The sequence below is a fragment of the Octopus sinensis genome, unplaced genomic scaffold, assembly GCF_006345805.1.
Source record: "Octopus sinensis unplaced genomic scaffold, ASM634580v1 Contig18956, whole genome shotgun sequence".
NCBI classification, from domain to species: Eukaryota; Metazoa; Mollusca; class Cephalopoda; order Octopoda; family Octopodidae; genus Octopus; species Octopus sinensis.
Genome location: NW_021836132.1, coordinates 157241 through 229329, shown reverse-complemented (window position 1 = coordinate 229329; position 72089 = coordinate 157241). Strand labels below are relative to the sequence as shown.

The 72089-nt window shown below is 34.5% G+C and overlaps 3 protein-coding genes across 3 annotated transcripts; 2 read left to right on the top strand and 1 right to left on the bottom strand.

Moving 5' to 3' along the window:
• Positions 1-23677: 23677 nt before the first annotated feature.
• Positions 23678-24722, top strand: LOC118761982 (dual serine/threonine and tyrosine protein kinase-like; the record flags this gene model as incomplete). The annotated part of the gene is made up of 5 exons (XM_036500176.1): positions 23678-23988; positions 24021-24300; positions 24333-24411; positions 24448-24548; positions 24645-24722. Coding segments are annotated over 5 exons (849 nt in total), but the record flags the coding sequence as incomplete, so codon positions are not given.
• Positions 24723-51838: 27116 nt separating this feature from the next.
• Positions 51839-58153, top strand: LOC115231908 (tigger transposable element-derived protein 6-like). The gene is made up of 4 exons (XM_029801803.1): positions 51839-51856; positions 54029-55063; positions 55676-55734; positions 58006-58153. The coding sequence occupies exons 1-4, from the start codon at positions 51839-51841 to the stop codon at positions 58151-58153; spliced, it is 1260 nt and encodes a 419-aa protein (XP_029657663.1).
• Positions 58154-65693: 7540 nt separating this feature from the next.
• Positions 65694-66452, bottom strand: LOC115231907. Its single transcript, XM_029801801.1, has one exon. It carries the CDS (start codon positions 66450-66452, stop codon positions 65694-65696), a length of 759 nt encoding a protein of 252 aa, XP_029657661.1.
• Positions 66453-72089: the final 5637 nt, after the last annotated feature.

Sequence of the window (72089 nt, the reverse complement as noted above, 5' to 3'; positions counted from 1 at the left end):
CCGAAATTTTCTACAAGAAAATTTAGAAAATTATGTAATTTGTATGTGCAACAAACATTTTTAATGTTTTTATTGTTTATTTATAAAGTTAAATTTTTGGGTTAATTTTTTTAGTTTTTAGGTTAATAAAGTTAAAGTTTTTAGGTTAAAATTTTTATTTTTCAGGTTAAAAAAAAATCGCCCTACTCATTAGTGTTAGTTATTTCCCAACGACCGAATTAGAAGAATTAGAAAAGAAAAAATATTCCTCAATAATTGAAGAAAGAATTAAATAAAAATAATTATGCAGAAACACGAAATAGATAGACTAGATTTGTTAATATTTGATGTATGGAATAGCCTTCCTGAGTCATTTTATCTATTAAAAAATTCGCATTTGTAATTATAACAATATTTGGATCAACATATATTTGCAAAAAGTCATTTACAGTAATAAACTTAATAAAATCAAAATTAAAGAGTAGCTAACCTGCGAAAGTCTTAATTATTGCGTAAAATTACAAATGACTAATTATATTCCCGATTTAATATATTAAAAAAGAATGAATTCAAGTAATACCACAAAAATAATGAATTTCAATTATTCTTAATTGATTTTCAGACTAAATCGTGCGCAATGGAACAATCATTTTTGTTTTTAAACAAATTATTACTTCATTGTATAAAATTACTTCAAATTTTCATAAAAATAGTTTATTTAGGTCAATTTTTCAATCAATTTTTAAAATTTTAAAAACAATTAAATCGACTTTTTAAACCCAATCAAAACATTGCCCTAATAACACAAATAAAATAATCCGCAGGGAAAACAAAAAGTCGCGACTCACACAATTCCCACAACCATAATCCAATCTCTTGACAAAAATAAAACACAAAACAACCCGAACATAAGTAACATTATCACTCGGCATATATACACTCCTCATAGCTCGTTTACAAGCAATACTAGTAACCTCCTCTAACCACTATACACAATCAGACCACCCTGGGTTGTCGGCAACCTCTCTCCATAAGGAGGAACCTCCAACAAAACACTACAATTGGTTACACACGGACAATCATTGATCTCCAAAGCCACAAAAAACAATTTAAACCCCACAAGTCTTCTCACACTGAGTTTCCTATCACAAATAAACACAAAATATTACTTGGAACAATAACTATCATTCACCACGTAGGAATAATTGGTTATTGAAGTCATGACATAGCAAGTTAGTTCGGACACACACACATTTGGATGAGTAATGGGACAGGCAGCCTGAGGGTTCCCCACAGTATGTCTATGAGTGATAACCAACACATCACTGAGTGTATAATCCTCCCCTTAGTAGTACATTCATCACCAATGGGGACACAACTCCGTAGAAATGGCCTATTTTTGACAGTTCTTTTGCCTGGTTGGTTGACACAAGGTGACCTCCCCCATCCAATAGGACACAATGCAATTTACTTGCATGTCCACAATTTTGATTTATTAAATTATTTATTTCATTAATATTTATAAATACTCCAATTACTATTTATTATATTTTTGAATAAAATATTACCTGCCATAGTTTGATGTGGTACCTTTATTGGCTTTGTTATCTGTATTCTGACATGTCCTTTATGCCATTAAATAAACAAACTACCATTCAAATCTACAGGCTGAACTATAATATCTCCATCCAGAAATCCCTGGAGATATCTGGAATTATAACTCAACAAATCAGTTATCCGATTGACAGCCTCACTAGCAATAGAGCTATAGTGTAACCACCACGTAAATACCTTTCATTATACACTAAATCAACCAGAGATGAACGACCGATAACAAACAGAGTGTTATTTTGTGTTCTATTTGGTTTAATATATATTAATTATACTTGGATATGTTCTTGCTTTGCACCACGTCGTCAAACTCTGAAAACACGTGGTAATCAAATTGAATATTTTTTACCGCCATTTCCGAGCCTTCTTTGTTATAATAATAGACTCACAATTCAGTTGTTTGCTTGTAATCTGCCTAAGGAAGGTCTGTCCGGTTATCAAAGTTGTGGTGTTAATTGAACTACATAATTTACTAAATAAAATAAATAATTAAATATACTTATTTAATTGTAATATAATATTGTTTTTTAAATTTACTAAAAAATAAAATAATAAATAAACGGAGGTTGTTTGTTGGTGATGTGGGTATGTGCATGTGAGATATATTGTAAGGCATGGCAGCCACAACATGTATGCCGTAGTATGGTATTGTAGTCCATTTATATGTATAGTCAGCATAGTATGAGTAGTATTTGTCCTATATAATCAAATATAATACTACATGTTGAGAGTATTTCAGTATATTTATATTTGCAGTATTAAGTGATGTATTCGAAGTAATTTGTTTGATCAACTATCAGTAATAATACATTTTATTACATTAAGCAGTTGAGTGCTGTTGTGTTCAAAGAAGGCTAAACTTAGGTCAGGACCATCCCAATCAAAGTGGAGGTCACAGGCAAGTCCGGGGTGCCATATTACGTAACCATTTTTTGAGAGAATAAAAATATATGTTCCATAAGGTATGTTGTGTTGTATGTCTTGTCTTATTGAGTCCAAAGGGATCTCAATTCCGGCAACCCCCTTGTGTGTTTGATTGGTATATGTGAAGATTGGTTGTGTTAGTAATAACGATAATTTTGATGTCTAAAACGTGATTATATAATGTACCACAAGAAACCGAATTGGATTTGAAATAGATTGTTCTTTTTTATTATTTAGTGTGGTTAACCTCGATGTTTTTTTATTTATAATCTATATAAATATATATAAATAATACATCAATAACAGCAGGAATTGCCCCAATAGTTTTAATACTATAATAAAACCCCCCACTCTGACAGGCCAATGAGTAGAGAGTACTAAAGAACCCATCCCCCTGCTGTACTACAAATACAAATATCTAATAATATATATATAAACATATAAACAGGAGCTGAATTATACTTATTGGAGATATACTCCACATTGTCAGCATCCCCGTCTGTCAATACTACTATGAGTGGAATAATATTCTCTCTGAACTACATGGAGAGGACAGTTTACTTTTAGTAGTTCTATAAAGGAGAATTCCAGGCCTGAACTGAGACTGCCCACGCCCTTGGATTGTAGACTATTCACACTTTGGTATAAAATCTAATCAATTTTTGTTTGATTTGACTTGTTTGTTGTGGGCAGTGGCTGGGACGAGTGATTGGAGGCAGCTTGTCCAGGCTGGGGATATTCCATACTTTACAATATTCACGTGGTCGTTCTGGTTGAGGGATTTGAGGATACTACGGACTGTTAGCTTCATTAATAGAAGGGTTCGTCCATGTGTACTGCCACTACTACACGTATATATAGGTTTGCCACTTGTCTATTGCGATTATAATCCTTCTTGGTAATGTGGCTGAGGCTGAGTACCACGACGTGTGTCTCGCATCATATAAACTGATTTTATTTGGCGCTCTTTTAAATCCTATTTAATTTAAAATTAATTTTAATAATAAAATTAATTATTAATATTAAAAACCTGGAAATATACGAAAAACTGAATTATCAAGGGCAAAGAATTGGAACCAAGAGGAATTGTTTACATTATTTTGATAAAAAACAGAATCTGTTTGGTTGGTCCACATGATTGAATTCAAAATGAGATTATCTGAGGACAAAATAAAGGCACGAACTACCAGGGTATATTTCCGTGGGGATTTCAACGACGGAGCTGGCATAACTCACCTCCCTGTTCAACGTAGGGTCAAAGCTCATAGAAAAATTATCAGTTAAATTTCTAGAATCCACATAGTGATAGTTCTTGACTATTTTTTTTATATTTTACAGTTAAGGATGAGTCGATTACTCCTTGTCTTAGTTGGGTCTCCACTGTGGATACAATTTTCTAGAATGTTCTAGAATGTTCGAGAACTTTGAGTTTTTCTGAAGTTTGTAGAAATCGATTTTCCAATTTTTTTGCTGCCTCCATATCTGGAGAAGAGATATTTTGAAAGGAAATATTAAAAAGATTGATTTTTTGTTGATAGATCTAAAACTAGTAGTCAATATGATTGATTAAGTAATTAGAGAGTATTACTTGCTCTAAATCTGTTGCGAATAGAATACTATTTGCTAAACTGTGTAGTCCGCTCTCTAAATTGACCTGCCACTGGTCCATATTCCTGTATGTTTAGAAATATATTAATTTACTCTTCCCATGCAGAAATGGTGTACAAGAGGACTATAATTGGAGAGAACATTACACTTATTAGTTTATAACAATTTTATTTATGTTTAGGTTTTCCAATTACTAGAAGTTGATTAAAATAATTTATCATTTAGTAAAATAATAACAATAATACAAATATGATTTGGAAAAATGTAAAAAATCACTTATTTTTTGAGTAATTTTTATAGTTTAAAATGATGTAGGAATCTATTTCAAATGTATAGATCCCTCCATTGTAAATATATACAAAATTAAGTTCTAAAAAGAACTAAAATATACTGATAATTGCACTCAAAGTGTAAAATCTGTCGAGAATCCGTTGATAAAACTTGTCAAATTGATTGGATCGCTATTACAAGACGGTTTAAACAACAAATTAACTATAAAAATACAAAGAATTTATTCGGAAAAAAGGTTACTTTTTATATGAAGCAAGAGAAATCCACACAGATAAGGTATGGATACCACAACTGTGAAACTGCTAGGATTCTAGAACAAAATTATGAAACATTTTATCATATTCATAAATATTACTTTAATCACGTAGACTAGTAAATGTATATAACTAATCGTTATTTTAGATTCAGAGTCAGTCAAAAGATCTAACAAGGTCTTTCATTCTTTCTCCGATGTCTCCGAGGACAGATCCTGAGAACTGTCAAAAACTATTGATCCTTTTAAAAGTCCCAGGCACATTCATGTCAGTATTTTTTAGAGTACATGTCCGATTACTTGCATTCAAAATATATATTTTATTTAAATTCGATTATTTGGCGATCATTTCATATTTTTTGGTGAATTCTTACTGATCAGATTAAATTACTATTCTGAGTTTATAAAGTGAAAATGGAAATAATCACGTTCAGAATAATGTCGCTATTTATTCTCCCCACTTATGGCTATTTATTCTCCAAGCCGCTTAAGCACCGGGCGTATCCCGAGACACGCTGGCCTGAACCACGTCGTTAAACAGGCCCTCAATGCCGCAGGCTTCCCTTCTGTTCTGGAGCCTGCCGGCTTCGACCGTGGCGACGGCAAGCGTCCAGACGGAATGACGGTCTTTCCATTCTCAGAGGGGAAATGTCTCGTTTGGGATGTTATCTGCGCGGACACCTTTGCCCCCAGGACCGTTGCTCAGTCTGCGTGTTCCCCCGGCTTCGCTTCCCGTCGGGCTGAGGAGACGAAGCGGAAGAAATACGCCTCTCTCCCACCAAATTACCACTTTGTCCCGATTGCTGTGGAGACAAGTGGAGTGATAGGGACGGCCGGAGTGTCGCTTCTGACCGAAATTGGGAAGTGCATCCACAAGTGCACGAAGGACCACCGCCAAATCGGCTGGCTGTACCAGAGAATATCGATCGCAATCTTGCGAGGTAACTCGCTTGCAATCCGAGGTGCAGCCACTGCTGACACTTAATTAGCTATTCTGTACTTAAATTGTTTTGCTATATATTTTATTTGTAAATCATTTAAATATATGTAAAAGTAATCATGATTTTTAAAATCGGCAAAAACAATTTTTTAAAACAAAAAGTTAGTGAGATAATTTTTTTCCATCTTGGCGCAAAGTTTTAGAAATCTTGGTGTAATTGAAGAAAGTGCTACTCTTAGCTCATTAGTCACTACTAAACGAGCTCGATATTTAGATTTTATTGCATAGTGCAGAAAATCCAGTTTCCCATAAATATGAGGTAGCAAATGGCAACAAAACTTTAATTGCTTTATTCGACTTCAAACAAAAATAAATTAGCGGTTCTCTCTCAAATTTTTGTTTCAATAATGTATCACATGACAATTCTATCAATTTTTCTTTTTCGAAAGTTGTCAATGTAAATTTATTATCTTCTTTGCAATAAATAGATTCTATATTCATTCGAACGTTTTACAGTCGATATCTTTAAAATAATCGGCAAAATGCTTCAACAAACAATCCAAATGTTCAGCAAATATATCTTTGTTTGCTTCAATGTTCACTATGGCACAGAAGGTATTTAACAGTGGAAACATTTTTTTTATATTTGATTTCCATAATACCAATTTTTTCATAAATGCTTTTATTTTGTCCTTTTGAGCGAATAAATGTGGTTATAGTCCCTGCATTGATTTATTCAATATACTCAATTTCCAAAAAATGTCAACCAAATAAGAAAATTTGACAATAAAGTCATCATCCCTAAACAATTTTGCATTTTCAATATCATTTTCATCAAGAAAATCTGCAACTTGATCTTTGAGTTCAAACACCCTTCGAATCACTTTTACACGAGATAGCCAGCGCACCTCACAATAGTATAAAAGCGATGTATATTTTGAATCCACATCTTCATACAACTTCGCAAAAAGCTTAACTTTTAAAGGACTGTTTTATGTAGTTTATAACTTTTGTAATTTGCGCAAAAATATCGTTCAGTTTCGGACTCATATTCTGTGCAGCATGCAGTGCGTCCAGATAATTTCTGATGCTCTGTTTTTTGAAGACCAGATTTAATGTCCTGACATTGTATGTGAGTAAGATGGACAGTATTTTCTTGTCTTTAGAGTGGTATTGATTATATTCCAATCATTTTGACTATTTAATCATCGTCAAAATCTTTACTATTCGTGAATTTTCTTTTGCAACCACTCAAGAATTTATCCATGTGTTGAAATTATTTAAATTAAATAAATTTTTGAAAAAATATAATTTTTAAATTAATAACTCTTATTATCGGAATATAATCACGATTTTTATATAGATCTAATTTTCTAAAAAAATGTTTCTGATATGCTTTGGAAACCTCTGGATTAAGACATGGGTTCCCTACCTAAACATAAAAAAAATTAATTTAACTTATATGAACTTTTTTAAAATATTTATATATTCACATACGCACACTATATTTTGTTGTTTAAACTTTTTAAGTTTGTATCTTATGTTTCGTTTAATTATTTATATTAGTTTTATTTCCAAGAAGTTAAAATCTCTACGAAAATATGATCCAGTTGACTTAAATATGTGATTTTCCTCGAATATTATCCAAAATAAGCCTCGCCCCCTTTGCATTATTTGTGGCGAATATTTAGCTAACAAAAACATGTTTCCAAATAAGTTTAAAAGACATTTCAAAACAAAAAATCCTCAAATGGTTAACAAATCGCCATCTTTTATGATGAAAAGTTGAAACGATTTCAGAAAAGGCAATCAATTAATTCACAACTTAAATTTCGCTCCTTCGCTAAACCATCAACTTAAATTTGCTTCATTAGTTTGCAGATTGCAAAATCTGGAAAACCGATTAGAGAATCTCTCATTTACCAGTTATAAAAAATTTCCTTCAAATCTTTTTTTTGGATCCGAAGCGTTGAAAAGATTGCAAAAATACCACTTTCTAATACTCCCGTTGGAGATTGGACCGAAAACCGTTTAATACAATAAAGTTTATTATGATGAATTATTTAAAGGATGTTGTCAATTACTTGTACATTAAAAATAGAATAACGAACTATTTTAGAGGTACAATTAAAGATATTGATAATGTAATTGATAATTATTTAGAGACAAAATTTATTAAATGGAATAAATGTTGTGTAATATGCACTGATGGGGCTAGGGCTATGCGCTGGAAAGATAGTGGAGTTGCAATTCGAATAAGAAATGTTTGTTCAAGTGAAATATAGACTCACTGAAATATACAACGGGCTGCATTAGTTCTAAAGATATATCAATCGACTTGAAAATGTATTGGACAAAAGCGTTGAAATAGTTAATTTCGTAAAATCAAGACCGTTCCAGACAAGTTTATTTGAGAGACTATGTGACGAGATGAGAAGTACGGATAAATCATTACTGTTGATACTGATATTTGTTGGTTATCAAGGGGAAAGGTTTTAACACGAGTTCTTGAACTACGAAATGAAATTGGTATCTTTTTGGATATGAAACTCAGTCTTGTAAAATATATGTATGACCAACAATTTTTTGAAATTATCGTATTTACCGGATATATTTTCAAAACTAAACGATTTATATTTACAGGCAATATTTTTTCTATTAACGACAAAATTACAAGTTCTGTGAAAAAACTCATTTTATAGAAAACTAATTGTGAAAATTTTAACCCTGGTTGTTTCGAAATATTTAATATATTTGTCCAGAATAATCATTTGAAACCTACATGAGATCTGACTACAGATATTACTGTTTATTTAATTTGTTTAACAAACAATTTTAAAATGTATTTTGAAGAACTTAATTAATTCAAAGCGAAACGGTGAATAATGGATCCATTTTATTTTGAAGGCTCACAAAGATATCGACAAAGGAAGATAAAGAAAACAATCTGCTACAAAATAATTTTTATTCGAAGAAATTGATTAATTTTTGGTTATCTCAGCGATATTATTATCTAACCATAGCAAATAAAGCTATTATCTTATTTCTTTCTAATTCATATTTACGCAAAGTTGGATTTTCAAAAATGGTTGGAATCAAAAATACAGTCTGTCGCGACCCACGCTGGCGACCATCAGTTTGACAGGTTATGACCTTCAGTTTGACAGGTGATTTAAACCGGAAAAAATTCATTTTAAAAAATGGTTTAGCGTCATTTTAGAAAAAAAATTATGGTTTCTCTCAAAAGATGTTAGCATGAAAAAAGTGACTCAATTTAAGCTTCAGAAAAAGTGCAGTGAATTCTATTTCACTGTAAAACGTCCAATCATCGAACAAATTATAAAAGACTGCGAAATTTGTAAATTTGCCCTACCATTTATTTGAAATTCTCCAAAAAAATGAACACAACAAAGTAAATAACTACAAGTTAATTAATAAAAGCTTCATGGGCGGGAAGCCGACGCGATCGAGAAAGAGTTAGAGCGTACTATCGCAAGGGATATCCGCTCGAAAAACCATCTCGATTCGCGGGCGTCGCCTGTGATAGCAGACATGCGGGACCCGATCTCCTGAACGAAGCTGATTGCCTTACTGCCCAAGGAACCGGAAGTCTCAACCGCGAATAGAAGGAATTGGAACTTCTCCGTAAGTGAGGAGTACTTCCGCATCTTTTTGCATTCCGCGGTTGTGACAATGGATCCAGGAGCGGATGCGGACATCAGCAGGTTGAAAGTATTTAAAAAAAATATACCTAGTTGTCGGATTCTAATTACCATGTAACTGCAGGAAAACCCAATGAAAGATTCCAGACGGATCTTATTGATGTTAGAAGATATAAAGAGTTTAACGATGGATCTAATTGGATACTGACAATTATTGACATCTACAGCAAATTTGTTGTCTGCAAATCTTTAAAAAATAAAACTGCTTCTGGTAAGACTTGAAATTTAATTGAAGAAGTGGTGAATAAATTCCAAAAATTGTTTTATCAAATTGGATATTGTCAGATCTTGCAAACCGACAACGGGTTGGAATTCAAAAACCAACTTATGGCTCAACTATGCGAGGAATAAATTTGAAATAAATTAGGGTGTAATTGAGCGCTTTAACTAAATAGTAACTTTTTCGACACACCACTCGGCGATCAATGAGACCCCCTTCAAAAGTTTAGGGGTATTTCTGGAATTAACACTGTGATTCATGAAATACCAGGTTATAATCTTATTTATAATTTAGATGAAAATAACGAGTCATCGTTTGTCGAAGATGAACTTAATGGTAAATTTACGATGTATTTATTTTTAGAAACGAATAATAAAAGATTGTGGGACGAATCCGTCATTGAAGCTACACAGATTTGAATCCCCATATGAAGAAAAGGGAAAAGTAAAAAATATAATGTCTAAATACAGATTAATGGTTAGTTGTCTTTCCTAACAAACATTTAGTTAGAATTACGAAATAGTTACTATGAATAGAGATAAAAAATGTTAAGTTTTTTGATTTTTTAGCAATTATTTTCAACAGGGGGAAGCCTCTCACCTGGGATGCCACGTGTGTGGACTCTTTCTCGCCTCAGAACCTGCTGATGTCGGCCTCCGCTCCTGGATCTATTGTCACAACCGCGGAATGCAAAAAGATGCGGAAGTACTCCTCACTTACGGAGAAGTTCCAATTCCTTCCATTCGCGGTTGAGACTTCCGGTTCCTTGGGCAGTAAGGCAATCAGCTTCGTTCAGGAGATCGGATCCCGCATGTCTGCCATCACAGGCGACGCCCGCGAATCGAGATGGTTTTTCGAGCGGATATCCCTTGCGATAGTACGCTCTAATTCTTTCTCGATCGCGTCGGCTTCCCGCACTTGAAGCTTTTAATTAATTAACTTGTAGTTATTGGTTGGTTTTCCTTTAATAAATTAACATTAAAAAAAAAAAAAAAAAGCAATTATCTTTAGTCAGTAATTAGTGTCAAACTATGTAGGTCGCCCTGTCAATCTTGTCAACAATGAAGGTCGCTCTGGTCGCCAGCGTGGGATGGTCGCCAGCGTGGGTCGCGACACAGTCAAACCTCTAAATCTCGCCATTTTTTGGGACCGACCAAATCGTGGTGAGATTTAGAATTTGACGAGCAATAGAGGTTTTGCACTTCCGGTTGTTCACCAAAAATTGAAAATTATATATGTAAAATAATTTAAAAATTGTGCAACCAGGTCTCGGAAGACCTCTTTCTGGAATGATGTGACACCCAAACCGTGCTAAACAGCTTGTTGTTCAATACTGAAATAATTAGTTCAATAGAAAGGGCCATGCCCCCCATTTTCTGAATCCACTTGGATTTGTCACCTCCGGCCACTGCACACAAGTCCTGAAATAAAACCAAAAGTGACCTGAATGAACATATAGGCGTCCCCCTCATAGGAGTTGAGTCCCGGGGGGAGAGGACAGTCACTCACTCTCCGCGGAGTGGACGGGTCGTCGTTCAATGTCAGTACACGATCAAATACAGAGGAGGCCAACTGATTGACCACGGCCAGGCCTGCCATGCACGTGGTTTGTGTTGGTGACCCAATAACCCCGAAACAGAGGGAAATGACCTGTCGGAGGACATCCGAGGATATGTGCTCGTACATTGCCACCAGCGAAGAACACGTCTGGAGGACCCGGAGTTCCTCGATTCCGTTATTGGCAAGAAGGGAGAGGAGGGAGACCAGGTGGTCCACAATTTCTTTTTTAATTATTTAAATAGTAATCAATATGCTAATAATAATTAAACACTATTTATTAAATAAATTACTTCGTATTTTTTTACGAAAATATTGAATTTAAAAAATATAGTTCAAGTTAACATTCAAGAAAAAATGGGGAAAAAATAAAATGATATTTTCTAACAAATTGATTTTGACTATATTTGGCGTAATACTGACCACAGTATGTACTCCAGTATGCACATCATAAATAAAAATCTAATATTTAATAAAAAACCTATATTTCAGGACTAGTTAAAATCAATAGAGGTATACTGCAAGGAGATTTTCTCTCATCTCTTATCTTTGTGTTGTTAATGGACCATCTAAGCCGAATGATCAACGGAAAATTCCCGAAAGTAATGATGGGAGACTCAGGCAGGGGGAACCCAAATATACTACTAACCACCTCCTATTTATGGACTATATAAAGCTGTTTTCGCATCACAATGGCGTAATGAAAATAATAGTAGAGAAAGTTGAATCGTTTTTTGACATAGCTAGGTTGGAAAAAACGTTGAAAAATCTGCTACGAATGTCAAGTCTGTTCATGAAAGTTTGCTTATTCGATGGGCTGGATGGATAGGGGTCTTCGAACATAAGAATAGCAACGTTTTAAAAGATAAAGTTATGGAGATAATCTATGAAAAAGCATCGAAGAGGATTAAAAACTTGACCCAGACAGAATTAAACTCATTAAACTTAGTCAAGGCTATAAACGAACACGCACTCTCTCTTTATAACTATTACATTGGACTGATTGATATTGAGCAAGGAGAGTGATTGATAAGAATATCGGTCGAATTCTTATGGACAGTCATATCCACTTGAAACCGGCAAAAAAAGACTTCATCTTTTAAGAAAGGAATTTGGGAGTAGCCTGGAGTCAATTAGCAATAAAGCGGGGAGAATGCTTCTTCAATTTTATAGTGATTTGAAATACTGCCTAAAAAGAGCAGAAATTCTGCGTCCATTAATCCAAAGAAAACACATATGGCCACTACCGTAGAATTCTTATCTCGAAAATACAATGAAAATGTATATGAATTGACAGTATCGCACCCGCTAAAAATTCAACGAGAAGGTAGCTACTGAATCTAGAATCGCGTTGATATGAATCTGGCCATTAGTTCCTTTATAGATTGACATTTTATAACTCCGTCATATAATGCGTTGTCATTTTCTATACCAGAGATTTCTACTGATCCCTTGACAGTTTCTTCGATTTTTTCTCCATTTATTTGATGAGATTTTTTCACATCATGTGTACGTTGCTCATTAATTTTATTCCAACAATTTGTAATCGTTTCTAACATGTTTTGAATGAGCGAATTATTCCCATGTCAAGCGGTTGAAGCAGCGGAGTAGTATTTTTAGGCAAATATAAAAAATTTATATTGGAATAATCATCTGCTTTATGGCATCCTGCATTATCCAAAATTAATAAAATATGTCTGTTATTCTCTTTCATTTGTTCATTTATCACATATAACCATGCATTAGAATAGAATAGAATAGTGTTTATTGAGCGAAAAGAAAAAGAAAAACAAAGAAGAAATCATCGGCGGGGAGATAAAAACAAGGCACCGAAGTGTCTCTTTCCATGCGTATCCCCAATACTAGTCATGTTTGACGACAATTCTCCAAGACCATCCGGATCGTGGGCACAGAGGATTCTTGTGAGTCGTTTAACCTTCCGTCAAGTTGTACTCCGTAAGCCAATTTCATAGCGAAACGTCTTGTCTTTTCCAACTGTTCGATCAGGTAGTCACTCTCCTCCGTACCGTACCAGCCCTCGTAGCCATATGTGAGGACTGGCTGCACACACGTTTTGTATACGTAGATGTACGTTTCCGGATCCAGATGGAACCTGGTTAAGCTTTTGAGGATCCTCACACTCCTCTTTCTCTGATTTGCTATATGCTCTACGTACGAGCCACGACAGTTAATGGTTGCTCCCAGGTAAGAAAGATTTTTTCTTTTCGAGAGATCCATCACATAGCTACTCATCGCATATGCACAAGACTCCGCATAGCGACTCCCTCTCCGCAACCATGAAATGGTGCTCTTCTCCGGTGCTAGGGTCAAACCCTTCTCTATAGTCCACATCTTTAGCGTTGCAATGTATGATTTCAGTCGTCTCCAAGACTGCGATATCCTTTTCGAAGTATCCATGACCAGGATATCGTCAGCATAGATAACGAGCTTGCCAGTACGTGTCGACGGCAGAGGAATGTCCGCCAAGAAGAAATTGAACAGAAGTGGACTCAAGATAGATCCCTGCGGGACTCCCCTTCTAAGTTCCACACACCCCGATAGGCGGTTTCCACAGCGGACAAATGATTGTCTTCCTGACAAGAAGCTCTCCAGCCATCGATAGGTCTTTATCCCGGCTCCGATGTCATGGATTCTGGAGAGTAGGCCCAGGTGCCACACGCTATCGAAGGCTTTGGCCAGATCCAGACACACCACAGTTAGCCATGCTTCATTTCTGTCAGCACGGGATAATTGGTGCTCTAACTCCCTGAGGCAGTCCCCTGTGGATCTTCCTCCACGAAATCCCCATTGTTCGGGTAAAAGCAAATTTTGTGACTCTATATGACCAGAGAGTCTGTTAAAGACAATCTTTTCCATTGTCTTAGAGAAAGCACAAATGAGGCTAATTGGCCGGTAGTTCTGTGCCAGCAGTGTCGATTTACCAGATTTTGGAATCATTCGAACAATCGTATGCTTCCACGCCGATGGAAGGTGTCCGAACGTCCAGCTGGCGTGAAACAACATAGTCAATGCTCGTATCAAGATTTCAGGGGCCTTCTTTAACAACTTCGGAGGGATGTAGTCGAAGCCAGGCGCCTTGTTCTTCAACCCAGCAATTGCCCTTTCAACCTCTTCCTGTGTTATCGCCCCACATAATGGTCCCTCCGATAATTGCGAAGAGCCAAGCTTCTTCACAATTCGGTCATAAGTCCCTCGTGGAACGGTAGATTCGACCTCTTGAACCTGACTAAGTTGGTTCCTGAGTACTTCCGGGATACGATCAGAGGAAATATATTTCCCGTCTGGTTCTTTTAGTGAAATTTCAAATCCTTTGGCATCATTTCTGGTAAGGCGTTGATATGCTTTCCAGAAATTAGGGTTTCGCTTATCCAGTTTTCTGCATTCAGACCTCCATTTACTTTCGACCTCAGTCTTGGCCACTTTTGCAATAGTAGATTTTATCTTGTCGATCTCCAATTTCAGGCGGCATTTGATTGACTCAACCCGACATCTTCTCCTGCGATTTTCCAGGGTACCTTTCGTTCTGATCAGAGTGACAAGTTTCGAATTCATCCGCTTTTGCGTTCCTTTGGGTTTCCATACATTTTTTAATGCATAAACATCCAGGAATTTTATGATTGACGATCTAAGGTGATCATCGAGATTGTCAATATCATCTCTGCTTCTCAGAGGCTGGGACACGACATTTCGAAGAGAATCCCGCATTAAAAATATAACTTGTCATCCAAACATTTTTTGATTATGCTGTTCAATATTAAAATTTTTCAAACAACGAGGAGACTTGTATTTTCCGATTACCAAAGGTTTCATTTTCTCACCAATTGAATTTGTACATAAAAGAACGGTAACTCTTTCTTTATTTTTTTGACACCACTACAAGTGTCCGTTAACTCTACGAAGGATCTACAGTCGGATTTTTTGACAAATAATCCCGTCTCATCGCAGTTGAAGATATCCTTGCTGGAATATGCTTCCATGTGATTATCATAAGTTTTAAAGAAGCTTTTCAGCATGGATGTGTCGCATGACTTTGAGCTGCTTTCTTGGGAGTAGATTGTAATAATGGTCCGGAAACTACTAAATTATCATTTCTTAATCTATAGAAATTTATGCATACTTAATTATTACTTATGAAATGAAGTAAAAACGACCATGTCGAGAAATGAATGTTTATCACTATTATCAGGTTCTCTGAAGCCCTCAGAACCTTCACATCCATCAAAATTACATATTTCTCGTTTGATTCTAGAAATAGTCCCTTTGCTTGTCTTGAATTTGTTTAAAACTTGTCTTTCAGACATATTTTTCGTTTTTAAAGCCTTTGCAATCTCTAATTTGTCTTTGACAGAAATTCTCTTCTGCATAACAACAGAAACACGTTATTATTAGTTATTATAAAATAAAATTCAAAAATTATAACTAAAAAATATATATAATATTAAATGCCCCATAACGGGGTTTATCTTATAAAGAATAAACAGAAAAACTCCTAATAGAAATTCAAATTGCCCCAAAACCTGAGGGTGCCCCACGTCCGGGGTCGCCCCAATAAGGGGTTGCACTGTAATTTAGCTTATTTTTTCCCTGTAGTTTGACATTTAGGGCAGACAGATGCACCGATAGATCCACATAAAATGCTTTTCATCCATTCTCTTTCAATAATGCATTGTCCACTTTATTTTCAGTGAATAAAATAATTTCAGGAAGAAGTTGATAAAATTTACATATAAAAATAAAAGAAATTAACTTTTTGAGACAAGAGCTTCGGCTTAACCATCTTACTACTGAAAAAAAGAAGGACATTGCCATAATCCGAATTGGTTTCAGTTAAAAATATTTTAAATTTTCGGTGATTCAAGGCGTTCGCCCGAATCCAACTATCACTACTTCAGAAACATTTTTCATTTTAATATTTTTGGAAATTAGGTTTTCCTGATGAATAAAGCAATGATGTCATAATAAAATATTTATAGAAACATAAGCCCCTCAATTAAATCATAGGGGCCGCACTTGAGAATCACTGCTTATACTTTAAACCATCTTTGCCGAATATCGATGTGGGACCTGAACGGGAACAAACAAGTTGGTTTCAGTATGGGATGTGGAGAACAGTTCATTCTCATTATCATTGAGTGGTGGTCACTTCGGAGATCATAGCGGACCGACCACTTGATATATCCCGAGTATAAAGTAACAACATTCAATTAATGTGTGACATTCAATTAATAAGTTTTAAATTAACTATTTTAAATTATTTATTAAACTGAAAGCGTTATTCATTTGTTGAAACACAAGCGTTTGACTTCATCTTTTTATATTTGCATCACCAATACATTATGAATAAAAAATCAAACTTTTACAGGTCCTCCAGTATGAGAATCTTCGTTGGTGGCGTGTCTGATAGTTGTCCGGGAGTGGTCTATTTGCTTACAATCACGGAATACCTCAAGCGCAAATATACATTCCATAAAATGGGAATCTTTTTTTGAAGATGCTGAGAGAATTGCAGAAGAACTTTATGATGGAGCAAATAAAGAACAAACAATTTCATGCAACTTTCTCAGATTTTTTAAATGATCTAAGCGTCGATGTTGCTAATTTTCCAGTTGATTATTGCATAGAAAAAACTTACCGAAAACAGTGAAGGCTCTCTGTTTCATACAGAAAAGTATTCTATTTTTTATAATGCTGGAATAATGTGCAGTCATTGTAACTCAGCCAAGAAGACGGTTGATCACTTGGCGACAAGGTGTGATTGAATGCTAGTGACTATTTACAAAGACACAGTGAACTATGTTGTGCAGGTAGTATAGAATTACGAAATCGAAGGTTGAAAATCTATTCTTTTTAGTCGAAAAGTGCGAATTACTCTGTGAAGATTCGTATCGATACAACAATAAATACAAAATACAAAAGTCCAGAGTAACGAGGCGGACATGAGAGCACAATCTGCTTATAGAGATTGTGATGATCTCCCAAAAAGACCTGATTGATTAAAAAGTGCAGATTGTAGGAATTTTTGAGTAACCAGCCCATCCCATGTTAATACAATAGGTACATTAACCAAGTGTCTGACTCTGCAGTTCTTTGCGTAATTCGCAGAATTACTGTGGCAATATTGTAATTAGAATATGGTTTATTTTTTTATTAATTATTGTTTAATTATCCTAATTTTTAATGGTAAACCTAATAAATTATTCCACGTGTGAGCACGCAGTTGATTCACCTTGTGGTGATGTTTATATAATTAACCCTTTTCTTAATTTTTTATATAATTGGATTTAGTGGGAATATTTCGAGATGCAGTTTCTTTTAATGATTAAATTATTTGAAATTTCATCACTTTGTGATATTTTTCGAATTTATTCCTATAATTTGTTTCTTTTACTCATTTTGAAATTTCTGTAACGCTAATATTTTTTGAAATATTTATTTATTCAATTTTTAATCCTTTTTTGGTACTTTTTCATATACTTATCTTTTTCCCACGACCAGTTAAGTTTTTTATATACAGTATAAACTTCATTTGGGGCATCAATTTTGTAAAATTGCCTGAAATTTTTTTCATTTTTATAAACATAACATTTTTTAAGTACTAAAAATTTTTATTCTATTGACGAGTTTTTCGTTATCATTTGTTCATTTGTAACGGTGAGTCATGTAATATGTGACATGGGCCAAATGATACTCATTCGATGCGCGTTACACTGACCTTCAATTAATGTTAATCTGTCAATTTATCGATAAACTTCAAACAACAGTAAAAGCTCTCGAATACGCCAAATTTGGGACCTGGGAAATTACGGCGGATTCGAGAGACAAATTTGAATATTTTTATAGACTAATTAAAAAATGAAGACATTAATTTCTTTAAATATAGTCAGTTATTTTAGTTTTAATATTTATTTTGATGTTTCTACTAACATCATCAAGGTGATTGAAGACATTGAAATTAGTTTCATCCTTTTGTTTGAAGTACTTCCTCAATGTATGGAAAGCATTTAAAGCATCGTGGTCTAAAACGACTTGTTCATTCTTTTTTTCTCCAAAATCAATGTCCTCATCATCATTTTCATCCAAATTGTCCAGGATCTCTTCATTCTCTGTATACTCGTATAGAAGATACTCTTCCTCAGGAATTGGATCATTTATTTGTAGTGCTGATAGGTTTCAAGCGAAGACTCGTCTATCTGCCTTATTTGAAAAATCGTGAAAAAGTTTTTCAGAGGTTTTAATGAAACATGCTTTTATAAATTCTCCATCGGTAAATGGTTTTCCCCTTTTTTCGATATCGTGGCTTATCAAAAAACTGGCAATATTTGCAGTCCTTGCATTGTGATACCAATATTTAATTCTCAATCTGATTATTCTTTGCAAGTTCTTCTACAGCTTTGTTTCGCAAATCACCAATTGGATATTTTTTTGCTTTTTCAATCTTGAAATATGTACGTCATTTACAATGTTCCCTTTACGACCTTTCAGAATGTCTATAATCAATATATTTTTCCACACTAAAATTCTTAAAGCATCTCCAAGCGTTTCAAGTACGTTTTAGATATAGTGCAATAGAGGGATGTCACCATCTCAACCAAAATATAGGTTTCTTAAATTTTCCAATCATCAATGGACTTTTTTATCTGTCCCCGTCATATTTTGTCACATGGAACATTTGAAGTCTATGGGTGACTTGAAGCTTTTACGTGTGCTATGGTAACCATGATAATAAAGCTACATGAAGAAAACTTTACTAAGAGAAAAACAAAGATAATCATTTTTGGTACTTTTCTAACGTCTAACAATTCGTCGAATGCGTTGTCCAAATGGCTCACTTGCCTTCTCCATAAAAATTCTACAAATTAAATCTGAATATTTAATACCTGCAAAGTATTCACCCATATAGTGGCGTGCGGTTCCTCTTATTGCGCCATTTTGCGTTCCCCCACATTCTATATTTTTGTATATAATTTTTGCTACACGAACCTCTCAACAGTCTGGGTATGTGCACCAGTCTTCGGGTCTACAAATTGTTCTTGATGAAATTTTCTTATTTGGTAGTTTTCCGATTTCATTTGAGATCTCTTTCGATATTTGTATTGGTCTTTCTTCCCAATATTTTATCAATTCTTTTAAATCATTTTCATTAAGTATTTTTGGTCGTCCAGATCCTGGTTTTCGATGAATCGTGCCTGTCTTCTTGTATCGTTGGATAAAGATTAGACAATGTTGCCTCATGTACCCCGACTTGTGAAGAAATTGCCCGAAATGGCATTTTGGTTTCATATAAGGCAATAATTTTTCCTTTCGTGAAGTCATCCATATGATTTTTCTTAAAATACAGATATTAAAATCTTATAAAGAGATATTTGTCATTTTTTTTGTCACTGACATATACCAACATATTGTGTGTTATGCTTTTAATTTTTCCAAATTAATGTAATTAACAAATATTTTATTAAAATTAAATAATAATAATTACAACTAATCTACTAAGTTTTTTGAAATTAGAATATTTATAAGATTTTCAAAGAAAAACTAAGTATGAATTTTGAATCATTTTTTTTGTCGAGGAGTGTATAATAAACTTGTGATTAACTGTAAGGTGCGCATAAGCAAGAGCATTTAGATCTGGGGTTGAATAACCTATTAACAAGAATAAAGTAATTACAATTACCCTTCCATTTGTCAGAGTGTATCACTGATCCCGGTGCGATATTTCGCTGTATCGCTGCGGTTAACGTTCTTTTGGAGCGATCTGGTACCATCTCCAGGAAACAGTCTTTTGTTCCACGACAGATTCCCCCAAACACCCATTGTTGAGGGAGAATCCGTCCCGCATTATTTTTTCTTTTCGAAAACATACTTTCGTCAACTTCTACGACATTTTCTTAATTAATCGGTAGATGTGAATTCCCTCCATTTTTTCTCCGCTTTCACTTTCTAGCGTACATATGTCGCCTTCCCTCTCGATGATCGTGTACTTTTCCATGTGTAATCCGTCATATAAAGGATATTGTCTTACATTCGCATCATTTTCTTGTCTAAATAAATTACATGTTTAAATATTGTAACCTAATTATTATCTCCCCTCCTATGCATAAAGGTTCTTCGTCGTACTTCCATCTTCGTCTCTGTGCCATTTTTTCCGCAGCTTGTAAAATATTTGAGTATGTTTCTTGTCTTGAATTCGTTAGATCATCAAATTCTTCAGTGACACAGTAGAGTTGTTCTAATTCTTCATCACTCGTTCTTATTGGAAATTGCATTCCCATAAAGATGTAGAATGGGATATTCCGTGTAGTAGAATGAACAGTATTGTTGTAGTCAAATATGATGTCTTTGATAATATCGCAGTATCGTCCAAAATGTCCATCTGAATAACTTTTGGAAGATATCCACCTTTTTATACTTTGATTGAGCCTATAAACATTTAAATTTAGTCAAATTATAACCTTAAAGCCGAATCATATGGGCATTACAAAATTCCTTGCCGTTGTCCGTATGCAGTATTAATGGAGGCCCACGTAGAAAAAAACTTTTTGAAATAGAGATGTAATTTCAGCGGAGCTTTTTGAATAAGCTAACTCGACCATGGCATATTTCGAAAAAGAATCAACAATAACTAGAATCTAATCGTTTAAGAGAAGGCAAATACCCAATTAAATGAGTCATTAATTTCCGAATATCTTCGGAGATCGACCAGATCGGCGAACAATTCACTGTCCAAAACAATTCGCCAAGAACACTTAATAAATGGTTCCTCAAAATCAACACTTCTGAAACCAAATTCACTGAGATAAAACGCATCGACACCAGAGTTTGTGAAACTTGGAAGGATGTCAAAAACTTGGTCCTCTGTTCGAAGACAGCGAAGACATTACCCTCAGAAAGTTGCTAACTACAGCGGCTTTGACCTGAATATGCAAAACATACCTCAAACCCGGCCTTTAAGGCTTTACAACACCTTTATGAAACCTGTTATAATTTACAATTCCTTGATATATGGGATCTTAGACTGAAGACCATAGATTCATTTCATCGATGCGCCTTCTACACGGGCTTGACTGGCCATGTAAATCAAGAAGCAGTCACTCTACAAACACTATAAAGCTACGCTGCTGACTGCAAATTTGTGGCAGCAGGCAAAAATTATTCAGTCAGATTTTGAGACTAAGCCCAGCCACTACCCGCTAATCTCGAAATAGGCGAATACTTCATAGAGTTTGGGGATAAATATCGTGGATCTCAACTCCATTAGAAAAAGCTAACAAAACTGAGATGTAGAATACATCAAAATGTAGATACATCGCTTATAAATAGGTTGAAACTATAGTAGAATGAACTGTTTATACCTGAATAAGAATTTTCATATTATTTATAATTCACACTGACCTGGACTGTGTACAAAAACGTGCAGAAATTACCATCTTTTTAGAGAAACAGCCCAACTGCTTTGAATCTGACAAATTTGAGTATACTGTGTCACGTGTTGGACCATTAGAGACCGTTGAGTTCATATTTAATAAAAAAAATTGTTGTTAGAATGTTTTATGTTATCTGTAAATATTAAAGATAATCAAACCACCCAAATAATTGACCAAAGATTAAAAGCAGATACAAATCGGCATTTTTCAGTGGTTAACCGTAATAAATATAAAAGCTCGATTCCGTCCTATGAGTGGAATGTCATTAGAACTATCCTTCCAACGTCATGAATTGGCTTGTCAACGTCTCCAAGACCAATTCCAGGCAACCTTTGATATTCTCCAATCAACAGCTGATGATCCCACGGACATAACATCAGAGGTCTTCAATATGTGGCAAGGATTCCAAACCTCTTCTACCCGATTCATCAAAAAACTAAATTCTTGTATCAAATTGATCATACTGGGCCAACATGGGGACACCAAAGCTAATATTTTGTCAGCAGTGATGGACAGAGAACTAAACCTTCACAAGGAGACCAAATTTATGACTTTTCCCATTTCATCCAAACAAGAAAAAGATCATAAAATCGTTTATTGTGGGAAATATTCACGTGTTTCGTTTTTTAAGCATTTTTATGGAAACCAGTCTACCTCTGATCCGGGAGAATTTATAATCGTAATATGTGTGTTGAAACAAGACGATTCTTTGGCATATGTGGTTGGATTTGATCTTTATTTATGCAAGGACCAAGAAATAGTAGAAATGTACAAATATAATAACGACGAGTTTTGTTTACTGTGTTTTCCTAGCAATACTACTAGACCATGTAAGTTACGAATATATAAACTAAACAGATCCCCAGAACATCAGGGACAAGTTGTACGAAGTCTTATCTCCCTACAAGTTTGTTCTACTTTTTTTTTTAAGTTTTAACATTACTGAGCTTCCAACCAACCGGAGTGTGGAGTCCTGTTGGGAGGATAATTCGATAGTCTCGATGTGTCATTGGACAGATGTGACACATCCACAAAAAATCAAACGTGTGATTAAATACTACGTCGAACACTGTTTGAGTCTAAGACTGGCCAAATTAGCCCACGAGTTATCAGCAATTCAAGACCGGTGTCCATCTTTGTCTTAGTCATAGTTGTCTACGCTGTTTTACGAGTGTTGCCTATCTGCTCACACACAGCATGTCACTCACGCCTAAGAGATTTGCTTATGTGAAGGATAAGGAGGCGGATTTGTACAACATACTACTCAGACAGGTCGACAAATCTTGGTCAGAACTCGTCAAATCTGTCGATCGGGTCATCGCACAAAATCGAGATTCAATCACTCAAAAAATCACCCAAAAAATTATGGAGGGTATTTTGGACTGTCAATATTTTAGTGAAGCAAGTTAACAGTCTGGTGGGACACAGACAGGCTGGGGACTTGGTGGACCAAATCATTCAACTTATGGCTAAGGAGTTGGGAATGATGACACGATGCTGCATTAAAGACCATATGACAACTCTCAATCGAAATTGCATTGGTTTTTGAGTTTTTTGTGAGAGTAGATACGATTGAGAGGTCGATTATGAATCTAAGACAGGACTGTGGACATTCTTCGTCCTCGATCTCTGCTTTGAATCAAGTTTGATGTTACTTATCAACTAAGATTGTCAATTTATGTTATGAGTTGGACGTTGGAGTGGATTGTTCGCCATTTTCAAATTGGCTTACTGAAAAGATAGTCAAAGTTGTTTTTTTTGGCTTTAAAATTTTTTTAGTTTTTTTGGAAAATTTCTTGGTGGTTAAACCCGACTTGGGTAGATGAAATTTGGCTACAAAAAATGACAGAAAAGTTGCTAAAGCAAGTCAGTCCACGCAAAATTGTGCAAAAAGTGTGTCGAGATTTTTGTTGTCGACTTGTCTCGTCTCACGAAACCTTTCTCTACCACATCCAATCAATGGAATCACAATATCGCGGACAGGCTGAAAAACATTCCAAATTTTGGAAAAAAATCAACAAATTTTTAGTCCCTAAACTCAGCCTCCTCCACCTAAAAAGCACTTCCACGCGAGATCAGGCTATCCGAGGTGGACTATTAGCACACTATTAAACAGGCAGGGGTCGTCTATCACGGGAACTTGGCCGAGGACAATATGGAGTTGTCTACTTTTGTGAAAAATGGGGAGAATTCGAGTCCTGTGCTGTAAAAACCTTAGTTCCCCCAGACGATCGACACATTTCTGACGTATCTCTGGAAATATACTACGCAAGGTTAATCTCCCTAACTCCTCTGACAGAATTCTACCCAAAAACGACCGTGTGGTGTCCGTGTTGGGCACAGTCATGCACGAGGATGACATGTCGACTACAATTCACATATTTTATAAGAAATACGACATGGATTTATGCCATGCCCTTAAAAAACAAATGCCACTACAACTGAGGTCCCCCATTGGGCCATTACACCACAGAATGGGGATCGCCCTGGAGGTGGTCGAGGGAATCCGCTTCATCCACGGACAGGGACACATCCACAGAGACATCAAACTAAGCAATATTATGGTTGGACATTTTTTTGCTAGTTTTTTGCTGGATTGTAATTTTCATGCAAAATTGACTGACATGGGATTCTGTAAACCTGTCTCAATGATATCGGGGACCGTGGTGGGGACCCCTATCCACATGTCCCCTGAATTACTCAGTGGAAAATACGACAGGAGAGTAGACATATTTGCATTTGGGATTCTTTTTTGGTTAGTTTTTTAAATCTATTCAGGTATCTCTGTTCTGGGAATTGTACAATGCCCCATGTGTATCAGCAGTACAACTCTGTACATGAACTATGGAACATGGTTGGGAAAGGTAGATGCACTAATGACTATGACTAGCACTTCTTAGGTCAAAGACCTGAACGACTTTCATTTTTTGACCAAGACTGGTGGGACTTGATGAACGATTGTTGGAACACTGATCCCTGCCTTCGTCCACACATCGGAGAAGTCGAAGACCGACTTAGAAATATTTATTATAAAATAATAACAAATTAATTTAATTAAATAAATATAATTATTATAATTAAACCGGTTTTAAACAAGAAAGTGGAACAATCCCCACACTACTCCCCCTCCGTACAGTCACCATATTATCCTCAGGAACCAACGAATCAGCCTTAACAAGATCACCCACTCGAATTGTCATCTCTTTGATGTTTGCCGCCTCATAGTCAAAAACCACCTGAACCCACGTAGGCTCAGAACTGTAGACAAAATCCGACTCCTGACTACTAATCAACTCCAACAGGCCACCAACTATTTAATCTTAGACAACAGGGATTCTAAACACCGGGCAGACTCCTCGTGGTAATTATACTGTGCCTGTACTAGTTCACAGAAAGCCTCCTCCAGCTTGTCCTGATTGTCCATATTTGTCAAAATCAACCTTTTTTGACCAAAAAGTCTCCAAAAGTTGAGAAATTTGGTCAAAACTTTTATCAAATTCGACTTTTGCCGCTTCCAATTCCACAAGTCGGTTTTTGCTGTTGGAATTTCGACAGGCGTCGTAAGCCACTCGACGATCCTCCAGTTTTTTTCGCGCTCTCTAAACCACGTGGGAGAAAAGTACGGACCTCAATGTCCTCGTAAAGCCGTGTGTTAGCCTCCAGTTTTGCGTAGAAATTTCCCTCCATTTTTTGCAGGAATAAAATCTCATTCTCTCCCAAACTCAGTTCTCCCAGTCCAATTTCCGCGCCAATTGTAGAAAATGGCGGGAAATTAGTCAATCGTGATGCCTGGATGAAACTTTGGCCGAGAGTTTGGTGGTTTATTCTGGCCTCGGTCTTTCCAGAGGGCAAAAGGGAGGTTTGTAGGAAATCTGTGTGACCAATGAGAGTACTTGGGTGTATGTCGAGCATGATGAGCTTGATGGCCTTTCTTATTTGTGTACATTTGTCATAAAGTTGTTCAAAATTTGGGTCGTATTGGGTTTTGTCGACTTTTCCAAGAAATTCGCCGGTTTTCTTAGTATTCAGTAGTGTGGGTTACCTGGAATGCCTGGCTGACTGGACCTGAGGAACTGACCACAGCTTTCTTGGCGTCGTTGACAAAGTCTTTGAATTTGTTCATTCTTTTATATATTAATTAAAAAATATAATTTTGATGAAATCGACAAACCAACAACAAAGGTACAAGACCCAAATTCAAAATTCATTATTTTATTCCGATTTAAATTCGAATAAATTATTTAATTAATTAAAACATAATCAATAAAAGTCAACATTTAATTTGTTGGTTTTATTGATGTCTACCTTAATTATGAAATATGCCTTATTTAATTAAATTTTTTGATCCAAAGTAAAAATGAATCTGGAGGGGATTGGAAAAATTTAGCGAAAACTTTGGCTGTAAAAAGCTCAACACCCTATTATTGGATCCGAAATGGTCGTTTCCCCCAAAAAAAGAAATAGAAAAAGACATCAAAAGGTCATACATCGAGATTTCATTATTTTATTCATTAAATTGAATATAATGCTCCAATTCTTCGATTGGCGCCATATACTTCTATGCTCAATCCTATTAAAAATGCATGGTCAATTTTAAAGACAGGAGTGAAAAAATATTTATCAAGTCATCTTCTATTTATTTTAGAAAATAATCAAACAGACTTAAAGCAAAAAGAATATCCCTTACAGTGTCTTGAAAATATTGTTGAAACATTGGACTAATAACTGTTCAAAAATGTGTTGCATTTATACCGAATATTCAGCGCGAACCTACAGGTGCAATTCAAATGCAGAACGTCCAATTTTAAAAATAACCCTCATTTTCCTTTTTTTCTCTAATTCTATACGTTTTCGATTAGTTAAATTGGGAATTATAAAATTGAACTTGCGAATTATAAAATTAAAATTGCAAATTATAAAATTGAAATTGCAAATTATAAAATTGAAATTGCAAATTATAAAATTGAGCTTGCAAATTATAAAATTGAAATTGTTTTGGTCATTACAGAAACAAAGCCAAAAAATTCACTGAGACCTATAAAATTGGAAACAACAACTAAAACGACTACAACATCACTGACGGTTTATTCTGAATTCTTTTCAGTCGAAATATCTTTTTGCTTCAGCTAACATTCGACACCCCTCAAGTGATTAAATCTGCTCACATTGTTTCCCCAAATACACCTAAAGAACTTGTCGCAGAATTATTTCTGGCAAATCCCATTTTTGCACGCGATTTATTGTTTTCGGTAAGCTTAACAGCCCTAAATAAAAGCAATTGGGAAATCATATCCATCTTTTGGGTAACACATTCAGGATGCTCGTTGCAAAAATCATTCTTAGAAATGTTCTCCCTGATCTGAGCTCTCATTTGCTGCCACGTCAGTTTGTCTATCCGATTGTTCATTCATCTTACGCGTGCTACTCAAATCTTTTATTTGAGAAAAATGTGCTAATCTCAGCGTGTGGGATTCAGCAGGGGATCCACTAGGGCCTCTAATATTTTCCGAAGACTGTTAAACCCGCTCAATTTCTGGTATCTTGATATCACCTTGGGTGGTTTGCTTGTGTCCATACAGAAAGATATTGTCGATATTATTTCGGGCTTTCCCTCAATAGTTTCAAGTCTGAGTTCACTCTGCTTTCCTCGACCACTCTCTCGAGCCTTCGCAACCCTTTTTGAGAAGGTTGTCGGTCCAAGATCGACATGTTTGAAAGATCTGATTATCATTGGTTCGCCAATCTCCGATGGAAAGATATCTACTGCTATCACGAATAAGAAACGTGAGTTAGTCCTGACCCTGGAACGAATCTCCGACCTCGATGCACACGTGGGTATATTCCTCATTAAAAACTATCTTTGTATCTCGCGTCTCACCTACTTATTCTTTTCATCCTCGTGTTTCCGGGAACCCGACCTGTTGTTTGACCTGGATTTGATTATCTGGAAGTCTGTCGAGAAGTTACTCAATATTAACTTATCTAGAGACAAACTTACTCGTGCAATGTTACCTCTACGATTTAGTTGTATTGATATCCGCTCGTGTATTGACATTTCTCTGCCTTGCTACCTATCTTCGCTCTCGGCAATGAGAAATTTTGTCAATTCTGTTCTTTTTCCCTTTCCTGAACATTTCGAACTGACTGAATTTTCTTCTGCCATTGAAATTTAGACTACATCTAGTTTTGCCATCCCCAAGCTGGATCATTTTCAAAAAAGTTTGGATTCTATTCCGTGTAAAGAAATCGTGAAATCCCTGAAAACAAGCACAGATCAAATAAAACTCGCCTCAATAAACGCAACCAAGCAACCACACTCAGGAGACTAGTTAAATGCCGTCCATTATCCTTAGCCGGTTTACTCTTGGATGAGGAGTCAGTTCAACTCAGTAATTTGACTAGGAATCCGTCTTTTCCACCCCCACAGACTCTGACTCTCTTTCCTACAGGCCAAGAGCTGGACGTATCCCAAGATATTCCAGTTTGAACAACGTTGTCAGACAGGGTCTTAATGCCGCAGGCTTTTCGTCGGTTCTAGAGCCCACTGGTTTTAATCGCGGGGACTGCAATCGTGCGGACGGAATGAAGGTCTTCCTATTTAGCGAAGGGAAGTGTTTCATATGGGATGTAACCTGTGCGGACATCTTTGCTGCAGAGACCGTTACTCAATAAAATTTGATTTTTCGAACATGATAAATGAACTTGATAGTTGCATGTCACTTAATCTGGTCAATACAACAACTACAGCATCAAAAACACCTATAAAATTGGCAACAACGACTAAAACGACTAAAAAATCACTGACACTTATAAAATTTGCCAGTAATTGAATTTTAAGATTCATGAAGGGAATTATCGTGAGTTGGATAATTTAGGGACTTGTTTAGTTAAAATTACTAACTACACTAATAAGACTTAAATTTTCCTTTGATTACAAATAAAGTTAACTTTAATTTTTATAATATACGACTACTGTTATAGATTCCAAATGTGATAATGCTGAAAAAATATTCCAATACTTAATCATAAAGTCCGAAAGTATATCTGACTAGCCTCAGATTGTATGACACCATAAGGAAGTCAATGGATAAGTTTTACTGACATAAGAGAAAGCACAGTAAGTAGGTTAGTAACCGTTAGTAGGACAAGAATTTATTAATTATTTTAGCAATGCATTCCTTAAATAATTTCCTAATTAAATAGAATTAATTGGACAAATCCTCCTCAATATCTATCCTAAAATCACCTACTCCATAAATCAGACACATAAAAATCAAAAAGAGGACTAAAAATAACGTGAAGGGAGAAGCACATAAGTATCAAACGTAACTCCAAGGATCTTTAAAGTTTAGCAAACAAGATTTCATTATTGTCCAATGTAAAACACTGACTTCTCTTAATTCGTTTATCCGAGATGAAAAGAGAAGTCGCCGACTTTTTTAGACAGCTTGATACACGATTAGCAGTGATATAGTTATTTAATATATTCAAATTTTGAAAGGCAGATCAGCAATGAGGTAATTAAACAGTTCGGAAAAATACTGGAAAACTTTTTAAATTTTTTTGAGAGAATGGGTGAGTTTAAAGTTGATTATCGCCTACAAACATGACCTCTTCGACCTCCAAAGAAGATTGATAGCCGCAGCTTGATTGGCAGGGCTTTATGAAATGAATATCTTCTGAATAAGGAGTTTTCTTGATACAGAGCAGGGTTTTTTAATGGAGATAATTTAAGCTGAATAAAGTTATTCAAAGTAAATAGATGTGTCAGAGTAGATGTCGCTTTTTTAAAACCGTGTTAAAATGATATGTAGTGGAGATATATTTTATCTTCCAGAATACAACTTTTTCTAGAACCTTCAACATGAAACAGAGTAGGACGAGTGGCCTGTAAAAGCCTGGTTTTTTGTGCTTTGTGCTTTTTGTACATTAAATAAATTATTAAATTTAGTTTGGTGTTAATTTTTTTGACAAAATCTCAGTTTTTAGATAACAATCAAATTAAAAAATATTCGGATATAACATAAATATTTTACCAAGAAATTTAAAATTCCTGCATTTTTGAATTTGACAGACTTTATTAAAAGATATTTATCGACTGTTTCTTAAAGAAGATTTTAGTTTGAACTTATAAAATTTAATTGTTAATAAAAGGTTTTGATAGTTTTAAACTGATGTTTATATATGTTTCAGTATAACAAATCAAATGATTTATTAAGAAATTATGTCAAGAATTTTAATTAAATTGCGTTCTTATTGCAATATAAATTGAGTTTCTGCAGTCAGTGGCGAGTCATGTTCGTAATCTCACTTCTCTTTATTCCAAATGTGTTCAATCAAGAAACCGATAAGTTAAACAAAATGGAAATGTTTTTTACAAAAAACGCGGGCGAAAAAACAATGAAACTGAAATTAGATCTGTAAATCTGACTGTTTAATTCAATTAGAACATTTGATAGGGTGATCAATATGGAGATTAATGGTCTTTTTCCCCCAATCGAATATGTAAAAACTTAATAAAATTAATTCCAGGATAACGAACCTAAATCACTAATTTATATATTTACCAAATTTTTAAATATAAATGTCGCTGGATTAGCTAGTGAAAGTGACCTTCAAAGTAATTGAGTATTTTAATACGTTGATAGAATATAATAATCATATATCTTCGCTTAAACCAAAAATGCAACAATTTTTATTTAAACTTGGGATATTCACTACTCCAGCTAATACAAAAAGAAAAGCCAGAGTCTTTACAGACCATAAAATAAGAAAACGACAAGTGAGATAAATTTTAAATATAATTTTAAAGGGAACCAAACTAGGCTTCGAGCAGATAAATACGTGTAAGATTTTTAAGATGACTAAATTAATTATAGACAACATATCGCTAGTATTAAAAAACAACGATAAAAAATTGGACATCAAAATAGAATAGTATAAATTTCAACTAAGCTAATGATTAGTGGAACTTCAGAATCGGGATCTGCAACGGATTTTACGTATGCTGATATTGAATTTCCAACTAATATTGTATTAATTTTATTACCTATTTGAGGATTATATATCCAGGGAAAGCATTTATTATTTGTTACTATCATTTGGAGTTGATGAAAGTACATTAGAACCTATAAATCTTGCCAAAAAGTTTGTAGGATTTTGAACTCTTATAGACGCAACGACAAAAAACAATTGTCCATGTGTTTTGAAGAGTGGTACCTTTATATGGCGGAATGTTTTTTCATAATTGATGAAAGTACAATACAAAAGAACATTGAGGACATAAGAACTGCACTTAATGATTGCATGTCACGACATCCGGTCATTTTACCAACGACTGCAGCAACAAATACAACAAAGAAACCGACAAACGTAGCTAGTAATAGAATGCTTGGCTTTATACTCGGACTTACTGGGAGTTATATAATTCAGGCACTTCTATAGTTAAAATAGCTAATAAAACTTTTAACCTTTCCTTCGATTACTAATAAAGATAACTTTAATTTTAAATGTTAAAAATGTTTTAATACTTAATCTTAAAACCCCAGAGAATATCTGATTACCCTCAGATTGTAATAGGGAAGTCAATGTTTTACTGACATTTATGGAGAAAACTCACCACAGTAAATAGGTTAGTAGGACAAGAATTTATTAATTATTTAAAAAATTCATTCCTTAAATATTTTCATAATTAAATAGAATTAATTGGACAAATCCTCCTCAATATCTAGCCTAAAATCATCTGGAATCTCCGGTTATCGTTCTCCAACAGGAGGCGAATCGATAAGGTTCAACAAAGGGCCCACAGATTAACCGATCGTTGATTACACGATAATGAACGCCCCTATCCAGCTCCTCTAAAAGACCTTATCAAGCTGAACTTCTGTCGGTCTGCAAATGCCCCGTCAAAAACAGCCTCCCGTCCGGTTGGATCTTGTGTGGGGTCGTAGAAAGATTACCAAGCGAGGATGAGGTCCCTGGTCGAGTGGTGTTTGTTTGCCTACACCATAAATCAGGCACAAAAATTAACAAGAAGGCTAAAAATGACCGAATTGTGGAATTTCAAATCGTAAACTCTCGATTTTATTGGCAAATGAATAGAAGAATCCAGGCATCTTAATGAGGAAATAAGAAATGAACAATCTGAAAAACATCGAATTAGAAATAATCGGGCAAGAATGGTCAGATTTTTAACATTTTTAATTTACCAGGTTAGTAACAAGACATTAATAAATGATCATACATCTCATTACGATTAATAGAATAACATTCGACCGATTCTATTAGATTAGAAATCCAAAAACTCAAAAACACATGTTGAAAAAGTATTCTTCCAAGTGGTATTGTTAATATCAGTTGGGAACTAAATACAATCAATGAAGACTCTCGAATATACTTCTGATGGTATTTTCCTTGATTGCACTTCGTCACAACACGACTTTTTTTCTTAAATCATAAAACCTCATAAAAATAAAACTAAACTTATCGAAGATTAAAAATCATAGCTCTAAATTTGCCAAGTCGTGCCCTCATTACTGCAAAATGCGGAAAGAATTTGATTTTGAAAGGCAGAAATATCTCCAATTTTATATAACTCTCTATCTATTTCTATAGTGATTCCCTCGAACAAGTCTATCTCCGTTTCGACAAACAAGATAGTCACTTATTTTGTATTTATTCGGGCATTTCTGGCATAATTTATGGAAATGAGAAGTTAAAATTGAGAATGTCAAAGTCAACACCGCATATCATGCCTGGACAAACAGGTGGTGACTGTCTTTTCCAAGTCCATGAAGAAATAAGAAGAAAGGTAAATCAAATGACGAGACTGATGTGCTTATAACAAACATGTCTTGAAGATTGGTTGATTTACAACGCGTGAAAAGGGTCTTAATTTGATAATTAAAGAGTTTTAATTTGATAACTAGTTTGATAATTAAAAACTGATGCGTGAAAAGGGTTTTTCCTTGGCATCAGAGAAGTGTATTAGAATTTGTTCAGACTCGGAATCTTGATCTTAAAATGGTTTTTGACAACTGTGGGGAAAGGATCAATAGATGCATATCGAAGAAAAAAAGGCAACAAGAATCCTGAAGAGTTTGATTTACTTTGACCTGAATACCGATAAGATTGTCTATATTCACAAGAGTGTAATCAAACCAGGACTCTTATAGATGTGAAAGTTTAATGTTCTCCGACAAAAAGCAACGGATTATTGACATTTTTGACAAAACAAAAAGATATGCTATGAAGTTAATCTTCAAACGGAAAGTGGATACTCCGCTTAGCGACTTAGAACCCCAGTCGATTAAAAAAGTCAAGTCCGTAAGCGGAAAAAAAGTCAAGTGGAAAAAAAGTCAAGTCGTCTTTGTTTACTTTATATTGTATCTTTTTCGCAATAATAGCAACTTTTAATTTTTAACAAATTTTTTCAATACTTGACTTTTTTTCCGCTTTTTTTTTTCCATTTTTGAAATTTATTCCCTTATAAATTTTCGAAATTTAGCGCAAAACGGAAAAAAAGTCAAGTTCGTTAACGAAATTACGGACTGTAATTTCATTTAAATGTTCTGCCACAGCTAAGCAACACGTTGTGAAAATAAATTTTAAAAGCTTGGTTCAGAATATCGGTTTTTTAAAACTGATATCACTTGCAATTGTATGCGCAAACTTTTTTTCGTTCGCGTTAGCTTCTCGCCTGCCGAAATAGTTCGCTTCCTTTGTTTTATCTATTCTGTTTCATTTCTTCCGGAAAATAAATCACATAAATTTTACAAAAATTCTTAGAGTAGTCCAGATTTTCTTTATTTTTAAAAATTTTTAAATATTTAAAAAAGATTTTTATTAAACGTGATGAAAGGATTATTTAATTCGAATCAAAAGAATATTTAATATTCCATGCAATTGCTTGTAGGGTTTCTCCTATTGTCTTTTTTCTGTTTTGGCGATCCAGACATATATTTAGCAGCCTTTGTTGTCGATCGAGTGTACTCTTGTTTTTTCTTGTCGTAATTTTTCTTCCGATGGAATCCTGGTCAATAATTGTTTTCGTCATTTTTTCTTCTTTTTGAAAAGAAGATATAATATTCCATATCGATGGATGACGATATCCCGTCAAATTGTATAATTTATTGTTCCATCCTTCACAATAGTTGTTTGTTCTTTGATCATTATTGAGCGTGGCTTCATACACATTCCATAAAATTGGAGGGAACAATGGAGAAATGTGCTGTATTCTAACAGATAAAGGGTTTTCTTGTTTATTTAAGCAACGATAATAACCACGAACATATGTTCGATCAAAATAATCTACTATATATTTTGAATCTGGAACATCTTTTGGTATATTATCTATTAGGAATTCTATTCCTTCTTCCAGATCTTGAATGGGCAAAAACGCAAGAGCGTCTATCATAGCGCAAAAAATGTTGAAGTTAATATTTTCTTTATATTCTTTTACTAAATGCAATTCTTGAATTTTTCTCCAGGTTGACTGCCTTAGATGATAATAACATCCTCTAATATGTATTCGTCTCCCAAATACTGCAAGGACAGCTCGAAATACCGAATCTTCAAAGTCTGCCATAATAGTTTCAAGACAAAATTCCAAATTCAAATTATGAATTGCATTTTGAATAGTCTCAAAAAATTCTTCGTAAATCTTTCTTGATTTAGAAGGTAATATTCCATAAATAACTGTAATTGGACTGGAATTGAACTCAATTCTGATAAAATATATTTGCTTGAATATGCATGGTGCCATAGAGAAATTTCCATCCATATACCATACTTTGGAATTTGCCAATAACGTTAAATTAGTATTGGTGCTGAATATTAAAAGTCTATCGTTTCTTCTTTGATTATCATAAATTAAAAAGTTTTCTGAATCCGGACCAAGAGTTGAAGTTAAAAATGATGGAATATCTTCTAGATCTAGAATATTTTTTGGAATATGTAGAGACAAGCGTTGATTTCTTATTGTTCGCTTGAAAGAATCTGCAGAAGGGAGAATAATTCTGGATGATGTATCACATTGAGAAACAACATTTGAATAGATTTGTAAGGGATTCTCTTGGCTCTTTTTTGCAAGAAGTTTTGCCTTGTTGCACAACTTCGTTAGTTTTATTTGAGTTTCGTCTAATTCGTGATTGTGAGAGGTTCCTTCTTTAGGAAACTCAAAGTTATGATCTGTTCTTAAGCTTCCTCTGCATCCTTGCGAAGACTTTTTAACACAATTAAAAATTATATAATTTTTTGTTGTCGAGTGCCTTGTATACATATAACCTTTGAAACAAATTTTTTTTCCTCCTTTGTTAGATGATATTATCTCCATTTTGTCACTTATTTTTGCGGCATCCATAATATTTAAGATACAATATGCATAATATTTAAGATCAAGGCGTAAGATTAAGCAAATAAGTCAGGCCACTTTTATTATTACTTTGAAGTTCTTAAATTGATTTAGGAAAAGCGATTATTTTAAGACGGAAAATAAGTCAAGTTCGTTAACGAAATTACGGACTTGACTTTTTTTCCGTTTTGCGCTAAATTTCGAAAATTTATAAGGGAATAAATTTCAAAAATGGAAAAAAAGTAAAGCGGAAAAAAAGTCAAGTATTGAAAAAAATTGTTAAAAATTAAAAGTTGCTATTATTGCGAAAAAGATACAATATAAAGTAAACAAAGACGACTTGACTTTTTTTCCACTTGACTTTTTTTCCGCTTACGGACTTGACTTTTTTTCCACTTGACGTTTTTTCCGCTTGACTTTCTTTCCTACAATCGAAATAAGCGGGGTGGCATTATAAGGGAATGGGATTATAGAGGGGTTTAAGTTATATTCGTTCATATGAGAGCATGGGTGTTTTTAAAACTTCCAAAGGCTGCAGAGATATTTTAAAAAGTTGGTTTTATTTTCACATTTTGTTACAAAATTGTTGACATGAGGGCACGTGAGTATCAAACGTAACTCCTAGGATTTTCTGAGTCTAATAAAACGGAATTTTGTAGTTTTCCAGTGCAGGATGTGACTTCTTCCCAAGTTTTTTATCCAAGGTGAAGGTCAAAGTCACAGACTTTTTTAGAAAAGTTGATAATTCTTTTATTGATTAATCAAGTTATTTTAATACGAAAAATAATCCTGATTAAGTAATATAAATCTTCCTTTATTATCAGCGCAAACTCATTAAGCCTTCAAAAATGTGCCATATTTGATAAGAATACCCCAAAATATGCAAATTGTGGTCAAAAAATAATATTTAGAACATTTAATAGTGATATTCCCAGTTTAATATTTCTCCGCTATATTTCCTATTTAGTAATAATGCTACGCTTGAAAGATAATCAAAGCTTTGGAAATTTCCATCGGAAAATTCCACGCAAAATTTGACTATAAATAGACAGTTATGCGTGGTCATGTTGTGAGAATGGTTGCTTACGTTTGTGTCGATGGTAATGTCTATTCAGTTGGCACTGCTCCTGAGGTGAATGTCTGTCCTTCCTTACTTGACAGGCCCCTGCTGATGCAGTCTACACCTCGGAGACTGCTTCAGCCGAGATGGTCTCTCAGGCATTGATGAATGCCGGTGCTGTAGAAGTAGAGGGAGGATACCAGGCTACTCCAGAACAGTTCCAAGCTGCCATGGATCAGCTGAATGCTTAATTTGTTAATTTTTCCTTACTGATCTTTCTTTAATAATGTTTTGGATTACTTTTATTTACTTGTAGTATTTACTTATGAGTGTATCTAAGTAAAAAAGTTTCAGATTGAGCGACTATATGACTTTAAGACAAAATTTAGTTTATTTTTTTATTTAGACTTGGAAGTAGTCGTTTTTTGCTTACTTTAGAGTTATTGCTTAGCAGAGTGATTATTTAAAGATGGCAATTCCTTGTAAAAGTCTTTAGTTAGAAGTGTTTCTTAGTTTGGATGAATATTTCTTAAATCATTTTTTACTTTAAAAGTTCATTCCTTAGTAGATTTCTTACTTGGAAGTTGCCATTCCTTGGAAAAATGCTTACTTTGAATATTCCTTATTTAGAAGGGGTCCTTCCTTAGCACAAAACTCAGTTGATACTCCTTAAAAGAGTATTTATATAGTAAATAATTGACTCAGTTCTTTCATTGGTTAAACTATTGGTCAAATTCTTGCCAATAATTTTTGTAGATATTAAATTGTGGTAATAAATTATTGATTAAATAATGATTAGTTTTTGAATTTCGACTTTATTACCACTTTTGAAAACTGCATGGTTTACATTGATTGTTTAGCTATTCATTCTATTCAAAAATCTTCAAGCATGAGAGTAATTGAATTTCTACTTAACTTTTTTTTTTTTTTTTTTTTTTTTTTTTTTAAAATCTTAATAGTTTATTACAAATGAAAAGAAAATGGAACAAGAAGTCAGCTACTAGCCGCAGAGAGAATAGAGAAACTGTTCCCCCTGAGTACGGCTATTGAGACGCGCTCAAAAAGCCGATTGACCTCACGGGGGTCGTTTCTAATCCTCCCGAGGTGACGGCCTCTCTCGGTGAGAAAACGTAGCGTGGCTGGGCCGAATGTGCCTGATGTTTCGACTGAAACAGGCACAAAGAGGAATCTGTCGGCGAGCGAGGCGTACTTGTCTTTCTTCCGGGTCTCTGCCCTCCTCGCCGCTGTGCCAGCTTCGATCGCGGACGCGAGAAGGCATGTTGACGCAAAAGTGTCAGAGCATGTCGCGTCCCAGACGATCGCTTTGCCGCACTTGAACGGGAAGAGCGAGACGCCGTCCGGCCTCTTGCCATCGCCCCTGTTAAGGCCAGAGGGCTCCAGCTGGCACGGGATGCCGGTTGCCTCGAGAAGACGCTTTATTATGGAATTAAGCTGTCCGTGCCTGGGGAACCTCCCAGGGCATTTGCGGCAGGAGAGCGGGTGTAGACCTTTGCGGTCTATATGAGCCCCGCAACGGCATTGGTGAGGCTGGCAAATGTCCAAGCCGAGTCGGAGAGATATTCCGATTCTTAAACAGTCTGGGTCCAGGAAGGTTCCAGCTGCGGGGGAAGGATAGGCGTTGATCCAGGCGCCAGTCCGTGGAGATGCTCCAGACAACAGACAAGCACGCCGGTGTTGGTCTCCGTGAGACAGTAAGTACCGGAAAGACTGAGAGCTGCTGATCTCCGTCCATTCGCGCATAAGGCATAGGTCAACGGGAGTTTTTAGTCCGCAATCTGTCCACAACGATGTGCCGTATGAAAGCTCTGAGTCCGTGAGCGATCCAGAGGGAGGAGGAAGGATCTGGACTACGAGAGGCATGCATCGGTGAGAGGAGGAAAGAAAACATGGCAAGGAGAGGACCGAGGGGGCTTGGAATCCAAGACCCCCGTGCCTGATAGGCAGGATAGCCTGTTTCCAGCCCATTTCGTCAAAATGTACGTTTGAGATTTGAACGAGAGTATTCCTGAGCAGCGAATCGAATTCTCCGACTGCATCCGGGAATCGGAAACAGGGAGAAGTGCGAAGTGCGTACTCCAAACGAGGAAAGGCAAGAAAGTTCTTCAGTAGGAAGAAAGCCACATGGGCGTCGATGGATTTAAGAGTATCGAATGATTTTTCCATATTAAGAAGTTTAGCGCGGAGGAAAGATGGGATTCCGGACGAGAATAGAGGCGTACCGAGAAGAGTAAGTTCTACGGCGATAGGACGAACTCCGCCGTCTTCTACTTAACTATAAGTCAAAAATCTATAAAAGCTTAATTAAATTGTTTTAATTTGTTATTTTAGAGCAAAAGAATAGCAATTTTAAGGTTGAAATCTGTTTTAACAAATCAATATATAATAACTAATTAGTCGACGTTTAGTGGTTAATTTTGCTATTTATCTTAATTTAGTTGATTTAATAATAAATTCTAGTTTCTAAACAAGCAAAAAGTGTTCAAAAAGCGAAAACAATTGCACTATTCATAAAAATAGCCTCTAGTGTAAATATTCAACAATTTCTAAGAAAGGAAACTTCAAGTCCATTCCAGAAATGCTAAAACAAGTTATACCAATCACTCCTTTAGGCATCACCCAAACAAACAATTTGGCTAAAAATTGAGTTATTTTTTTAGGGTTTTCGGTTTATAAATATGAAATATAAAACTAAAATTTTAAATTTTCTTATACAAATATGATTTTCAGGGTGGTCAGATGTATTTGCGTTTACTTGATTGGATACTACTCTAAATAATGTTTTAAACTGGTAAATTTGTAATTTTTGGTTTAAAATTCATTTAGCCGAAAAATTAGTTAATTTAAACTTTTTTTATTTTGATTGGTTTGTAAAAGTCATCATGTTACTGTAAAATTTTTATTTATTTATCAACTGTTTTAAAATGAAAGATAAAAAAATATTATTAATCAACAACAACTAAACCCAAAATGAGAAATTAACTAATTAATTGATCCTGATCTTGAGAATTTTTTTCCTCTTGGGAGAACTATCCACCAACGCACTACCACTTTCATTTGCTGAGTCATTTATAATTTGTCAATATAAATTTATCTGAGGGGTCTTTGCAAAATTGGTTTGTCATTTTAATCAACTGGCTGGTTGCTGTAATGAATTCTTTCGGGGGCGTATAAATGCCATGTTTGTGCTTCATCACTATGCTTTCTAGTCTCTTCTTCATCATAAGTTCATAAATTTATGTTCTTGTCGTGCCTTAAACAGATAATTTTTCTAAGGCTTTGTAACACGTTAAAACCACTTCATCCCATGTCAGCACAATTGGAATAATCTTCACAGATGCCCAGTAAAGTATTCGTAATTCTCCAGCCTAAAATCATATTTATGTATTTTTTCCACTTCGGTTTGCTTGAGTTTGTCATGCAATGTATACATTGCACAATGTAAAATGTCTTAAGGATGAAAAAGGAACTTCTATAGAGATTTGCTTCAAAATAGGGTCGCCTTCACATAGGGAGGATACGAATGTAGTGACATTGGTTAACACAAGTCCATCCTTAACAATTGTCAATAGTCCTCCACCAAGACTTTTCGTTCGGTCTTTTCGCTGTACAGTGTAGCCAGGGAACCGTGGTGTTGAGAATGACACAGAGAGTTTAGCCTCCTGGATGAGAGCAATGTTCACTTTTAGCCGGGATAAAAAGGAGCGTATCTCCAAGACCTTACTTTGGACTCCATTGACATTCAGTTGTAGAATAACAAGAGAATCGCCTCGGATTCGGTTCCACGTCGCCAGCCAGATGTAGAGAAGAGAGGGGGAAATTGGAAGGCCACCCCTCCCAAAGTCGTGGGGGGGGAGGAGAAGGTCGAACGGTTCTTAGCATCTTATAAATCTATTTGGTTATATCCTAGTACATTTCTGATTCAAATAACGCAAATAACTTTTTTTAAACTTAATACGATATCACTCAGAAAGAATATTCAAAATTGCTAGAGAAGATATTATTTTAATCGTTTCATTTTTATATGGAATAAAATGACTTTTTGGACTTTGACCATATTCTCAGGCTCGGTACGAACTCACTCTGCCATCTGGCTTTTGACGACCCCGACTGGACCCAGAATCTATATACCTGTGCGCTGGAACGGCCTTGGCATGAGATCTTATTCTGATCTGGCCCTTCCGACATTCCTATCAGCTCAGAAATCGTTCTCAGAAACCTTCCCGAACAAAAATTATCTAAAAATTACTCGGTTGGTTGGCCAAAAATCACAAGATTCTCAAGTACGGTTTCGTTTCTTTTTACCCCAATTGGAGTCTTAGTGGATCTTCGGCCTCAAGACGCTCCACCTCATTCGCTCTCTCGGTCGACGATATCAAGAATAAGATACGATTCCAGAGACTGAATTTGAGACTCTTATAAAATTCATATATAAAATGGATTTCAAAAAGAAAAGTATTAAAAAGAGCATTTATACTAAAAAAACCAACAATACAAGAATTTTTAAAGACGTCAAATCAAAACGGCATGAGAATTTTCCCGATACTCGTTTTTTTAAATTTATTGTCTTTTTTGGTGGATATATTTGAATCTACGAATTTCGTTGGCCGTGCCGACAGTGAATACTCCTGTCATGAGTCAGTCGCAAATCTTCTCCCCAACTTTGGAGGAATGCTTCTGAAAATCTTCATGAAGTCGACATTCATTAAATTCAACGATAGACTCCTCGAAAGATATAATGATTCATCACGCCTTTTGAAAAACGTTTTATTTAGCAACCTACGTACATACTTGTGACAGCTTGATTCCTTTTTTACCAAGTTTTTGGAACGGGGGAGTAATAGTCAACTGTCGTGGTTTATACGCCGACCACATAGTTAAGCAAATGAAAAAATGACAGAATTCTCAAAAGCTTAACCAGGTGCCATCGTTTTGCATTGAAACTGGCTTATGGAGTACAACTTGCTAAGCAACCAGAGGAAAAACGGTTGCACGTGCTCCTCTTGCCAGTGTCATGCCATCCCCTTGCCCCTTCCTCGCCTCCGGCATTTTCTACTGCTGTGCCTATTTCCAATCTCTCCCATCCAATCATTCCCATTATATCTGTAAAAGATTTCCTCTTGTCGGTTGCCCGAGCTAAAAGAGTCCGTTCTATCCCAGTCAAAATTCCTAAGGCTGTTCGGATTCTCGCGGCCGACACATTATCTTCCGTTATTAACAATGCACTTACTTGCAACGACCCATCAAGTTGGAACCATGACCTTAGGCCTCCCTAAAGAGGCTACCCCCAAGCAGCCCAAAGGGCATAACATTCATTCCATTTCTAATTCCTCCCGATTTAAAGCCAATATCTCCGCCTATATGTCATGCCCCTCGGATTTCTCCAGTTTGTTAGGTGTCCCCGCCAAGGCCCAACATAAAAGCAAGAAACACCAGCCACGCGCCCCACAGAACGACGAGACAACCAACCGCGACTCCATCCGCTTACGTGTTAACGCCCAACTATTGGAAGAAATGTTGCCGGTGCTGTCCGTGTCTTAGCATCCGATGCCAAGGCGCTCGAAATAACTCCCCAAGTTCTTGCAGAACTAAAAACGAAGCACCCCAATCCTCCGGATGACCAACGGCCCCTTATCGCCCATTCTGACCTTCCAAACTCTCATGCCTCTAAAGAGGAAGTCCTCGATGCCATTAATTCTCTGGCGACCGGTAGTTGTTGCGGCATAGACGGTCTTCGCCCTGGTAGACCGGTAGACAAAATAATTATTTATTTTTCTAGAATCACATTATTATTTTTTATTCTTCCACGAAGAAAACCCCTTTTTATCTATTTCATAGAAGTAAAGGGTACAACACGTTTATGTTGAACAAAGGTAATCGGCTGGTTGGCCAAGAATCACAAGATTCTCAAGTACGGTTTCGTTTCTTTTTACCCCAATTGGAGTCTTAGTGGATCTTCGGCCTCAAGACGCTCCACCTCATTCGCTCTCTCGGTCGACGATATCAAGAATAAGATACGATTCCAGAGACTGAATTTGAGACTCTTATAAAATTCATATATAAAATGGATTTCAAAAAGAAAAGTATTAAAAAGAGCATTTATACTAAAAAAACCAACAATACAAGAATTTTTAAAGACGTCAAATCAAAACGGCATAAGAATTTTCCCGATACTCGTTTTTTAAATTTATTGTCTTTTTGGTGGATATATTTTGTCGCGAGCGCAGCGCGCGCCCGAGCGCTAGACGCAACTTTGACACCTAACAAGCCTATCATCAACAAATATATTTATTAAATTATTTAAAATTTTAACATGATTTAAAATTAAAATTGAAATAACTTAAGTTTTCCATTGAATCCCATAAAATAATTTATAAGTAGACCTTAATAGAAAAAGTAAAATCAATGAATACTGAACGCTAATTTGGTTTAGGTTGTGAGGGGGGTAATAATTTGACAGATCTCATTGCTATTTTTTCGTTTTAATCTCTAAAATTAGGTCTTCTAATCAAAAATGAACTGTGCAGACAGGCTTGCTCCTTCAGAAGATTCTTGTTTTGACATTTTTATAAATTATGAAGCATTTAGATTTTTTCTCATTATTCTAAAATATCAATTATAAATTTTAAAATATTATTTTTATTTATGAAATCGGTTTTAAAGCTCATTCTGCTTTGGCATCGATTTTAATTTTTGTTATCGAATATATTTAATCCCAAATACAAGCCTGGGTATTTGTCAATTTATAGATTTTTTGATTGATCGGATCTAGAAATTGAGTGGTCGCTCGCTGCGCTCGGTCGCTCGCTGCGCTCGCGACATATTTGAATCTACGAATTTCGTTGGCCGTGCCGACAGTGAATACTCCTGTCATGAGTCAGTCGCAAATCTTCTCCCCAACTTTGGAGGAATGCTTCTGAAAATCTTCATGAAGTCGACATTCATTAAATTCAACGATAGACTCCTCGAAAGATATAATGATTCATCACGCCTTTTGAAAAACGTTTTATTTAGCAACCTACGTACATACTTGTGACAGCTTGATTCCTTTTTTACCAAGTTTTTGGAACGGGGGAGTAATAGTCAACTGTCGTGGTTCATACGCCGACCACATAGTTAAGCAAAGGAAAAAATGACAGAATTCTCAAAAGCTTAACCAGGTGCCATCGTTTTGCATTGAAACTGGCTTATGGAGTACAACTTGCTAAGCAACCAGAGGAAAAACGGTTGCACGTGCTCCTCTTGCCACTGTCATGCCATCCCTTTGCCCTTCCTCGCCTCCGGCATTTTCTACTGCTGTGCCTATTTCCAATCTCTCCCATCCAATCATTCCCATTATATCTGTAAAAGATTTCCTCTTGTCGGTTGCCCGAGCTAAAAGAGTCCGTTCTATCCCAGTCAAAATTCCTAAGGCTGTTCGGATTCTCGCGGCCGACACATTATCTTCCGTTATTAACAATGCACTTACTTGCAACGACCCATCAAGTTGGAACCATGACCTTAGGCCTCCCTAAAGAGGCTACCCCCAAGCAGCCCAAAGGGCATAACATTCATTCCATTTCTAATTCCTCCCGATTTAAAGCCAATATCTCCGCCTATATGTCATGCCCCTCGGATTTCTCCAGTTTGTTAGGTGTCCCCGCCAAGGCCCAACATAAAAGCAAGAAACACCAGCCACGCGCCCCACAGAACGACGAGACAACCAACCGCGACTCCATCCGCTTACGTGTTAACGCCCAACTATTGGAAGAAAATGTTGCCGGTGCTGTCCGTGTCTTAGCATCCGATGCCAAGGCGCTCGAAATAACTCCCCAAGTTCTTGCAGAACTAAAAACGAAGCACCCCAATCCTCCGGATGACCAACGGCCCCTTATCGCCCATTCTGACCTTCCAAACTCTCATGCCTCTAAAGAGGAAGTCCTCGATGCCATTAATTCTCTGGCGACCGGTAGTTGTTGCGGCATAGACGGTCTTCGCCCTGGTAGACCGGTAGACAAAATAATTATTTATTTTTCTAGAATCACATTATTATTTTTTATTCTTCCACGAAGAAAACCCCTTTTTATCTATTTCATAGAAGTAAAGGGTACAACACGTTTATGTTGAACAAAGGTAATCGGCTGGTTGGCCAAGAATCACAAGATTCTCAAGTACGGTTTCGTTTCTTTTTACCCCAATTGGAGTCTTAGTGGATCTTCGGCCTCAAGACGCTCCACCTCATTCGCTCTCTCGGTCGACGATATCAAGAATAAGATACGATTCCAGAGACTGAATTGAGACTCTTATAAAATTCATATATAAAATGGATTTCAAAAGAAAAGTATTAAAAAGAGCATTTATACTAAAAAAACCAACAATACAAGAATTTTTAAAGACGTCAAATCAAAACGGCATAAGAATTTTCCCGATACTCGTTTTTTAAATTTATTGTCTTTTTTGGTGGATATATTTTGTCGCGAGCGCAGCGCGCGCCCGAGCGCTAGACGCAACTTTGACACCTAACAAGCCTATCATCAACAAATATATTTATTAAATTATTTAAAATTTTAACATGATTTAAAATTAAAATTGAAATAACTTAAGTTTTCCATTGAATCCCATAAAATAATTTATAAGTAGACCTTAATAGAAAAAGTAAAATCAATGAATACTGAACGCTAATTTGGTTTAGGTTGTGAGGGGGGTAATAATTTGACAGATCTCATTGCTATTTTTTCGTTTTAATCTCTAAAATTAGGTCTTCTAATCAAAAATGAACTGTGCAGACAGGCTTGCTCCTTCAGAAGATTCTTGTTTTGACATTTTTATAAATTATGAAGCATTTAGATTTTTTCTCATTATTCTAAAATATCAATTATAAATTTTAAAATATTATTTTTATTTATGAAATCGGTTTTAAAGCTCATTCTGCTTTGGCATCGATTTTAATTTTTGTTATCGAATATATTTAATCCCAAATACAAGCCTGGGTATTTGTCAATTTATAGATTTTTTGATTGATCGGATCTAGAAATTGAGTGGTCGCTCGCTGCGCTCGGTCGCTCGCTGCGCTCGGTCGCTCGCTGCGCTCGCGACATATTTGAATCTACGAATTTCGTTGGCCGTGCCGACAGTGAATACTCCTGTCATGAGTCAGTCGCAAATCTTCTCCCCAACTTTGGAGGAATGCTTCTGAAAATCTTCATGAAGTCGACATTCATTAAATTCAACGATAGACTCCTCGAAAGATATAATGATTCATCACGCCTTTTGAAAAACGTTTTATTTAGCAACCTACGTACATACTTGTGACAGCTTGATTCCTTTTTTACCAAGTTTTTGGAACGGGGGAGTAATAGTCAACTGTCGTGGTTCATACGCCGACCACATAGTTAAGCAAAGGAAAAAATGACAGAATTCTCAAAAGCTTAACCAGGTGCCATCGTTTTGCATTGAAACTGGCTTATGGAGTACAACTTGCTAAGCAACCAGAGGAAAAACGGTTGCACGTGCTCCTCTTGCCACTGTCATGCCATCCCTTTGCCCCTTCCTCGCCTCCGGCATTTTCTACTGCTGTGCCTATTTCCAATCTCTCCCATCCAATCATTCCCATTATATCTGTAAAAGATTTCCTCTTGTCGGTTGCCCGAGCTAAAAGAGTCCGTTCTATCCCAGTCAAAATTCCTAAGGCTGTTCGGATTCTCGCGGCCGACACATTATCTTCCGTTATTAACAATGCACTTACTTGCAACGACCCATCAAGTTGGAACCATGACCTTAGGCCTCCCTAAAGAGGCTACCCCCAAGCAGCCCAAAGGGCATAACATTCATTCCATTTCTAATTCCTCCCGATTTAAAGCCAATATCTCCGCCTATATGTCATGCCCCTCGGATTTCTCCAGTTTGTTAGGTGTCCCCGCCAAGGCCCAACATAAAAGCAAGAAACACCAGCCACGCGCCCCACAGAACGACGAGACAACCAACCGCGACTCCATCCGCTTACGTGTTAACGCCCAACTATTGGAAGAAAATGTTGCCGGTGCTGTCCGTGTCTTAGCATCCGATGCCAAGGCGCTCGAAATAACTCCCCAAGTTCTTGCAGAACTAAAAACGAAGCACCCCAATCCTCCGGATGACCAACGGCCCCTTATCGCCCATTCTGACCTTCCAAACTCTCATGCCTCTAAAGAGGAAGTCCTTGATGCCATTAATTCTCTGGCGACCGGTAGTTGTTGCGGCATAGACGGTCTCCGCCCTGGTAGACCGGTAGACAAAATAATATAATATTTACTAATTAGTAGAGCAACATTTTTATTGACTTAAAAAAAATAAAAATTGCCCTTAAAAAGTCAATGTAATTGACCTTAAAATTTTAAAAATTGACCAAATAATTGACCGTAAAAATACTACTTTATTTTCATATATAAACTACGTTTATCAAAATTTAAAGTAATTTTATTCATCGTTTATCGAGTTATTTACAATTAAGTAATATTTTACATTATCCACTTTAAAATTCCTATCCTTGGTCAAGATTTTGTTAAGAATCGAAAATGATCGTTCTACTGCGCACGATGTTGCCTGACATTCAATCAACGAAGAATAATCTAAAGGTGAAATAAAATGATCATCGAAATTCATAATTTTTGTGATATCATTGGAATTCATCCTTTTGATAATATAATTTTTTATTCCACACACGTCATCTTTAAAATCCAATGTTTTCAAATAATTAAATGCTTTTTTTATAGTAAAATTGGTCGATTTTAAATCATCAAGCAAATGTAATAAAGGTGAATATTGTGATATTATCGTCGTTAGATCTTCATGAAGTTGTTCATTAAATAAACATTCTTTCGCTCTTTTAATGAGCAAAGAATTTCCTTCTAAGGAAGTGCATACTTGAATAACATTTGGCAGGTTTGTAGCATAGTAAGAAACAGCTTTAATTTCTCAATTTATAGAGCGGAATGTTTGCGGATACAAATGCTTCTGTTACGTCTGTTGCAAAATTTCTGCAGACATAATTTGGAGGAACAATATTCAATTGTTTTTTATTTGTGGATATATTATTTGTTCGGGAAGAGTGTTTCTGTATTTCCCTGTGTTTGTTCACAAAAAATTGTTTCTTGCATGTCACATGTAACTCACATAATTTACAAAAAAGCATTCCATTTGGTGTAATTGTAAACTCTTTAGGATATTTTTCACAAATATTTTTAGCTTTTTTAAAATCCGAAGGTTTATTTTTAGGCATAAGTACACTATAATTTAGTTTGAAATTTGTTACAATAAGAGACAAATGTCACTGCGACTATTTTAAATTTATTTTGATGCTTTAAATAATATTATTTAAATTTTTATTTAAAAATTGACCTAATTAAAAAAATTGACCTGAAAATCTAAAAAGTTGACCAAATTGACCTAAAGAACTTTTTATATAAACTTTTTTTTGACTTTATTTTAATTTAATCATTATTTTTAGACTTAAGTCTAACTCTGGATTGAAGTTGACTTTATTGACTTATGTTGCCCTACTAATTAGATTGATACATCGTTTTTGTAATAAATAAAAATTTCAACGTCGGAATAAAATACATGCGGAATAATCTACACTTGTCACAAATGGCAAAAAAATAGAAATTTAGTCTGACATAATAAATAATTATTTATTTTTCTAGAATCACTTTATCTATTTCATAGAAGTAAAGGGTACAACACGTTTATGTTGAACAAAGGTAATGCTTTATTTTATTATTTTTAGATAAACATGAAAATATTTTGGAATTCAATACAGATGATGACAACAAACATGAACCAAATATAGGTTTAAACGATATACTTTTTATGTTTAGATATCTATTAGACGTCCCTTTGGGTCATCCTTCTGGATGCCTACAAGACCGTTAATTAGTTTGGTTTACTTGTGTCTGTTTGGTGTTTAAAATAAATAAATAAATGAAATCAATAATGAAATTTTTTCGAGATTAAGAAATCTACTATAGATTAAATAAAGATGAAATCTCTTAGATGATTTAGCTTTGTGCTTTCTGTCAGATAATAACTCCTTTTAGTCCAAAAAACTATTGTCTACAAAGTCTCCAATAACTCCAATCATTGCAAGGAGATGTAGAGACAGATACATTGCGGATTTAATTGACCTCAGAATATATTCGGCAACGAATGATGGATGGATATAATATGTTACTAAAATAGATTTTGATAATTGTTAATTCTTTTTCCAACTCTTTCGATTGAACAGAAAAGACTCAGGCTCGAACTAAACAAAACATTGACGGCTAATAGGAAAAGGGAACTGAAGACACAACGTGGAAGAATACAGTCCGACCCCAAAATGGGGCAGACCCCAGGGGTGGGGCACCCTCGGATTTTGGGGCACCCCCGCAATTTGGGGCACTTTATTCCAAAAGTACATTTTGGCAGAAAAAAAATAAAAATCGATAAAAAATTATGGAATTTTTGGGGCACCATAAAATCATTTATAAGGAATTAAAAATAAAATAAAATTATAATAAATTAATTATTTTTTGTTTTATTTTCAATTTATATTTTATTGTTGTGGTTATGGATTACGAAACTAAATTGAAGATTGCTAAAGAAATTTTGAAGAAAAATTTATCTGAGAGGCAACTAATGAAAAAGTACAACACAAGTAAAGGAACAATATCAAGAATAAAACGAAATATTGTACCTTTCTTGCAACACGGCAATACTATTTCTGAGGAATATGACACATTTAAAGCCGATAAAGATAAATTTGATGATCAAGTCTTTGAAATATTTCAAAGACTACGCGTAGATAAAATTCCGATTTCAGGCCCTATTTTGAAAAAAATTGCCTTAGTTACAGCTTCAAAAATTGGATTTACTTCTTTTAAAGCTTCCAATGGGTGGCTTGATAGATTTAAATTGCGGCATGAACTTCAATTCAAGTCAATATGTGGTGAAAAAGCTTCATGTGATTTATCTTATGTGAAAAATTATTTTGAAAAATATGACCAGAAAGTATTAAAATATGGACCTGAGAATATATTTAATTGTGATGAAACTGCGCTTTTTATAAAAAGAACTCCTCAAAAATCATTTGTTGAACAAGGCGAACCGTGTTTTGGTTATAAACAAGGGAAAGAAAGACTCACTGTTCTTCTATGCTGCAGTTTAATCGGGGAAAAACTTAATCCATTGATTATTGGAAAATATAAAAACCTCGGTGTCTAAAAAATTTTGATGTTCAAGATTTTGGGTTATTGTATTCATCTTCTCAAATGCATGGATGACTGGAAAGACTTTTATGAGTTGGCTTACACTTATAAATGAATCGTTTTGCAAAACAACAGAAAAATATTATTAATACTTGACAATGCGGGATGCCATAAAACTGCCGAATGTTCGAACATCGAATTTTTATTTTTGCCGAAAATACAACGCCCTATTTACAACCTTTGGATATGGGAATAATCAAGATTTTTAAAGATTATTATTCCTCTTTCTTAATGGAATTTTTATGTTTTCAAGATTTCGAAAACGATTTTACACATTCTATTGGTAAATTAAATTTGCGTCAGGTTATGATGCTAATTTCAAAAGGATGGGAGAAAATAGATGCTAAAAGTATTGTTAATTGTTGGAAGAAAATCGACAGGAACCGTGATTCTTATGCAACAAAAAACTGTCTAACAGATGAACATTTACAGTACCGCTCAAATGTTTCGGACCACCCTATTTTTCTCAATTTCCAAGTCAATCCTAAATTATTTTTATACGGTTCTTTAGAGAAACTTATTAGATAAGCTTAAATACATTTATTCTATTCTAAAATTTTCTTTAAATATTTTTGTTTGGCGCCAATTGAATATAATTGATTTTTGACTCGATCATATGTTCCGGACCAGTTGCAATCATATGTTTCGAACCAGTTAAATCTCTTTAAATTTAAATAATTTTTGATTCAATTAAAAACAAAAGACTAATAAATAACAAATGCCGCGTGTTTCACTGGTTGATCGGGTCGCTATCATCACTTTTTTTAAAGATGGAGCTTCACAAAGAGAAATTGCCGAAAAATTAAAAATATCCAAAACTGCTGTTCAAAGAACAATTTCCAGATATTCATCCGTTGGACTATATTCCGACAGACCCAAATCTGGTCGACCGAGATTGTTATCCCCAAGATCTGAACGCAAATTAGTGAGAATTTCGAAAGCAGACCCCACAAAAACGGCAAATCAAATTAAATTTGATATGAAATTAAATTCTATTGTAAGCACAAATACAATTAAAAGATGCCTACAAAGAAATAATTTGAATGGGCGAAAGCAATGCCCAAAACCAAGTCTTTCCATATGCCATAAAAAGGCTAGAAAAAATTGGTGCATTGAGAAATTAACTTGGAGCCAAAATGATTGGGGTAAAATTATTTTTAGTGATGAATGCAAAATAAATTTGCATTCAAACACAAAAAATTATGTTAGAAGGCCACCAAACTCTAGATTTGACTCAAAATATTGTTTAAAAACACGAAAATTTTCTCCTAGCATTATGGTCTGGGGAGCTATTGCTGCAAATGGATGGAGAAACATTGTCTTATGCATTAAAAATGTTGATTCCGCAGAGTATCAGAGAATTATAAATGTTGGACTCGAAAATTTTTATGATGAGACCATGTATCTCCAGCAAGACGGCGCTCCTTCCCATCGGTCCATGTCGACAATGAATTTTTTTCAAAGGAAACAAATTAAAATCTTAGAAACTTGGCCGAGCCAGTCACCCGAACTGAATATTATTGAAAATATGTGGTCGGTACTAAAACAAAAACTTTATGATCTGGAACCAAAAGATCTTCCAGAGCTCTGGAATTTGACCAAAAAAATTTGGTACGAGATTGATAATTCGTACATTGAAAAATTATACAATTCACTTCCAGAGCGAATAAATGCTGTTATAACGAACAACGGAGGAAATATTAATTATTAACTTTTTATAAGTTTAATAAATTTTCGGTTTTTTTAAACTGGTCCGGAACATATGATCGAGTATAAAATCGATAATTTTAAAATTGCGCCAAACATGAATATCTGTCCAAGTTTTTAAAATAGAATAAATGTGTTTAAGCTTATCTAATAAGTTTCTCTAAAGAACCGTATAAAAATAATTTAGGATTGACTTGGAAATTGAGAAAAATAGGGTGGTCCGAAACATTTGAGCGGTACTGTAGATCAAGTTGTTAACGAAACAATTGATGGAGAATGCGAAGACATGAACAATAATGTTTATGATACATATTCAGAAACCGAAAATAGTGAAAATGTCGTAGCAAAAACAAAAGATCTGCTTAACAATTTAGAAGAAAAAATTTCTAATGTTGCACCAAGTATGCTCCGAGATTTTTTGATTTTCGGCTGAAATTGACGAACAATATCAGACAAAACTCTACAAATAAAAAGAAAATAACTGAATATTTAGTAAAAATGTTTTTTGATGTTTATTAATGGTTTAATTTTTAAAAAAATAACAAACCCCTGTTTTTGGGGCACCCCGCATTTTGGGGCACTTGGTGCCCCATTTGGGGGTCGGACTGTATTAATAAAATCAAAACAATACAAAAACGTCAATTACGAAAAGAAGTTGAGAAGCAAGTGGCTGAAATTTAAAAATATAAGGATGAAACGAGAATGTTTAAAGCTGTTCGTTTAATAAACAGAGGAAAAAGAACAAACCATATTACTGTGCATGATAAACTTGGAAGAACAGTCAATCCAGAAAAGGCTTTTAAAAAATTGTTCGGAGTGTAACATATTATAAAAATGATAGGATGAAACAAATATCGCATTAAATTAAAAATAAATATCAGGACATAGCAGACATGACAAATCAAATGCAGGTAAAATATAGAAAAAACAAAACCAAATAAAAAAACAGGTATAAGTAAAACTGTTTTATATAAATTATGTACAAATGGAATATTAATAAAGATTAAACCATGAATGTATGAATACAAAATTAGCTTATATAATCAATAGTTTCCAGGGATTATAAAAGTCATAAATTCATTTAATCTCTATTAAAATAAGTAAAAACACTATAAAGACAAAGAAACACAACAACAAATAATAATCACGTGACAAGAATATTTATTATAAAATTATTAATTGGGATAAACAGGAAAAAATAAAACAATAATTTAATCAAAATATAATTCATTATAATCCGACTCGATAGTCGAGAATAGGAAACCCCTCACATTCTTTTTCATACTGTAATCTCGCAAAGACAATCCAATGTCAAATCTAGATTAAAAAACACAATCGTACTTTCGACGCACAGGCAATACTGGCACATGCCACATAGACATCCCTGTTAGACAAATCACTCTCACTCACACAGATCTCAACATAACAACTCTTCCCTACAATACTAACCTAATAATCACACCAAAGTGAGTTGTCCGCACTCGCAGAATATCCTTATAACCAACACTGACCACGTCGTCCACCACAAAACCAGATCTCTCATAACACTTGACCAAATACAGGGAGTGACTCGACAAAATCATCAAATTGCTGTACTTCCCATCCGAGGATATCTTTTCCACTGCCACAAACCTACAAACTGAGAGATCTGGATTACTTCTCGTGTCCTGATATCGAACACAATATTTCCTGTCCCAATGCACTGTTCTCTGAAAAGGCAGACAACCACCGATTTGCCCCACGTCAACACCGAGGGCGTCTCAGAGGGGCAGGTGAGTGGTGGTTTGAACGTGAACTGCTCGCTTCCACCGCAGAGGCCACACTCGACGCAAAATCCAACGTCACTACCAACGGCTTTTTTGTCATAAAATTCTCGTTTTTTGCTTTATTCTTTAAAATTATATGTTTCAATATATATTTAAATATATAAATAGTTAAAATAATACAAATAAAGAAGCTCAAATAAATTATTTTATTAAAAATGATTAAAAATTTGCTAAAAATTAAGTGTTCGGATTTTAATGTCGAGGGGTGTAATTTCCATATCAATCATTGTAATCATATTTTTCAGATTGTAAATTAAAGATATAATATTTATCAGAATAATTTATTTTTTTATCCCCGATCTACAATACACAAATTGATATTACAATATCTAATAGACCAGTGGTTCTCAACGGTTGGCGATTTATTCTGCCAGATTGATTGCTAATATTTGAAAAATTAAAATCTTATTTTAGAAGTCTATAATCTTTGAAAAATGATATTTTTATTATATGTACACAAAATCTACTTCTTCGTATTCATTTTCTCCTTATCGTAAAATAATTTCATAATAACCAGTAGAAGCCAATAAAGACTGCATAATGTAATCATCTAGTTTTTTTTCATATCCCACTCCCATAAAAATGTTAAATAAAATATGATTCGTAGTGTCATGTTTAGAATCTGGATAAATCGTAATAAATACCCATTTAAAGCTGTTACAGTACGACCCCGGTTTGGGGCAGACCCCATGGGTGGGGCACCCTCGGGTTTTGGGGCACCCCCGCTTTTAGGGGCAGTTTTTGAAAACAGTAAATTTTTCATTCTATTATTTATTTTTGATGACCCCGGTTTGGGGCACTTATTTAATTTATTTAATTACAAAATGTTAGTTTATTTATTAATTATTAATTAATACTATTATTTCACGTGTTTATTTTGACTTTAGTATGGTTCGTAAAAAGAATTCAAAGATTAATTATGAAACAAAAATTAAAATCGCTAAAGATATAAAACATGGTCAATTTTCAGAAAGAGATCTTGCTAAAAAGTATAAAACGAGCAAAGGTATCTTTTTTAACTAATTATTAATTACAGGTACTATTTCTCGCATTAAACAAAATTTTGTTTATTATTTTGACGCGGGATTAACTGAATCCGATAGAATCAAGGAATCACATGATCCAAATAATGAATTAGATAGATTAGTTTTTGAAACTTTTCTACGTCTGAGAGATGAATTTCTTCCAATTTCTGGAACTATCTTAAAACTGATTGCAAAAAAATTATCTAAAAAGATAAATTATGAATCATTTAAGGCATCAAATGGATGGCTAGACCGGTTCAAGAAAAGACACGAGTTGCTATTTAAAACTATAAGTGGAGAAAAGAATTCATCTGACCTTTCTACGGTTTCCAATTTTTTTGCTGATTATGACAACTGTTTGGAAACTGTAGGAAGTGAAAATATTTTTAACTGTGATGAAACAGCTTTATACATAAAGCGAACGCCGTCGAAATCTTTTGTTCAATTTAATGACAAATGCAATGGAATTAAAATGAGCAAAGAGAAAGTTACCCTTCTCCTTTGTTGTAATGCACTTGGTGAAAAGTTAAAACCTCTATTAATTGGAAAATTCAAATCTCCTAGGTGTTTAAAAAATTTTAACGCTGAGGATCACGGAGTACTATATGCTGCATCAAAAAATTCGTGGATGACTAGTGATATTTTTGGGAAATGGTTATGGAAAGTAAATCAAGATATGATCAATGAAAAGAGAAAAATTGTCTTAATACTGGATAATGCGAGCTGTCACAGAAATACAGAATATTCCAATGTTTATTTACTTTTTCTTCCCAAAAATACGACCGCTTTAATTCAACCCCTAGATATGGGAATAATAAAATCCTTCAAGTCCCTCTATTTCAATAAACTGATTGATTTTACTCTTATATTTGAAAAAGAACAGCTTTCTGATTTGAATTTGAATAATGTCAATCTTAGACAAGTCATTACAGTTGTCGGGGAGGCATGGAAAATGATGTCAGAGACAACGATAATTAATTGCTGGCAGAAAATAAATGAAAACAGATCAAAAATTTCGGATAATGTACAGTTGGACGAAGAATTAATAGATGACGTGATTTCAGATGTTATTTCAATGGATTCGACAGATATTATTGAGGACAAAATTACTTATGATGGATATGAATCTAAAAAATCATCAATTAAAGAAATCATAAACATCGTGAATTCTCTAGAAGATAATATTTTCAGTACATGTCCACAATTTTTGAAAATCTACTACGAATTTAGAAAAAACCTATCAGGAGAACTGAAAAAAACCAATTCGGTGAGAAAATTACTGATTACTTTTAATAGTATTTTTTGTTGGATTTATTAAAATTTTTAAATTTATTAAGAAAGGACTATGTTAGAATTTTTATTAATATTAAATAATTTTAATTTATAGTCTAAAATGCAATAAAAATCTATTGAGGAGAAAATAAAAGCAAAAAATCTTTACCCTCGCATTTTGGGGCACCCCCGCTTTTTGGGGCACTATGATAAAAATGCTGCCCCAAACCGGGGTCGTACTGTATTTATTTCTGAATATCTTCTTAAATCAATAAAATCAGCAATGTATCTATCTCTCGGGCCTCTTGCAATAATTTAACTAAATACCTGAGAATGAGCACATTTTTCAATTATTTTGCTAATCTCTTCTCGAGTTGCACCATATATCTTTCCCTTAGACATAGAAAACATTTTATCTCTTCCAAAATGTACATAATTGTGCTCACACTAATCATAATTAAATAAATTGATACTTCTATATACTCACGTCTGGACTGTGACTTATATTTTATTAAATTTCTAAGCGTGATTTCTAGTTATCTTTATGGGTCGTTTCAAAAAGTTAGAATGTATAAAGATGAATATTTTTCTTTTGGATTTATTAAAGATCCTCAATATCCTAATAAACCACTTTGTCTTTAATGTTGTACGATCTTTTCGAATGAGGCAATGAAATCGTTTCGTTTGATTGAACATTTAAAGCGAAAACATCATAATTCAAATAAAAAAAAGGCAGACTTTTTCTTAGAATTAAAAAAGAATTTTGAAAATAAAACATCTGACCCTCATCTTTAATAAAAATATATCTCAAAATGTCTCTGGATTATTTTGTTCATATAAAGCTGTATAGATAATCAAAAAAATGGTTATTATAGATAATATCCATTCGATTGCAGAAAATGTAATCCGTCCTTGTTTAAATTTATTTATAAATGATATCTTAAAACAAGATTCTTCAAATATTATGAAGACTATTCCATTAAGCAGCGAAGAAGAATTGATGAAATTTCTAATGAAATTGAACAATCCTTAATTTTATTTCTCAGAGAACCCAACTTACGAATCAGTTGTCGTTGATAACTAGTCAATTTTGATGGCATATGTAAGGTATTATTTTTTATTAGGATATTTCGATGATGATTCTATTTTTCAAGATGAGTTATTTGCAAAATATTTAGTCACGGATACTACAGGATTGTCAATATTCAAAATGTTTTGAATCTTATTAATTCCCACATCAATTATGGTAACCTCATTATTCAGCTTGTAAATGAAAGATAAAATATTCATCAGAATAATTTAATTTTTTTGATCCCTAATCTACAATACAGAAATTTACTGTTGCCCAGAAGCCACTCCTTAAACGAGTTTACAAACAATATATACAACCAATATTAAGTTATGCGAGTTTAATCTGGCCGTCCTGCCTATCTACAAGCTCGATAATGGCACTACAATCAGTACAAAACAAGGTCAATATATTTGGGTGTCTGAAATCAACCCCAAGTGAAAAAACCTTTTGCCGATTGAAGAACATTTAAATATGAGAGGAACACAATTCCTATTTTCATCGCGAAATTCTTATTACTCTTGTTTTGCTCTAAATGTGCTAAACGGAAATGGTCGTTCATTGAAGAATACGTCGGCGATTGTATATTTCTGGACCCTTGCTAAAATTGATGTTCTGCACTGATGTTCACATCGAATGAAAAGAATTCACGATTCCATCTTCACGTTAAGCTGACGCCTAACTCGGTTCTCTATAAACTCCCTCCGGATGTTCACCCTTCAGAAATGCTTATTGACTGCAACGTTGAGGTCCTATTGGAGCAACGTTGTTATTTTTGCTAGCTGTTGGTCTCATAATCTAATGTGAGATCGGAGTTAAACAACAACAATTCACAAATTGATATTACATAGACACTTAGAGAAGTATGCCTATTAAACATGTGTCTATAAATATTTTTAATGGTACTGATGTCATCGTAATTTGAATATATTTTTATAAGTAGACTAATGGAGATATTGTGTTTGTTTGCGATTTCCCTACTTATTGACCATGTTTGGGTAATGGTCATTGCGTCCTAATTAACACAACTAATGAAAAGAAGTGGGTTTATCTTTTTTCAAGTTAGTGTTTTTTTAAGAATTAAAATGAATGGAAGTGAAAAGATAGCTAAACTAATTACTGGCCTCACGAGACACCCGGCCAGCCTCTCGAATGGCGAAGCCGTTCCCTCGGATCACAGCAAACGACAGACGTTCCAGGAGCCAAGAATACTCTCTTGGATCGTGGCTAGTCCTTGAAATCCGTCGGCCGAGCAAGCGAAGCGGAGTGTCTTGGGGCCGAAAATCCCGGAGGACTCCACGGCAATTGGAGTAAAGAACAGCGAGTTGGAAAGGTGGCCGTACTTGAGAATCTTTCGATCCTCGGCCTGCCTCGAAGCGTCCCCAGGATTGGCGGCGGACAGAGCGAGATTTCCAAGCGAGAACGTGTCCGAAAGGGTAGAATCCCAAATAAGGGATTTCCCCTGCTCGTATGGGAAGGTGGACAACCCGTCTGGGCGTTTGCGAGTGAGTCGCTATTGGGACAATCCCAGACCACAAAACTTATAAATCCCTTCATGACAAGACATCTGAAATGAAAAGAAGTGGGTTAATTATCAGAATAAATTCGCCGAGTGAGTCGCTATTGGGACAATCCCAGACCACAAAACTTACAAATCCCTTCATGACAAGACATCTGAAAGAAACACCGCCAATTTGACTAAGGAGAGTAGAGACAGCATTGAGGGAACCTACGCTAGTCCTCACAAATAATTAATTTTACGTGACCAAAATATCGTTTAAGCATAAACAGCATGATCTTTAAATCAGAGTTGTTTGATTTAAATCATTTAAATTTAATCAACATAAAAAATCATTGATTTAAACCAGCGATTCCCAATGGTTACCTCGTGCTGAGCTCATATTCAAAAACCGTAAGAATCACACTATTGGAGAAAAATTGATATTACCCGCCTGCAAAATTATTGTTAGTATAATTCTTGAAGAGGAAGCAACCAAACAGATTGAAACAGATTGAACCAAATATTCCATTATCGAACAATACTATCAGTCGCCGTCTACAAGACATATCTGAGAATATTGAAGAATTTGTTAATGGAAAACTAATTCATAGCAATTTTTCTATTCAGGTGGACGAATCAACAGATTTTTGTTCAGACTCTCATGTTATTGTATTTATTCGATTTGTAAATGATAATACGATTGAGGAACACTTCTTATGCTGCAAACAAATAAACTGTAAGACCAAAGGAGAAGATATATTCAATCTTGTATCTACATATTTCGGGCAGAATAATATATCATAGAAAAATTGTGTTGGGATTTGCACAGATGGTGCTCCATCAATGATTGGATCTAGCAAAGGATTTGTCGCTTTTGCAAAACAGGAAAATGATGAAATTATCACAACACATTGCTTCATTTGCAGAGAAGTGCTGGTTTTTAAAACTCTTGGAAAAGAACTAAGAAATGTTCTTACTGACGTTATCAAAATAATCAATTTTATTAAAAAAGGCCTCTTCTTTATCGATCATTTAAAAATTTGTGTCAAGATTTTCATAAAGAACATACCACTCTATTATTCCACACAGACATCAGATGGCTTAGTCGAGGGAAAATTTCAGCCAGAGTATATGAACTAAAAGAAGAAATGTGCCAATATTTTCGACAGTTAAATAAAATTTACTTTGTTTCATGTTTCGAAAATAAGTTATTAAGGTAATTCTGAATAATTATTCATAACGTTTTTATAGGTTGGCGTATTTGACTGATATATTCAAACATATAAATTCGTTAAATAAGTCTTTACAAGGAAATTTCGAGAATGTGTTAACTTCAACTGATAAAATCCTTGGATTTAAACCGAAACTAAATATTTGGAAGAATCATGTAAAACTTAATGATTTAGAAATGTTTCCATTATTGCAAAGCATACAAGGTATTAAATACAAAGATAAGAATATTTTAGATAATAATATAATGATTGTATTATATCTCATCTAGAAGAATTGGAAGAGAGCATCAATCATTATTTTCCGTCTCTTAATATTGAAATATATGATTGGATTAGAAATCCATTCTCCGAATCATGTGACTATCAACTTACACTAACAGAAGAGGAGGAGCTTTGTCAACTTCGATATGACCGCACATTAAAAATTAAATTTACTGAAATGACGACAGATAAGTTCTGGATTTTGAAAAAAAGATTCTTATCCTTCAATTTTAAAAAAGCAATCAAAATATTGCTTCAGTTCTCAACATCATATAAGTGTGAACAAGCTTTCTCTTGTCTCGTCGACATTAAATCAAAAACCAGAAACAGGTTGTTATCAGTTGAAGATGACTTCCGCGTATGTTTGTCGCAAATTCGTCCCCGTCTGGAAATTTTGTGTGCACATAAGTGTCTCATTAGTTATTATAATTACTTTTGGTAATTTTTTGTTAAGTTTCTTGAATATATTAATTAAAAAAACATTTCTAATGAATATTGATTTTTTAAGTGCCGAGAGAAAAAAAACCTAGTTTTAGGTACCACGAGCACAAAAAGGTTGGGAAACGCTGGTCTAATCTATCCATCCTTGGGGTTCTCACGGGTCTTTCCGCCATAGAAAGTTCATTTTCAGAAAAATATCGAATCTCTCTAAAATGATCGAGAGGCTTAAAAACATTTTCCTCCTAGGTTTTGATTATTTTACAATTTAGCATGACAGATATCAACACCTGTCAAACTTGCAAACGCGAGACTGTACGTAGTTGATGACTACAATTGCTGTTATATACTCTGGAAACCGGAGTCAATATGAGGCACGGGAACTAGCCTTACATTTTTTCGAGAGGCGATGTATTCTAAGAACTTTAGGGCATGTTCCTGGCACGTACGGGAGTTCTTTGGAAAGCATCCGAAGGCAATTGTTTGTTGGGGATTTGAATGCCGGATACATAGAACTTGGCTTCAGGGTAACCAACGCGCATGATTTAGTTCTGAAGACGCTGGTTGAAAACCTCGTGCTGAAGGCCAGATCTTCAAGTGAGCCAAACCACATCGACTCGAGACGAGCCTGAGACTTGCTCTGATTAGCCCTGGAATGCTTCCGATCAAACAGTTTGAACATACGTCCCAAACATGTGCGGAAAAATTTTGATTCCTGCTCTGTGGTGACAAATACAGGCACCAAAACTAAAAATACATAATAAAATACTAAAAAAGATCGAAATACCAAAAAATTAAAATAAACAATAAAATACTAGAAAGTTTTAAATTTAAAAAATCCTTATGAATGAAGATTAATTAATTGATAAAATGAATACAAATTTACTTGCAAAATAAACTTTATAAAAAATATTTTACCAGCAGTCAATTTAATTAAACTTCAAACAAATAAAAAACAAAAATATTATAAAAATAAAGTATTAATTTCAAAAAATAGAATAAGAATTAACAACCAGAAGCACAACAAAAAAATAAAATAACGTGCATAACACATGATATGTATTTTATTCTAATTAATTTAATAAATTTAAAATTTTTAAAAAATTAAATAAATAACATTTAGTATTGTGAGTCTGTTTGAATTCAGCTAGTTTACTTTTTATGTTTTTTAAATCTAAAATTAAATTTTGAATAATTATTTTTCAATTTTATTAAAAAAACACACATTACAAATGCAAAATTGAAAAGTCTAGATAAAATTAATTTTTAATTAGTGCGTCTGCTTTTAGTCGATTCTTCTCCTTTTCAAGCCTGAGATAATATTTTCGAAGGCCACATTTTCCCACTTTTGTTGTGCAATGGCACATCAAAGCACATTAAAGTCCATGTTTCTATTCCCGGTAAGTGGAAATTCGTTATCTTTCGTTCTGCTACTAGTATCTTTCGTTCTGGGTGTCGTCTGGACAAATAATATTCGCTATTTTTATAAGGCATTGCTTGATGAAATCAAATGGATAGTTCAGTATAAATCTACTGCTGGAGAGATAGGCAGCTGAATAATAAATATATATTACTAACCATGTCGAACAGGCCAACTGTCGTCTCCAAATAAAGTCAAAAACATATCAAAATGAATTAACATGAGGTTCCATGACTTGGTGGTCAATCTATCAATTTTTGTCACATTTTGTGACCTTCAAGATCAACTCGTTCACAGACAAACATGCTAAATCTCTCACAGCGTGATTCTCCGCCTGACATTCTTCCAAATAATAAATAACCTGCGAAATATAACCAACCAACCACCGTCTCCTTCATGTTCTGCTCAATCAGGGATCTTCCCTTATTCCCAGTGATCTCTGGCCACGTCCTCTGAGCCAACAACCTGACTTCCTCTCCCAAATAGTGCCTATTAAGACACAAAGGTGGCAATAAAATCGATAAATATTGATTTTTGACAAGCCGATGCATGCCAGGCCCGAACGGGATGAACTGTCAGGGTTCCTTGAATCTCGCGGACAAGTTGTGCGGCATCAGGGGGTCTTTTCTAAAGTCAGAACAGTCCTTCGCGGGGTCCCTCAGGGCTCTGTGCTGAGTCCCACGCTTTTTAATGTCTTTATGGCATCTGCGCCCATGCCAGTCAATGCTCGTACTGAAATGGTAATTTATGCAGACGACATCATCCGCTGGGATCACTCGATGAAATCTGAGTGTGCGTGTCGTAGGCTACAGGTTTCTGTGGATGGACTTGTAAACTGGTGTGGGAGTAGGGGTCTAAAGATGCGTGCGGACAAGTGCATTAAAAAATGTAATTTCCACCACATCAAATGTTGATATGAGTCGTTATAAAGTAAAAATAACAGGATTACTTCAACAGTTTGAGACACGTTTTGAAATTTTTCGTGAACTTGAAAAAGAATTTACTGTTTTTCGATCACTATTCACTGCAAATATTACACATCTTGCAGCTAACTTACAATTGGAAATTATTGATTTGAAATGTGACTCAGATCTGAAGAATAAATTTACCATGGTGGGCTTAGACACCTTTTATAAATATCTCTTGCCGAAGTATCCCAACTTAACAGCTTTAACTGCGAAAATCTTATGCTATTACGAAGAAAAAAAGATGTCAAGTTTCTGGAACATATTTTAATTATAAAAATTAATAAATGTGTTGTTAAATGATTTTAAATTAAAATTATAAATTAAAAATCATAGTATGAATTTTTTTAAATCAAAAATAAATAGTCTGGCCCGCGGAGCCTAAAATTTTTTTAATCCGGCCCGCGGAAGAAATGAGTTTGACATCCCTGGGTTACAACTTATTTGTAAAAAATAATTATGACAAATTCCGAAGCTAATATGCATACGAGTGATTTCAATTCTGCTACTAGTGATAAAATAACTAGTTCGGATTTGTGTACTTCAGATCAGCATGAATAAGCTCTGCCCATCTAATATCCATTATAAACATATATGCACCCAACAGTGGATGGATTGAAAAAGACCCCACTGAGATAGAATTGTTCTACTCTTGCCTGTCTAAAGCTTATTCTGAACTTGTTCACTCGTCAATAACTATCATTGCTGGCGACCTTAACGCCAAAGTGAGATTACGAAGAAACCCGAATGAAACCTTCATGGGAAAACACAATAGGGGAATAAGAAACGTGGCAGGAACATTATTTGCCGGTTTTCGTCAGACAATAATATATGCCGACGATATCGACTTCGTTTCTGAAGTCGCTAAAACCATTTTGAAAATTCAGAGATTTGTTCAAATTTAGACTCAATTGAAAATTCAAGTATTTTAACTTTGAATTTATATTTAGGCGCTTCTAATTGTCCAAGTCCAAAAAATTCAAATTTAAATCCAATTGATAGAAACTCAGCCTACTATAAGGCAATCCGGCCCGCGGAAGAAATGAGTTTGACATCCCTGGGTTACAACTTATTTGTAAAAAATAATTATGACAAATTCCGAAGCTAATATGCATACGAGTGATTTCAATTCTGCTACTAGTGATAAAATAACTAGTTCGGATTTGTGTACTTCAGATCAGCATGAATAAGCTCTGCCCATCTAATATCCATTATAAACATATATGCACCCAACAGTGGATGGATTGAAAAAGACCCCACTGAGATAGAATTGTTCTACTCTTGCCTGTCTAAAGCTTATTCTGAACTTGTTCACTCGTCAATAACTATCATTGCTGGCGACCTTAACGCCAAAGTGAGATTACGAAGAAACCCGAATGAAACCTTCATGGGAAAACACAATAGGGGAATAAGAAACGTGGCAGGAACATTATTTGCCGGTTTTCGTCAGACAATAATATATGCCGACGATATCGACTTCGTTTCTGAAGTCGCTAAAACCATTTTGAAAATTCAGAGATTTGTTCAAATTTAGACTCAATTGAAAATTCAAGTATTTTAACTTTGAATTTATATTTAGGCGCTTCTATTTGTCCAAGTCCAAAAAATTCAAATTTAATTTAAATCCGATTGATAGAAACTCAGCCTACTATAAGGCAATCCGGCCCGCGGAAGAAATGAGTTTGACATCAAGTAGTCAACAGAATTGTACATTATCCTATATACCATAAATAGAATCATGAAATTTTTCGAGAAAATTATGATAAATTCCGAAGTGATTATCCTAATATGCATACGAGTGATTTCAATATTCAATTCTGCTACTAGTGAGTGATAAAATAACTAGATTTAATAATTTTTAGATAAGCTTTGCCCATCTAAAGGCTTACTATCTGCAATAAGGCAATGAATAGGAAAATAAATGTCCACAATAGTAAAAACAAATTTAGTATCGGAGATAAAGTTTAGATAAAAAAATTATAGATAGATTCGAGTTAAAAAGATTATGGAACATTGTGATTGGATAAATTCGAATCTCCATTCTATCCGGCAGCGGAAATAATTAACATTTTATCAAATAATCGATTCGAAGTAAATCAATCAATTTTATTTAATAGATAAAATATGCTAAAGAAGCAATATGAACAGGATATTTTCAAAATTAAGAAAAAAACTCACTTTTTTTAAAAAATCCAGGAACAAATAAAATAAAAATCTGCTATAAGAATATAAAGAATAGAACTTTCTATCAAAAAATAACGTAGAATTCAATAAATAAAGATAAAGAAGATTTCAAAATAAGTGGAATAAACAGATTGAAAGAATAAACTCGCAAATATTACAAAATGATGAAATTTCAGATAATTTATCCATTAAAAGAAACTACATCGCAAAATATTCCTTCTAATCCAATTAAATAAAAAAAAGATCGATCAAATAATGTAACAAGACAACAGTGTGCTCACACGTGCCATAATTTATTAGGTTTTCTATTAATAATTGGTTAACTAAAAATTAAGATAATTTATTAATGAAAAAAAAACATTATTTAATTAAACTAGATCAGGGGTGTCAAACATGCGGCCATCGAAAAACATAAGTGCGGCCCTCAGCGTACTATGGCAAACATAAGTGCGGGCTGATTTAATGGCTATAAAATTACATTAAATTAACAAATTTAAAAGTGATATTAAACTAATTAAACGAATTTCCAGCTCAATAGACCATCCTCCTCTTTGCCCCAACACGGGCAACCTTGACCGGTCTCCAAACTTCTTTTAGGCAATCTAAAGGATCATTCTTCTTTTCCCGGATGAGACGACTTTCATCAGGTACCGATTCATAGTTCCATCGCTCTTCCTCTCGATTAATGTTATTATAGGAGTAGGACTCTTTTTCAAATGCTCCGAGTCGTTAAGTCGGTTTCGTCGAGTTTCTGATTCATGTTGTTATCAAGGAAAGTTATATTTTCTTCAAAACCGTCGTCCTTTTAGGACATCATTCCATGTTTATAATCGATGCACATACTTTCAAAAGTCTTCTTCATAATAATAGTTTGGATGTATGCTCTTACAGGGTACTCAATTTTCAGACCATTCTGGTATTGTTTGTAGTATTTACTGACAATGGCATCCCACGTTAATACTATGGGTACTATATTCACTTTTGCGTTGTGGATTAAAGCCAATTCATTTGCTAAGAGATTATACTTGTGGGATTTTTCTACTTCGATTTTTTTAAGAATTTGCTGCGAAGTTATTCCAATTTCGATTAGTGTAATCGTACAAAAATGTCGGGCTTGTTGTTATGAACGTGTGTGTCAGTACTTATAGTAGTATTGACTCTGATCTCAACTGCTTCATTTGCAACTATAGACTGGACTGAATGGGTCTTCAATCTTTTTGACCTTTTTATTCCATACTGTCTGCAGAGATGTAAATGAATACATCTCACTACTTCATTATGCCGTCGTAAGTAATCGCTTTTTAGCATTCGCCCACACCTGGTAGCTAGATGGTCAACAGTTTTTTTCGCAGAGTTGCAATGTTTGCAATTCGTTTCTCCTGCTCCAAAGAGGAAATTGCGATCTTGTAGTAAACAGAAGGATGCTTCTGATCTTGGAGAGATGTTTCCATATGTTAACCACGCGGAAGACTCCGTTACATCGACATTAGTATCTTTCAAACAATTAAAAAGAATTGAATGCAGAGGTTTTTTCCTGATTTCTGCAATTAGGTATTCATTCTGTAATCCTTGCAGTGCCTTCACATTGAGACTTCCATGGTCTCCAATTTTGTATTTTCGAGTGATAAATATTTACGATTGTGGCCATATGTGTTTTCTTTGACTTCATGACCCGCAGAATTCCCGCTCTTCTCAAACAGTAATGAGACTTCTTTTCAAGGTCTCCGAAAAATTGGAGGAGCATTTGTTCGCTTTTTTGAGTTATAGATACGAGTCCTCTTCCAAGACGATTCCTGGGTAGGTATAATCTTTCTTTGTTCGCCGGCTTCAGGTGAATCTTATTCTGTATTAGAATTCCTCTGATTTTCTTATCAATAACCTCAAATTCGGTTGGGTCGATATCAATAAGTCCAATATAATAATTATAAAGAGACAATGCATGTTCATTGATGGATTTGAATAGATTCCCTGAGTTAAGTTTTGTAGTGGTCAGATTGTTAATTCTTTTCTTCATCTCATCAAAGATTGATTTTAGCACATCGCTTTTCAGTATGTTACTCATTTTATCTTCGAGCACTCCCAGGTATCGGTAGCTATCAAGTCCATCAAGTAGTTTTGCCTCGGAAGCCAAGCACTGCACGTAAGTAGCTGACTTTTCCACATTTTTCTCTAGTCCAGCAGTCTCGAAGAAAAGATTAACATCATTCATCATTTTTATCAACGTATCTTCTTTCTTTGAGAATATTTTTAAGTTATCCATGAAAAGTAGATGGTTTGTTAAGTATGTAAGTGATCCCTGGCCAGAGTTGTCCATATTCACTTTTGGGTACTTCACATTTAATAATCTGCTTAACGGATCCATCAATAGCACAAAGATCTGAAGGGATAACGAGTCTCCTTGTAAGATTCCCTTTCGTAATTTAAGTCCTCCAATTTCTTTTTTGTCAAATATCAATTAAATTTTCCATCTTTTCACCAAATTTTTGATGAAATCTTTAATCCAATTTGGAAGGCCAGAAGAGTCAAGAATCTTAAAGAGAAAGTCGTGGTCCACTGTGTCGAAAGCTTTTCTAACATCGATCCATGCAGAGGCCAAATTATTTCCGTTTTGTTGATTGACAAACTGATTAATTATTGCTTGCTCTTTGGCTCCTTGACACATTCTTTTCGTTCCCAACTGATTATCACTAACGAGACGATATGCATCGATGCAGTCTGATAATTTCCTGTTCACACATTTCGTAGTCAGTTTATGCATGTAATCGGTCTTAGGTCTTTAGGAGAGTTGCAAACTTCTTTCTTAGAAATAAGATAGGTAATTCCTGAATAGAACCATTCGGCTGGACAGTATATCCCGTTTATAATCTTTATAATTTCTTTGCACAGAAATTCATGAATCGAAGTAAATTTCTTTATAAAAAAATTATATACTTCATCACACCCAGCTGCTCTCCAGTTTGGTAATACTTTAATCACATCGATAATAAATTCTTTAGTGAAATCTGCATGTGTGGTTTCAGCACCAGTAGATCTGTTATTTAACGTAAATGTTTCTTCATTCCTTTCACGTTCTTTCCATACTTTTTTCCAAAAAGATAAACAATCATCCTCATCAAATTCGAATTTAACAATTTTCTTATCCCCACTCAAATTTCTGTAAAAATATCTTCTGTTAAGTTCAAAACACCAATTTTGTTTTCTGAACTCCCTTCTTGACTCGTGGATTCTGAGTTTTTTTTCCAAAATTTTTATTTCATCCTGAATGTAAGACGAAATTCTTTCAAATTCTCCCTTCTTAGACTTTTTGTATCTGTACTCACGAAGATTTTCTCTAATTTCATCATCAAATTTCTGGTTTGTTTTCTGTAAGTCGAATGAATTAATTTGATCCAACTTCTTATTCAGATTAATCAGTTTTTCATTAATGCGCTCACTCCAGTTGCTTTTTCTTCGAGTCGACATTGTCAGGTATTCATAAGTTAATTGCCCCGCATATACAAAATCTGTAATGTCATCTTATTTTTTTGAATAATTGGATTTGGAAAATTCCCAGATTGCTGAATTAATCCCATTTAAAATTTCCTTCTTTAGTCTTAATAATAAAATGGTATGGTGTGTGTCTGTCTGTCTGTCTGTGTGTCTGTCTGTCTGTCTGTCTGTCTGTGCACACCCACATTCAAATTGTTACAAACCAGATCAAATTGTCAAAACCTTCCCTTTTGTAGTTATTCGATAATGAGGCACAATAAAAGGTTTAAATTTATGTGAAAAAAAAAAAAAAAAAAAAAAATAAAAGGTTGATATCCTCTAAGAACCTTCCTGTCAAAAAATTTTAATAAGAAAGAATATCCTCGATGATGAGGTCCCCCAAAACCTTCAAGTCAATTTTCTGCGTTTTTGTTAAAATGAACAACAAGAAAGTCCTCGACTCACATGATGTGGTCCCCCAAAACCTTCAAGCCAAAAAAAAAAAAATTATTTTCTGCGTTTTTGTTAAAATGAACAACAAGAAAGTCCTCGACTCACATGATGTGGTCCCCCAAAACCTTCAAGCCAAAAAATTAAAAAAAATTATTTTCTGCGTTTTTGTTAAAATGAACAACAAAAAAGTCCTCGACTCACATGATGTGGTCCCCCAAAACCTTCAAGCTAAAAAATTAAAAAAATTATTTTCTGCGTTTTTGTTAAAATGACCAACAAGAAAGTCCTCGACTCACATGATGTCGTCCCCCAAAACCTTCAAGCCAAAAAATTAAAAAAAATTATTTTCTGCGTTTTTGTTAAAATGAACAACAAGAAAGTCCTCGACTCACATGATGTGGTCCCCCAAAACCTTCAAGCCAAAAAATTAAAAAAAATTATTTTCTGCGTTTTTGTTAAAATGAACAACAAGAAAGTCCTCGACTCACATGATGTGGTCCCCCAAAACCTTCAAGCCAAAAAATTAAAAAAAATTATTTTCTGCGTTTTTGTTAAAATGAACAACAAGAAAGTCCTCGACTCACATGATGTGGTCCCCCAAAACCTTCAAGCTAAAAAATTAAAAAATTATTTTCTGCGTTTTTGTTAAAATGAACAACAAGAAAGTCCTCGACTCACATGATGTGGTCCCCCAAAACCTTCAAGCCAAAAAATTAAAAAAAATTATTTTCTGCGTTTTTGTTAAAATGAACAACAAGAAAGTCCTCGACTCACATGATGTGGTCCCTCAAAACCTTCAAGCCAAAAAATTAAAAAAAATTATTTTCTGCGTTTTTGTTAAAATGAACAACAAGAAAGTCCTCGACTCACATGATGTGGTCCCTCAAAACCTTCAAGCCAAAAAATTTAAAAAAAATTATTTTTGCGTTTTTGTTAAATGAACAACAAGAAAGTCCTCGACTCACATGATGTGGTCCCTCAAAACCTTCAAGCCAAAAAATTTAAAAAAAATTATTTTTTGCGTTTTTGTTAAATGAACAACAAGAAAGTCCTCGACTCACATGATGTGGTCCCCCAAAACCTTCAAGCCCAAAAATTAAAAAAAAATATTTTCTGCGTTTTTGTTAAAATGAACGACAAGAAAGTCCTCGACTCACATGATGAGGTCCTCTACAACCTTCAAGCCTCGTGAGGCCATTAATTAGCTTAGCTATCTTTTTTCGATGACATAAATTCTTTTTTGTTAAATTTTCGTTAAAAAAATAAAATAAAAGCTCTAATTGTTATCGACCATGAATAGACTGTGCAATTATCAGATTTTGAAAACCACTAAAAAGGAAAAAGCAAAAATTATTAGAGATTTACATAATTGATTATTTTTAACTGCCGAAACTGACAAATTCGATTATGCTACTGTTTAGATTTCTTAAAAGATAGAGGCAAATAAAATTTAAATTAGTCATGTAAATTTCAATTTGCCTATATTTAAATCTCCTTGATTTAACAGGCTTTAATTTTTTTCCTTATAATACTACAAAGATGAAGCTGATTATCATTTTCTTTACCGAAACAGACAAGTTCGATTATGCTAAAGTTTCAATTCCTTTAAACATAGAGGCAATTAAGTATAATGGCTTTGATTGGATAATACACTTTACATAAATTTCACTAAATAAATTTACGTAGAAAATCTTAATAATAAAATGGTATGGTGTGTGTCTGTCTGTCTGTGTGTCTGTCTGTCTGTCTGTCTGTCTGTCTGTGCACACCCACATTCAAATTGTTACAAACCAGATCAAATTGTCAAAACCTTCCCTTTTGTAGTTATTCGATAATGAGGCACAATAAAAGGTTTAAATTTATGTGAAAAAAAAAAAAATAAAAAAATAAAAGGTTGATATCCTCTAAGAACCTTCCTGTCAAAAAATTTTAATAAGAAAGAATATCCTCGATGATGAGGTCCCCCAAAACCTTCAAGTCAATTTTCTGCGTTTTTGTTAAAATGAACAACAAGAAAGTCCTCGACTCACATGATGTGGTCCCCCAAAATCTTCAAGCCAAAAAATTAAAAAAAATTATTTTCTGCGTTTTTGTTAAAATGAACAACAAAAAAGTCCTCGACTCACATGATGTGGTCCCCCAAAACCTTCAAGCTAAAAAATTAAAAAAATTATTTTCTGCGTTTTTGTTAAAATGACCAACAAGAAAGTCCTCGACTCACATGATGTGGTCCCCCAAAACCTTCAAGCCAAAAAATTAAAAAAATTATTTTTCTGCGTTTTTGTTAAAATGAACAACAAGAAAGTCCTCGACTCACATGATGTGGTCCCCCAAAACCTTCAAGCTAAAAAATTAAAAAAATTATTTTCTGCGTTTTTGTTAAAATGACCAACAAGAAAGTCCTCGACTCACATGATGTGGTCCCCCAAAACCTTCAAGCCAAAAAATTAAAAAAAATTATTTTCTGCGTTTTTGTTAAAATGAACAACAAGAAAGTCCTCGACTCACATGATGTGGTCCCCCAAAACCTTCAAGCTAAAAAATTAAAAAAATTATTTTCTGCGTTTTTGTTAAAATAAACAACAAGAAAGTCCTCGACTCACATGATGTGGTCCCCCAAAACCTTCAAGCCCAAAAATTAAAAAAAAATATTTTCTGCGTTTTTGTTAAAATGAACGACAAGAAAGTCCTCGACTCACATGATGAGGTCCTCCACAACCTTCAAGCCAAAAAATTAAAAAAAATTATTTTCTGCGTTTTTGTTAAAATGAACAACAAGAAAGTCCTCGACTCACATGATGTGGTCCCTCAAAACCTTCAAGCCAAAAAATTTAAAAAAAATTATTTTTTGCGTTTTTGTTAAATGAACAACAAGAAAGTCCTCGACTCACATGATGTGGTCCCCCAAAACCTTCAAGCCCAAAAATTAAAAAAAATTATTTTCTGCGTTTTTGTTAAAATGAACAACAAGAAAGTCCTCGACTCACATGATGTGGTCCCTCAAAACCTTCAAGCCAAAAAATTAAAAAAAATTATTTTCTGCGTTTTTGTTAAAATGAACAACAAGAAAGTCCTCGACTCACATGATGTGGTCCCTCAAAACCTTCAAGCCAAAAAATTAAAAAAAATTATTTTCTGCGTTTTTGTTAAAATGAACAACAAGAAAGTCCTCGACTCACATGATGTGGTCTCTCAAAACCTTCAAGCCAAAAAATTTAAAAAAAATTATTTTTTGCGTTTTTGTTAAATGAACAACAAGAAAGTCCTCGACTCACATGATGTGGTCCCCCAAAACCTTCAAGCCCAAAAATTAAAAAAAATTATTTTCTGCGTTTTTGTTAAAATGAACAACAAGAAAGTCCTCGACTCACATGATGTGGTCCCTCAAAACCTTCAAGCCAAAAAATTAAAAAAAATTATTTTCTGCGTTTTTGTTAAAATGAACAACAAGAAAGTCCTCGACTCACATGATGTGGTCCCTCAAAACCTTCAAGCCAAAAAATTTAAAAAAAATTATTTTTTGCGTTTTTGTTAAATGAACAACAAGAAAGTCCTCGACTCACATGATGTGGTCCCCCAAAACCTTCAAGCCCAAAAATTAAAAAAAATATTTTCTGCGTTTTTGTTAAAATGAACGACAAGAAAGTCCTCGACTCACATGATGAGGTCCTCCACAACCTTCAAGCCTCGTGAGGCCATTAATTAGCTTAGCTATCTTTTTTCGATGACATAAATTCTTTTTTGTTAAATTTTCGTTAAAAAAATAAAATAAAAGCTCTAATTGTTATCGACCATGAATAGACTGTGCAATTATCAGATTTTGAAAACCACTAAAAAGGAAAAAGCAAAAAATTATTAGAGATTTACATAATTGATTATTTTTAACTGCCGAAACTGACAAATTCGATTATGCTACTGTTTAGATTTCTTAAAAGATAGAGGCAAATAAAATTTAAATTAGTCATGTAAATTTCAATTTGCCTATATTTAAATCTCCTTGATTTAACAGGCTTTAATTTTTTTCCTTATA

What these genes read in the sequence shown, in the direction of transcription:
- LOC115231908 (XM_029801803.1), top strand. An exon ending in AACTGAAAAAAACCAATTCG is followed by an intron (nt 55,064 to 55,675) that starts GTGAGAAAATTA and finishes GATTTATTAAAG; the next exon opens with ATCCTCAATATCCTAATAAA. An exon ending in GTACGATCTTTTCGAATGAG is followed by an intron (nt 55,735 to 58,005) that starts GCAATGAAATCG and finishes GATTTAAACCAG; the next exon opens with CGATTCCCAATGGTTACCTC.
- LOC115231907 (XM_029801801.1), bottom strand. Translation starts at nt 66,452, where the DNA reads ATGGACAACTCTGGCCAGGGATCACTTACATACTTAACAAACCATCTA.